The sequence below is a fragment of the Ornithodoros turicata genome, unplaced genomic scaffold (assembly GCF_037126465.1).
Source record: "Ornithodoros turicata isolate Travis unplaced genomic scaffold, ASM3712646v1 ctg00001301.1, whole genome shotgun sequence".
Lineage (NCBI taxonomy): Eukaryota > Metazoa > Arthropoda > Arachnida > Ixodida > Argasidae > Ornithodoros > Ornithodoros turicata.
Window position 1 is genome coordinate 7,934 of NW_026999543.1, and position 70,426 is coordinate 78,359.

At 46.5% G+C, this 70,426-nt stretch overlaps 7 long non-coding RNA genes and 1 other non-coding gene across 13 annotated transcripts; 1 reads left to right on the forward strand and 7 right to left on the reverse strand.

Moving 5' to 3' along the window:
* Positions 1–2,354: 2,354 nt before the first annotated feature.
* LOC135376790 (uncharacterized) lies at positions 2,355–3,002 on the reverse strand. The gene is made up of 3 exons (XR_010417849.1): positions 2,930–3,002; positions 2,729–2,856; positions 2,355–2,651 (listed from the first exon to the last, which is right to left on the reverse strand). It is a non-coding gene; the product is annotated as an uncharacterized LOC135376790 (long non-coding RNA).
* A 4,201-nt stretch (positions 3,003–7,203) lies between these two features.
* Positions 7,204–7,277, forward strand: Trnan-guu (transfer RNA asparagine (anticodon GUU)). Its single transcript has one exon. It is a non-coding gene; the product is annotated as a tRNA-Asn (tRNA).
* A 7,641-nt stretch (positions 7,278–14,918) lies between these two features.
* LOC135376793 (uncharacterized) lies at positions 14,919–22,191 on the reverse strand. 3 transcript variants are annotated; one of them, XR_010417854.1, is made up of 7 exons: positions 22,085–22,191; positions 20,822–20,946; positions 17,888–18,021; positions 17,745–17,808; positions 17,204–17,668; positions 16,193–16,279; positions 15,954–16,084 (listed from the first exon to the last, which is right to left on the reverse strand). It is a non-coding gene; the product is annotated as an uncharacterized LOC135376793 (long non-coding RNA). The 3 variants fall into 3 exon arrangements; XR_010417853.1 differs by having other exon boundaries at positions 15,954–16,279; XR_010417852.1 differs by lacking the exons at positions 15,954–16,084; positions 16,193–16,279; positions 17,204–17,668; positions 17,745–17,808; positions 17,888–18,021 and adding an exon at positions 14,919–15,171.
* Positions 22,192–29,502: 7,311 nt separating this feature from the next.
* LOC135376795 (uncharacterized) lies at positions 29,503–33,579 on the reverse strand. 4 transcript variants are annotated; one of them, XR_010417855.1, is made up of 3 exons: positions 33,473–33,579; positions 31,643–31,776; positions 29,503–29,736 (listed from the first exon to the last, which is right to left on the reverse strand). It is a non-coding gene; the product is annotated as an uncharacterized LOC135376795 (long non-coding RNA). The 4 variants fall into 4 exon arrangements; XR_010417856.1 differs by lacking the exon at positions 33,473–33,579 and adding an exon at positions 33,377–33,466; XR_010417857.1 differs by lacking the exon at positions 33,473–33,579 and adding an exon at positions 33,373–33,462.
* A 1,633-nt stretch (positions 33,580–35,212) lies between these two features.
* Positions 35,213–40,647, reverse strand: LOC135376791 (uncharacterized). The gene is made up of 4 exons (XR_010417850.1): positions 40,300–40,647; positions 40,154–40,229; positions 38,944–39,069; positions 35,213–35,429 (listed from the first exon to the last, which is right to left on the reverse strand). It is a non-coding gene; the product is annotated as an uncharacterized LOC135376791 (long non-coding RNA).
* A 3,704-nt stretch (positions 40,648–44,351) lies between these two features.
* LOC135376792 (uncharacterized) lies at positions 44,352–47,788 on the reverse strand. The gene is made up of 3 exons (XR_010417851.1): positions 47,743–47,788; positions 45,806–46,051; positions 44,352–44,612 (listed from the first exon to the last, which is right to left on the reverse strand). It is a non-coding gene; the product is annotated as an uncharacterized LOC135376792 (long non-coding RNA).
* A 6,110-nt stretch (positions 47,789–53,898) lies between these two features.
* On the reverse strand, positions 53,899–59,432 carry LOC135376789 (uncharacterized). Its single transcript, XR_010417848.1, has 3 exons — positions 59,292–59,432; positions 55,646–55,830; positions 53,899–54,127 (listed from the first exon to the last, which is right to left on the reverse strand). It is a non-coding gene; the product is annotated as an uncharacterized LOC135376789 (long non-coding RNA).
* A 2,218-nt stretch (positions 59,433–61,650) lies between these two features.
* LOC135376797 (uncharacterized) lies at positions 61,651–67,345 on the reverse strand. Its single transcript, XR_010417861.1, has 3 exons — positions 67,173–67,345; positions 65,802–65,989; positions 61,651–61,918 (listed from the first exon to the last, which is right to left on the reverse strand). It is a non-coding gene; the product is annotated as an uncharacterized LOC135376797 (long non-coding RNA).
* Positions 67,346–70,426: the final 3,081 nt, after the last annotated feature.

The window sequence follows — 70,426 nt, forward strand, 5'->3', positions numbered from 1 at the left end:
GATATTAAGCGAGCCTATGACACTACAAGCCACGACCATGTACTCCATGAGCTTTTCTCCCTGAGCGTTACTGGGCGAGCTCTCAGGTGGATAGCCAACTATCTACGTGGTAGAACTGTCTTTGTGATGACTTCGGATGGTGAAACGTCTCATCACAGCACAACAGCAGGAGTCCCACAGGGCGGGGTCCTCAGCCCACTCCTCTTCAATGTCGTGATGGTTGCTCTACCAGCTCTCTTGCCACGGGGCGTCAACATCACCTTGTACGCTGACGATATATGCATATGGACATCCGGCAAGCAGTGGCCAGCGCTACAGCGCCGCTTACAGTGTGCCCTTGATGTTGTTGCTGCTTTCCTGGAAAACAGAGGCATGGACCTCTCTCATGAAAAGAGTGTTTTTTTGCCTTTTACTCGCCGTCATTTGAAGAACTTTCAGCTTCATATAGGTGGGAATGTCGTGCGGCGTGTTACACACCATAAGTTTCTTGGTGTGGTTCTTTACCGCTGTCTGTCCTGGAGAGCAGAGGTTCGTTGTCTGAGTGGTAGAGCTGAGTCTCGACTGAGTGTCCTGCGATACCTCTGTGGTGCCCGCTGGGGGCTTTCTACAAGGGCATTGCTTGGTCTGCACCGGTCCCTCATACGACAAATGTTAATGTACCATCTTCCAGTGTTGCATAGTCTTTGTCCTTCGTCTGAACAAGTGTTGGAAACCGTCCTTGCAAAGAGCATGAAACAGTGCCTTGGTGTCCACAATTCAACGCCAACTGCCCCTGTCATGGCTGAAGCCAAGGAGCCTTCGCTCGTCTTTATGCGGACGGCACAATCTCTTGGGCACTGCATGAGGCTCTCCACTCGCCACTACCGTCACACATTAGTGCGCGACATTCTTCGGCGACCAGCATCCGGGTACTGCCAAGCTGTTTTAGCTCACCGCAGCCTCATTCCAAACCATAAAAAACTGGTTCTACCCGCAGTCCCTCCATGGGCCCTTCAGGCACCATCTGTGCATCTCAATGTCCCTGGCCTGACTTCCAGAAAATTGGCTACAACAATTGTTCTTCGCCAACTCACCCTGAGTCTGCTTCATGGCGATGGAGGCAGAATTAAAATCTTTACTGATGGCTCATCGACACAGACCGGCTCTACCTGTGCATTTGTAATCCCTGAGCTGTCGATTGAACGAAGCGCTAAGCTGTCTCACCCGACGTCGGCTGCTGTGGCCGAGCTGCATTCCATTCTTATGGCGCTTTCCTTCATCGTGCCCCGTCAACCACCGATGCACTGGACCATATACAGTGACTCCAAAACCGCCCTCCAAGCTCTGCAGTGCACCCTGGGCTCGAGCTCCCTCGCTCTACTGGTGTGTGACGTCCTCAGGGAGTATCCATGTGCTGTCACACAGACACATAACATCACCTTGCAGTGGATCCCAGGTCATTGTGGCGTCCCTGGGAATGAGGCTGCCGACCTACTCGCGAGACGGGCTCATGTGGCACGTGGCGTACCGACGCACCCTACGTATTTCACCCAAGCGGACGCGAATCAAGCAGTTGGTACTCTTATGAGACGTCTGTGCAGTGAACACTGGCGCAGAAGTGTCCCTTCTACGTCGTTCCTGCGCAAGGTGGACCCAGATCTCCGTTTTTATATGCCGTCAGCGCTTCCTCGACCCATCACGTCGCTCATCTACAGGCCTCAACGTGCCATACAGTGGACGACTTTTGTTTAAGCTCGGCATGGTCCCGTCCCCCAACTGCAGTCTGTGTGATGTAGTTGAGGACGTGGATCATATACTCCAAGACTGCCCGAGGTACAGTGCACACCGATGTACCCTTCTGTCATCCCTGTCTCGCCTGGATAATCGGCCATACTCCACCGAAAAGGTTCTTGGGTGCTGGCCAGCAAATCAGCTCATACCTGCCATGCGCTCCCTTGTGCAATTTCTCGTCTCGACGGACCTCTTTGACACATTGTGACGCTCTTTGTTTTTAGTGCCTTGAAACTTCGCTTTTGGTGCCAAGCTAGGTGATGATGTTCTCATTTATTCTTTCAAAGCGTTTCAAAGCGTCGAGGTTAGTGTAGTTTCCCTTTCTTTTATTAATAACGCGTCCTGGAGTAGCCAGTCCCGAGTGGCTCGAGACTACCATCTCAATTTTTTTCTTTTAAAATCAATCAATCAATCAAGAGGTACATTTTCTAAAAAATGTACCTCTTAATTTTAAGAGATACAAGCGCCCTCACATGCGGTACATGTAACGGATAGCGCGCAGCGATTTAGGCCTACCCGTCGGGGTGGTTCCCCTCCTCTACGATATATTAACAGCCCCAGGAAGCAACGCTGTACGACAAGTATCACAAACAAATACCTTTATTCGAAAATTACATCCATTTCAGGGGTGATGCTTGTCCATCGCGAGCGTGCATTGTCATGACCCACAAACGCCGAACAGACTGGGCGCAACGTGTATGGATGAACGCTGACCACTGCATCTCTCCTTCACAGTTGCACCTGCTCTGTGGTCACGCTTCTTTATCTCTTCCACACCTTTGGATTGCTGTTCTTCCCCAACTTCCATTTCTTCCGCAGAACGTAACACCAACCACAGGAGATGACTGACTCACCCATTCACGACATCGCCTGGACGTAACCTAGGAGAAAATACCCCCCCCCCCCCAATGTAGAAAAATCCAACAAACGAAATAGCTTGCCTGAAAAATGTGCCTACTTGCTTGTGTAACCCAGGTGTAAAGTGCAATCTAGGCTTCTCTACGCATCAACGTTCGTGCATCAAGCGCAAAGTTCGCTGTCTCCGTCCCTCAGTCGTTTTGTCCAGCCTGCCGGAGATCAGGACCACTGGGAATCAGAGCGAAGATGAACGAAAATGCGTCGTGCGGACGAATAATTACTTCATAGATATAATACGCACCTTAAATGACTCCAATCTTGAAAGCGTCGAACGAGTTTCTTCAAAGGCCGAGCAGACTCGTCCTCGCTCCCCGACGTCTCAAAACAAACTGATTTGCCAGCGGTTGCAAGAAACGCATTCTTCCCAAACGTGCGATCCCTCACGGTCACAGGTTCTAGTTATTGCACTTCTTTGATAGAATGATAGTGCTGATCCATTACGGCGCTGCTGCATAAGAAAATTTATTGACTGGTATTCGGAATCACGCGAAATATTTTTGCGGCGCATGGAGATCGTGAGAAGGCGTTCGTGCTCATGCGCCGGAAACACGCAGTACACATGATGTACAGCAGCTGCTACAGATCGCGCTTAAAGGGTACCTAGCCGGTACGGATGGGTCTCGGAGCCCTTGTACCGTTTGAATTTCGCAGTGGTCGCGAACTGTACCTGCTGATTGGGGACTGTATCTCATGTGTACCGCTTAGCCCACGTGCGAGTCCTCTTTCCTGCGGTACATATCGGGTGCCGGATTTAAAGTGTACTCGGATGCTGTTTGCAGACAAACGTACAATAGCTCATGCAAGCAACTACAGCAAGTTTACTGAGGTTTGCGACCCCCAGAAAATCTTTTTGCGTCGATCGGGTAAATCAAATCTGTGTGGGTAACATAACCTTGAGCTAGGGGAGGGTAGTAGGCCCCAAGCCTGGCATGTTCTCCAGAGAGTGGAAGCTAGGTTACGAAATGAACACGAATATGGGCTAATCCCGCTCAGACATGTGCAATGTACTATAAACTTATGTTTAAAATGCGTTACTAAATACAAAAGCGGAAGTATACTTAAAGGAACATAGAATGACTAATAAAACATGTCAATAAGTGTAGAAATTAGGACTACAAGTCATGGGGTGCATATTCGCACCTAAAATTAGCGTGTGTGTGCCTTTCGGGCACGAGAGAACTTTGGGTCTCGCGAATGAGAGAGGTGCTTCTCTCAGGTGGTGGAGAGTATCGACACTGAGGTCCAAGGGAGAGCAGGAGCGCCATGTTGTTTCCGTACCATCCCCAGTCGAGGATCAAAGACGGCAAACATAATGCTCGCCTGGGATCGTGTGTGATTGTTGTGCGATAATCCTTGTATTGTCCACCAGAGCGTCCCGAAGATGTCAAGGTGAGCTCAAGACCGTCAACTGCTGCTTGTAAACGAAAGGATCATTTGCCCCACGCACGATAGATGGCATCGTGCGCTAAAGTGCGCAATGCTCGTGCGCACGGGTAGCGTGGCGCGGAAACAAGATGGCGCATGCTCGCTCTTGGAACTCAGTGTCGATACTCTGAAGCGTAGCTTATTTAGTGACTCTAGTGGTAGTGAAAGTGCTAGTCGTTATCGGCCTCACAGAGGTGGGAAACGTCACAACTCGCGCAATGCACGCGCGTTCTTGGCCGATTTCTATGCGGTCTGTGCCGACATACGTCTGAAGTACGGGAAGTAAAGGGAAATATTGGGCGGTTGCTTAATCACATATTTGTGCTATAGAGCTACTCTGGCCTACCCTATTCCTGCTTCATTCGTCCGCGTGGCGCTTCCTCTCTGAAGAGCAGATGCGCGTGTGTGGGGCGCTTGCCGCCGCGCTCACTAGTCACAAGGACAGTGAACATGTTAAAAATGGCGCTGTTTCCTCGTTTGACAGCTGGTGAAAATTTGCGAAATCCATGATATGGAGACCAATGTGTCCTCGTTCGGATATTGGGAGGCACTTGAGGCTTCCGACTTCTTTTAAGTCCGAACCGTTTTGTTGCGAACTGGTTACTGTACTGCTATTATTTTTTCTGGTTCTGCTCCGGTTCGTGTTCAACAGTGTCATGAAAATTTCGGTTCGGGTTCTGGTTCAGTTCCGGCAAAAATAACGGTTCGGGTACGGTTTACGGTTCGACACCCTGCCACTGAGTCCAAAAAGTTCACTTCGAATTGCACCAGTAGCACTGAAAAGTAAATGTTATAACAAGGAACGTGCGGTAACAATACTAATAGTGTTATCATACAACGGTTGCAGATGATAACTAGAATGACTGGTCAAAAGATGGTGATGCAACAGACATGGCAGTGAACAATATACATACATAGCTACGACGACGCAGTGGCAAAACTGGCAAAATGCAGCGATTTACGACATTTACAATAATTGAGCAATGATCATCAGACAGATAAGGATACAAACAACAATTAAACACTGCATGAAGAAGGAAGGAAGTCACTGAAAAAGCTAGGCAGCTGTAGGGCTCAAACCCAGATCTTCAGGATTACCGGTTTAGGGCTCATTCATTCTCCCTTTTCACTGGCTCCCTTCCTTCTTCATTTGTTAATCTTATGCACTATAGGCTTTGTGCGTTTGCCCTTTCTTCTGTGTTCTAGCCTCAGAACATCAACTTCCATAATGTACAATGAGTTTTTAAAAGATTCACAGAGAGAAGCTACACACAAGAACGAAGGCAGGAACGATCGTCACACGGCTACGAAAGAAAAACAGAGGCCAGACAAAGTCGAACTAACATTGGGTGAAAAACACAAACCCATAGCCACCACCTGCGAAGCCACCCACACGCAGGAAAACCAGTCGACGTCCAAGTGGTGCAATTCTTCTGTCAGGAATTGCCGAACTTGGACATGGAGCGAGGCGACTGTTCCCAGCACAAAAAGGAACTGCGTGCGACTCATGTTGCTCTATAGATGACTTCAGAAAACCCCAGAGAGCTTAGTGCCGCCTTGAACTATGGGAACTAGCTGGTAACAAAAGCGAAGAAGGTGTCCAAGATGTTTTGCTTCCTTACCTCTTTGCCAATGAACCATTTCCGACAACGCGTATGCGCATGTCCAGCCCTTGAGTACGCCATTTTTGAGCGGAAAACATCGACATGGACCCACCTGCGAGCGGCTATCCTGTTCATTGTGGGGAGTTAATCGCTTTCAAGGTTACGCGGACGTTTGAGGTCTGGTAATGAGTACAATGCGCTTTCACCTCTTTCCGCATTCTTCTTCCAATCTTCTTTGGCTACTTTCCCACGCAACGTACGTGCCACTTCGTAAAGCGTCACCATTATTGGGGGGAAAGACAGGATGTTCGACATTCCGCCGCCAGGGCGATGCGAATATGGAAGGTCCATTGTCCAAGAGAGGTCAAGGTCAGCGAGAACGAAACGAACGTGATGGACAGTTCATTCCAGTAATCTCCCAGGATGCAACGCGTACGCAAGAAGAACTGGGATTTTCTAAAATCGTCTATTGCGGGCCCGCCAGAGGATACGAACGCCGAGGAAGGTCATGAGGAAGGTAGGTTGGGGACCGGGCTGTGACACGTAGAGCTCTTCACTCTAAAAAACACCATAGCTCTTCATTAGAAAGAGAGAGAACAGTGACTATATTCTTTGCTTTGTGATCGTTGTGCGTGGGATGGGCTAAAGTTGGGGGAAAGACCGATAAGCCTGCTCTGGAGTAGCGGCTCGTTGCAGCTAGGGGAGGGTGAAAGAGGGAGGTGAGAAACGATTGTGCCACAGGAGAGGGAGGGGTGTGCTAACGCATCTTGCTCTGCGATGGGTACCACAGAAAACATGCCAGCATCCCTCAGTATTCTCCTTTGGGATACTAGCCCTGTAAACCACCAGGACTATTAGCGAACTTACCCCATCTGCTACCTTCCGCTACCCTCCCCTTCTGCTACCTACCTGCTGTGTTACCTTCCGTAAATTTGAGAGCCCTGCTCACCTCTGAGATAAAATGGAAGGGTGACGTATCTACGATTAATTGAATTACATACACAAACAACACAGAAGTGAGGAATTGATTGGAGTATTAACTCACTATCAATATAATATCGGTGATTCTTACTGCTACACCAAGTAGGTTTCTCTATCCCGTGCGCGATAAATGCTCTATGTGACATCCCATCTTGGACGTTATTAGCACGATCCTCGAAATCACCGCGAGAGATGTGCTACGGACATCAATTTTCGAATGTGGACAATGGGATCTATTTAGGACGTCCACAGGAGATAGTGTTCCCTCTGGGAAACTGAAACCTCCGCACGCGCACAGCCGTTCCTTGGACACTTGCAGGATCCGCCACAGAAAACGCCCAAAAGCCAGGTCATATTACGCACAGACGAACACATGCCCTTTTCTTCATTTTTTTTCCGCGCGAGCGCTTCTAGTTCCACGTGTTATCAACCAGTCCCATGGCAACGCAACAGAGCAACCACACACACCTCACGTCATGATAGCGGTTGCGACCGTCTGTTGCCGGCCTCCGTGGCGCAATCGGATAGCGCGTTCGGCTGTTAATCGAAAGGTTGGTGGTTCGAGCCCACCCGGGGGCGATTTGTTTTTCTCCTTCCTACTTTTGGTTTTGTTTGCGTGTACAAGGGACGCACATTCCCAAGGGCAAGTCGAAGTGGACACAAAAACTTTATACATCGATAGCGTCCTCCTACTGCTGCTCTAGTGTTCACGAAGTTGCGATCAGAACTTCAGCAGTCTGGACCTGCACTGCGCAGTCACATTTTCTTAGCTTTCCGTGTTAGCGCCGCGAAGCAACTGTGGCTATGAGCGACGTACAGACGTTGACAGACGGAGAGAGGACAGCAGGAAGGAGTGGGGGACGGGGGTGTTAGTATGCGTCCTGGGCCGACATAAGGGGGAACTGTGCCGACATTCGTCTAGAAAGTCTTCGCAAAACCCAGGGAAAACCTCAGGCAGCGCAGCCGGTGACAGGATTCGAACCCGTGTCACCTCCCAGTCTCGGCGTGGAAAGCGATCATCCTAACCACTATGCCACGGGAACTGGTCGCAGTCACATTTAATAAAGGTTAGCTTTCGTGCCGACTCTGCTCGAAACCTAGTCTATACTACATTACAGAAGTTTTCTTCCAACACCTGGGTTAAGCACGCTCTGTTTGCTGCACTAAAACTACGAACTAAGAGTACGTGGATACGGAATGTCGCACACTAAGTACCCATACGCTAAGACGGCTTGCCTCTCCTGCAGAGTAGCTAGGGCTAAGTCAGAGGAGGAACGGTGAGCGGTTTTCGCCTCTCCGGAAAAGGACCTTTTTCACAACGCTTCTGCGCATGCTCTGCGACCCTGACAGCGCCAAAGAGGGTTTCCTACATATTCAATAGATGGCGTCAATATGGCACCGGCTCTGCTTTGGCGCGCGCCGATCCTGTTTCGCTGGACAGCCGCTAGGATACGACGCGAACGTGAAAAATGTCCAAATGCTCCAGATCACTGCTCACTTGTGATTGCCTTCAAGCGCTCATGTGACGCCGCTCGGCGCTGATTTGCTGAAGCTCATCAGTGCCGAGTTCAGCAAGGTGAAGCTAATCAACATATATCTATAAATATATATATAAAGAGAGGAAAAAAGCCATTGAAAAGTAAGAAAAATGACGCTAGATGTGTTTGAAATTCAAAATTACAGATTAAGATGGCTTCTATGCCAATCCCGAACGATGCGCAGCTACCCAGGGCTGACGAGCCGCAAACACGGCGAAACACGTGTCCTCTGGTGCTGTCGCATCGTTTCATGAGTATAAATATATATATATATATATATAATTTATCGAATAGAAGCTTGGGAGTGCGGTTGACCACGAGAATGAAATAAGCAGGAAAAATCAGAAGACGACAAAGAGCTTACAGGAAAACACAAGGGGGAGTTTATTAACACATATAGGGATAGGGGTCGACGTTTCAGCAGTCAGCGCTGCCTTCGACGGGACTGGCCCGTCGAAGGCAGCGCTGACTGCTGAAACGTCTTCTGATTTTTCCTGCTTATAATTTATCGATATACATATCGATATATTAATCGATCTTATCGGGTTTTTTTTTCGGTGTTGATATTTATCGATACCGAAAGTTCCGATATTTTTGCATCACTAGCGTATTGTTTTGAATAAAGCCGAAAAACATAACACAAAAAGCGAACTTTGCTGGACATGCGAGGATCGCGTTTATTTATTACATTACCTTTTTGCATGCGATATATACCGCACGAGTAGAAACTGAGAAGTGCATTATCAAGTCGAGAGGCTGCGGAGTCTAGCATACCACGGCACGGAAGCTCTACTGCGCGCCCACAAAATGTTCGGGGGGAATTAGGGATCATTGTTTGTCGGCACGGTGCCGGGCGAGATCGGTCTCCTTACTTCTCCTCCGTAAGTAATACCCGGTAAGCCATCCACATCTGATGTCATAAAAGCCCCGCTGAGTCGGCTCCACACCTGCGCGGATCCTGCCGAAGCCAAATAATTTTTGGTTCCTGGCCCGTGCCCGAGCAATATACAGACTACCCGGCTCAGCCCGGCACAGTGTAGCGGGCCGTAAAATATGATCATGGCTAACTAACAGTGGGGTAACACAGCCTCGAGCCCCACCTATAGGCCCGGTAATGGACGGGCCCGGCAGGTCCCATAATGGTCAAATCCGAACCCACTCCAGGCCCGCAAGAAGAAGGCCCTACCCGCTCTCGGGCTTTCGAGTCACCCCTAGAACTCAGCAGGTCACGCCACGGTGACTGATTTACGCGGTTCGTTCTCTTTTATGTCTCTCAGCCCATGCATGGAAATACGACGTAAGTTGCACAAAATCGGGGGAAAATGCCCGCCTGTGCTGCTGTCGCATATTCTGCATGCTACATAGTTGCACAAGCTCTCCACAGATTTTAAGTGCATGGCAAGAACTCAATGTAATCCACTTTAGGACCCTTCACACATCCTTAACGGGACTATAAAATGCTTTTTTCTCGTTTTCATCAGAAAGAAAACCTTTTTCTGAGTCTAGAACCAAAATTTTACCTTCATCACGCGATGAGTATTCTCGGGAGCTAATTTAAACGGAGCGGCGAAGGGAGGACAGCTGGCGCCGCGCCGTGGCGAGCTGCGGAGCGGAGACACAGCGGGCAACTTGACGGGACCACGGCCGGCTCGGCAACACGTCATCGTGACGTGTTGTCGAGCCGAAGGATCCCGCCAGGAGCATGCGCCGTAGGATCTCGCGTATGCGTTCTTCTTCTTCTTTGTAGGGGGTAAGAGTTGTCAGCCACAGTCAAGTGGCTCGGGAGTGGAAATCTCCATGACGGCAGCTTCCGCGCGATGGTCGCAGTCTATCGCAGTCGCATCCTGTGGTTTTCCTTATTTACGTCAATATTCGCCTGTTATCTAATGTCTCATGCTTCCCAGTGACGAGATGGACGGCTTTTGATGCCACGAAGCAATCGGACCGCCGGAGTGGAAAGACGATGTGGTGCCATCGACTGCTCGTGTTTTTAGCGGACATTTGCATGATCGAATTTACGGAGGCCACGCTGAATCTCTTCAGCGTACTGGATAACGAGCTCAGTGTCGTCTGAATCAAGGTGTAGCAACCTGTCCACACCGGAGAAAGAGCATCCACCTAAACGGCGCAAAGGTGTGAGTATTTTTCGTTATTGGGGTAAATAAGGTCTCTCAGTCCGTGTGGTTCAAATGCTATCATAGATTTCAGGATTGCGTGAGTGGGTTAATTCTCATCTGCGTGACTCTGAACCTTGCCTTCGCTTACGGTACAAAGAGAGTAAAAAAGAAAAGAAAATAGAAGTTACCGAACCTAATCCCTAAACTCAGGTGGTGCACTGTTGATAAAAGTATACTTCGTTTAGCATGATCTTAGAAACCATAGTTCAACAGAATATTTATGTAATATGTTGAACATACGTATCCGTTCTTTTCTCTTCACTCAGCTGCTTTCATGTTCACAGGTGACTTCCTCAGCGGAGCCTGAAACCCCTTAGGTGAGACAGCATGATCATTGTAACCCACTATTCAGAGCAGATAAATGCTGTGCACCCTCTTTCCAGATGCCTCTTTAATGCAGTCTCTTGCCTACCATTCGGGCTCTGTATATTGTTCACAAGTTGTCTTTTACCTTTTTTGTCATTTGATTTACAGTTTGCTTTGTCATGTGCACAAATATGATATTGAGGGGGACATTTTCTTGTTTACACTTCTTATCTGATAATCATTGCTCAGTTAGATTACATCATTTGCATTCACCGGAACTGGAGTTGTATACCGTGTTATTTTCTTGTCTCAAATCAGGGCAGCCCATGTGTATGGCAGCTGAAGTCCTGGGTAACATGGTAACAGCCAGGGTAACATGCCAGGACAACCCTAGCAAGTACTCTGCAGGTCACCTCTAAATTAGAGGAACCTACTTTTGATGCACTATGTCCTCATGAGATTTTGTTCCTACTACAACTCTGCGCTTTGTTTCACATTACCAAAAAATAACCCTACCAACCATTCTCATACCAGTGTACTGCTGCGTTCAACCAGTTCAACTTGCTCTGGGTATCCTGCAAGGCCGTGCAGCTATTTCAGCCCTTATTTGCTGGTAACACTGGTGCCAATACAGTTGTTAGATGAGGTGTGACAATGTAAATTAGAACATATATCCTGTGTTCTATTAAAAATAAAAATTATGCATGTATAGCATATAATATGTATATGTAGATGTTAGGCCTTAGTTATTGTACTATTTGAGCTAAATGTCGACATTTCAGTTGTTTGAGCCTGATGCCCTCGTTCTTGACGCCCATACAAGAGTGCCCACACCCTCGGAGGAGCCTGCATAGCGAGGACTCTGTCCCAGTGGCAAATGGAACAGTTCTTTCAAAAAGAAAGCAGATTTCTGCCAGAAGACCAACAAGCAGTTTACTTGAAATAGTAGCAATTTCTTGTCGTTTTTCTAATTGCAAAATATTGGGCATGCTACGTCAGTACTGGGTTTTTTTGCTTCTTTCCAGTTACCTCAACTGGTGACTTCAAGCTTACGTAACACAATAACATAAGAGGGCATGAAGCAGGCGAACTGGTGTCGTGAGATTGTGTCCCCCAGTCTTAGGGATGTATTATACAGTATTGGAAACCTGGTTGAACAATAAATTTCTTAAACGACAAACACTTATCAGATGTGCAGTGACGATCGATGTGCAGAATACTCTTACACAATACGCTACAGCTGCCTTTTGTAGGCATGGTGGTTGGCAATGCTAAATGTTCAGATTTACGACGTGCTCAACATTGAATACAGAATACGTGACAGGGATTCGAGATTCGCGAATCCGAATCCCATTGCCCAAAACCGCGAATCGCATCTTACGAACCCACCAACCACGTTTGTTTCTTTTTAAAAATCTGAGCCTCCAAGCAGTGATGGCCAGTAGTTAACTACATGTAGTTAAACTACTAGTTAAACTACCTGACTGTAGTTAAAAAGTAGTTATCAACTACTATTTTAAGTAGTTAACTACAGTAGTTAGGTTACTGAAGGCGCCAAATACTTCCGATTTTGCCGCAAGCTTTACGGCACGATTGTGCTTCTGAATTTTACCTTGAGCTACTTGTTTGATGAGAACGGAGGTGCGGAGCAATTATGTCGTGCATGCATACTAAATCTTCACTTGTAATGCTTGTCTAGTAAAGCCTCATTTGCTGTGAAATCTCGCCGCAAGCTTTGTATTTGGCGATCGTAGCAATGGCTTGAGCGAAAGCGAAGTGTCCAAGAACACTACAAGGAATGGTTGTTGATGGACAACGTTAAGTAGTTATAGATGTAGTTAAACTACATTGCAGTAGTTAAAGAAGTAGTTTTAACTACTCCCCTGAAAAGTAGTTGAACTACTCAATGTCAAAGTAGTTAGTAGTTTTAGTTACACTACTGTAGAAGTAGTTAGTGGCCATCACTGCCTCCAAGCCTGCTTGGCCGGCGGTTCCCGCGGCGCTACAAAACCACAACATAGAGCTCCGATATTAGAAGTTTAAAAGTAACACGGTTTTGCTTTGGTTGTTTCTTAGTTTTATGGAGGGAATTCAGACTCCTCAGTTTATGTATCTCCTGTAGTCGATGAACAACATGTTAAATAAGTTACACTTAGGAAGTTGTATATGCCCAGACAGCACAAGATGTTGCAAATGCGTGGCATCAATATTACCTCAACGTTCAAGTGTTGCAGCTATGTTTCATGCCCACATTCGTCGTTGTAGCAATATACTTACTTCAATGTTCATGCTATGTCTCAAAGATCACGTAGAGCTATCATTGCGATATTAAAGCGATGATGAATATGTTACACTCAAGTAATGTGGCGTTTACATTGTTCATGCATGTCAATGCAACGTTGCAATTGCGTTTCTTCCAAAACGCTTAACGTAACTTCGACGTTTGCGCAGAGTCTTTATTTCAATGTTTTCGCCGTATTTCAAAAGTGTGATTGTGTCTCCGAAGCAATTTGCGTGTGCAATACTGAAGAAATGTCGCACTTACATTGCTGATGTGGTGTTTGGCAATCAATTCTAATGCAATGTCGCAATAGCATTACTCACAAAACAGTGCATCAGCGACCTAATGTTAGCGTTGCAGCACTATCATTATGTCAGTGCATCTGCTGTACTGTAATAAAAAAGCACAAATATTTAAAATTTTTAGAGTTAAAAGCTCGATTTATCTCGCTTTATGCAAATCAAGTAATGGGTTTAACCAGGATTAAAGGGGATGGTAGAAAGATAAGTAGTGCAGTAGTAGTCAGGGATCTACGTAGCAGTAGTAAGGATGATATATTACTGATTAAGCTATTTGAGAGATAGATTTCGAAGGATGCGTAGAGCTAACAGTGTGATTCTCTTCCGAGAGCAATGTTGCACATGGTACATCAAGGAAACGTCGCAGCTTATAAATGTTATGTCTATAGGCAACGTCTGAAACATTGTAGCAACATCGAAACAAACATATTGCTGCAATACTGCACGTTTTGCATGCAGCATTTCCGAGGCACTTGCTCCGAGTGCTCCAGTAACACAATGTTTGCACCATCTTGTTCTATCTGTAATTCCCACCAATAAACAATATAACGAAATCTTTTGTCAGTTTGTTTTTGACGACGTGTTCAAACTTTGCGGCAACGTTTCATGCACAAATGGAATGTTACCACAATGCCTCTAGTTCAATGTTGGCGCGGCATTTTGAGACAATGCATTTTAGAAATATTACGATTTTGTTGCTCAGGCAATGTTTCACGTGCCGCAGTGAGGTAACATTACAATTAGTGCGACCATTATGGGGAGACAACACTGCGGACGTACCATGGGAGATGACTATGGACAAAAGGATCGAGACGAGGAGAACATAATCTCGAAGAAAATTAATCCGACCGAGAACTTGAAATTAATTACAATCCATCCTTACGCACGTGTGAATGCGCGCTGACCCTCGATATGGCGTTCTTCCATAGCATCAGTGCGACCACAGCCATTGAGCCCTCGCGTGGCATAGTGGTTAGAATGGTCGCCTTACGTGCTAAGACAGCGAGGTAACACGGGTTCGAATCCTGTCTGCGATTTTCCCAGAAGCTTTGCGGTAGACTTTCATGACGGATGTCGGCACCATTCCCGCTGAACTCTGCCCAGGAGCTGGACGATTGCTGAATATGTAAGCATACTGTGTTCACTTGCACGTATATCACCAAGACTGCAGTGCTCCTCGGACGTTCCTTTTGTAACGGTGCTACTCTGTAACGTAACTGGTCAATGGCAGTGTTGCATCAACATTACAATATTATTTTTTTGCAATATTGTTGCTGTAATATTGCTGCCGGTCTTTAGCAATGTCACACCAGCATTGCAGTGTCACATTTCTGCAATGTTGTTTCTATAACATTGTTGCAGCATAACGAAAGCCGTCACTAGCAACATAACATCAATATTGCATGGCGATATTGGTGCAATGTCAATGTCTTGTCCCGAAATTTGTTTTTTTTTATTAAACAAAAATATTAAATTCTGCTTCAAAACACTTTTCAGTAGAATACCTTTTTGACTGACTTTTTCAACTCTTTTTAAAGAAAGCATTCGGAAGATTCGAGATTCGTAGAATTTTCCTTGGATTTGGATTCGGATTCGAGAAATTCTGGATTCGTCCTATCTCTAGTTTTCATACTTTTTATTGCGTGCTATTTTTCGTAACGAACGCAGTCGTTAGCTGTTAGTGGCATATCAGGTGCTGACAACATTCTGGGTAAAAACCCCTCTTCGGTTCTTCACAGCCAGGAGGGATTGTACACTTGGTGATCTCGACTGCTGCGGCTGAGGCGTTGCACTTCACGAGACCGCACCAATCGTACACCTTGTCGTAGATGCTGCCATCCTTGAGTAGCGTACCGTGGTAGTCGCAGTCGCCTGAAATGGCAGAAACATGAACAGGACGGGACGCAGCTCACATCCCCCACCTTTTTTTTTTTCCTTCTTGTTCCTCTCATCATCATCAAAATACTCCCTGGAACGCAAGCACTTTATAGCAAACACCTCCGTATGTTTATTTTCCGTTCTGTTCCTGTGGGTTATTTCAGAGCTCTTTTGACCTTTTTGAACACGATAGGACTCGATCCTTATGGTGAAGGGGCTAATTATTTCAATCTCCTCATCACCACCAGTGATGGGGTAGAGTTTAGCCCCTGGCGATGAAACTTCCCATTATAATGATGTTACCATCGTAAAGTAGAGAAAAGAATAGCGGAGGCAAACTTTCGACAACGATGCGGGGAGTGGTTATTAGGGCGGGTGAACGACGTTGTACTTGTGCAGTTGCTGGAAATCAAGCTGTCTTATTGTTTTTACTCTGTGAACTTATTGTTTGGCGTCACTGCCGTGGGCAGAAGCTGTCTTGAGAGATATCCCAAGCAGCACAAAGGACCGGGGCGAAGCCGGTCCAGCATCGGGAAAGAATCCTACAAAGTCGGGGGCATGCCACCAGCCGATACCGGTCCTTCCTCCAGTTTGCAACACCGGGTTGATTAAGGACCGACATCGGCAGCAAGTATTCGGTCCCAGCAGGTCCCCGACGGATCCCCGATAATGCTGGCAGGGGCTCCCCCCATGCATATTTACCCCCCCCCATGCATATTTTAGCAATAATATGCTTATTTTTAATAATTACAATAATTTCGAGTGTAAACAGTGTGTGTGGAGCCCAACATTTTATTTTCGGAGAGGAAATTGACTGACACAACACTTGTAGCACCTCAATAGACTAAACGACGAGTGGTGCGCACTAAGCAGTCTGCCTGCATCACCCAATGCATGCCAATTGTGTCTGAAATGAAAAACAAAAAAAGAGGGGTATACAGAAATATGCAGCCTGTCCGCATAACTACTGTCATTGGCAATGTAGCCTGAAAAGCAAAGGGTGGAAATGGTCTACCATAATATCCAGCCTGCCTGCGTAACCACTGGCCCTTCAATGGTGTCTCAAAAGGGGGGGGAAAACGTACACAGTAAGAGGTGGTCTCTGAAAGGAAACAAAAAAGGTATACAGTAGTAGGCAGTCTGCCTAACCACTTGCACTTCGGTAGTGGCCCAGGACGAAAGGAACGGCATGTAGCATTAATATTAGACGTAACGGTAAAATTGCTGCATGGGGGGAAATGGTATACAGTAATATGCAGCCTGCCTGCGTAACCACTGGCACGTCAACGGTGTCTCAAAAGAAAGAAAAGTATACAGCAAGAGGCGGTCTGCCTGCACAAGTGGTGGTGTCTCGAAGAAAACGAAGTTATGCAGTAATAGGCAGTCTGCCTATCTGCTCATGCTTCAGTACTGCCCAGACACAAAAATGAATGGCATGTAACATTAGACGTAACGGAACAATTGCTGCACGTCAGCACAAAATAGTCTGCGCACGCGGTATGTGGAATGAGCTTTATCAAAAATGGTAAAATGCACAGTGTAGGGATTATGAAACTCAAGAGTTACCAAGAGAAAATTTAAATTATGAAAAAATTACAAAGCCAACGACTGGGAGAAATGCAAGTCCAGGAAAGAGAAAATAGTTCACATCCAGCACCTTTGGTGCAAATGACTAGCAATTACTACAACGAAAACTGTAAAAAATGACAGCTGACCGGCACTAGAGCTGACAGTCAATGGTGTGCACATATCCGGCGTTCCTTCACAAAAACGTCAATAAGCAAAAAAAAACAAAAAAACATGGCCAAGGAGAAGCATCCCTATTGAAAAAAAAAAAAGCGGCATCAGGTCTGATGTGATTTGGGACACTGTCTTGATGCTAACATTAGAGCTGCTCTGATGCTGATGTTAACACCAGCTGATGTTAGCATTAAGACAGTGTCCCAAATCACATCAGATCTGATGTTAACATCACAGCTGGTCTGATGATGATGTTAACATCAGAGCTGCCTTGGCTGATACTCACATCAGAGCTGTCTTGATGCTGATGTTGACATGAGAGCTGCATTGATGCTGGTTATGGCAATCTTGAAAATGCTGCAGTCTTGGTTTACTGAAATGTTCTGCAAAGAAAGCCCCTCATGCCTGCGGTATATGAGTACCGACAAGAACCCTCACGAAACAGGAGATAGCAGCAACAAATCACTTCACCACAACAATTCACCACTCCGGAGTACGTACCTTTTAACGCATATCCAGTTATCATCAACATACCTGAGCGTTGAACTCACGGGGGCACGAAAATTGGTAATGATCGAACGGTGAACAACAACGCAAAAGAGCACACCTAGGTCCTCATTTCCGGTCCAACTTGTCCTTCTTCCGAAAAAGCACTTCTAAGCGTTGTCATGTCGAGCAAGAGTCCCCACCGCATTTGAACACGGTGCTTGAGTTTCTCTTGCTGGAGGCCGCTGCGTCATACACGCTGAACCTGCAAGAAATATCGTTCCAGAAAATACGATGGCAGGACACTTATATGTAGAGCAGTGTAGAGACATATGACATACCGTCTGCACAAAGCATACAGTCGACTTCTCTTGGCGTTCTATCTCCCTGTCGTTGTGCAGATCCCTGCAAATAGAGTAAAACGGACAATGAGAATGCATGGCGCAGTCGAACATATTACTTCACAGTTATATTAATTACACACCTGAAACGGCAAGAATCCTGAAGGCGAAGAACGATTTGGCTTCACATGCAAGGCAGCGTCTTCACTCTTTGACATGTCAAACGAGACCGACTGGTCTGCTCGCGGTTAGAAGAAACGCTTCCACTTACAGACAGCTGCAATATCAGACGGGTTGCAAGAACGACAGCATCAGGTGAGAACAACAATACAAAGCCTCTAAAACGCTTTAGACTTGCTGGAACGCTCGCAAACGCGAACTACACGCGGCGACGAGAAACGACCGTTACAGCAGCAAAAGCGAACCCAACAAGAACAGCGCATGCGCGACAGGCAGCGCTGGCTGGTGGCATGGAAGAGAAGCGACGACGCGCGAGCGCGGGCGAGTGAGCCTGTGTTGAAATGGGCATGGAGCCAACATCTCCACGCAATGGCTTGGCGGATGAAATATGACGACGGGTAGAATAGTACTACATCTTGAGATTGTGGCCGTTCCAGGATCTTTCGAGAAATGCTGCTGTTTTCATAAGAATCACTGAACGTTGTGTTTGAAGCAAAATTGCAACATGAGATTGGCTAAAGCTAAGGTATTAGTTAGTTATGATTGTGAACAGATCGGAAGTGCAATCTGACAGTGAGAGATCAATAGGATCAAAAACAACAACAACAAAACACTCACTGTTTTGCCGACCCTTTCTCTAGTGTTCTTTCTTTTTTTCTTTTTTCTTTTTTTGTTATAATGAAGGAAAGCAAGGTTAAATGCTACATTTTTCTTGACTGTGTGCGATGGTGTACATCGCAGGTTCCTCATGTGCCATGAATCTACTTAAAAGCTGCTGATGGTGTCAGGGCATCACACTTATAACAGTGACCAGAATGCGGCAGGAGTACTTTTGAGGCACTCTGGCCACGTTGACCACAAAACGGCGTTCCATACTCCCTCCGAACCAAACTTTGCAAAGCTTGTAGCACACAAACATTAACAACACACACGCCGGCCATTTGCACCCAGCAATGACAACCAAAACAAAGATGATGGAGATGGCAGTCGCGGTAGCCCAAATGCAGGGAGCTCCAGCGTAGTCTTTGCGGGTTTCCGTGCAGCGGTTTTCGTCCGATCAGTTCGACTTGCTAAAGCTCTCTTCGTTTCGTTTCACGTGAGTTTTTCGTTTCGGGGGATTCGGTCGTTTCGTTCGGGCGTGGCCGACTCTTCCCGAGTAGCTTGTACTTGCCTGCTTTGCAGTGAGGCTCCATTAATACTTCTGTTCAGGGTGCTGCGTGTGCATGTTTTCTGTCATACAACACAACACAACACATGAAGTGAACTGCAGCCCAAGGTTTGAAAGAGTTACCTCATACCAGACAGTCAAATTCCTTCCTGAAGGGATGCTTCACTGTCTCGTACAGCTTGGGACAAAAGTTTCTGAAACACGGGTGTTTTGTATTTCACTTCTCCACGCCTCCCCTGCGGCCTAAGGGGAACACTTGCTGAACAGAATCCTTGAGCAGATTTTTCCCAAGGATTCTGTTAAACAAGCATTCCCCAAAGGTGGCTGGGAGAAGTCCAATACAGAATACCCGTGTTTCAGAAACTTTGTCTCAAGCTGTACCATCCGATCACGTGTTACCGAATCTGCATAAACATCCGGAGACGAGCGGGAAGAAATACTTAGCCAGTACACCACAGCAGATCGGGACGTTAACGGGGATCCATCGGGAAAGAATCCTGGCCGGGACGCAAACGGGAATCTATCGGGAAAGAATTCTGACCGGGACACGAACGGGGATCTATCGGGAAATAATTTTATGTAGTTTCCCTCACTCTCAATTCTTCCCCCTCACATAGTTGGGAAGCAGTCGGGCTCGTGACGGCGATATCGGCCACCTCAAACCCATCATCCCCGTTACGTTCCCAGCCGAATCCCAGTCCTTTGTGCTGCTTGGGATTGTTCACGCCGGTCATGCGGGTTGGTCGCTAACTTTACCACCCCGTAATCTGTCCCGCACCCCTCCCCACTAATGTATCCGTTTCTTCTTTCATTTTTTTATATATCCATCTCCCCACCCATATAACCATTACCCTTGTGAGGTTCCTGTTTGTGAGTCTCCAACGAGGCACTCGTATTCGCTGTTGACATTAATTTTTGCTTTTACTACGAGAATTTTGAGTAATCAATCTCTACACAACAACTGACACCTCCATGTTTTCCCTTGATACACCTAATATAATGTAATATTCTGTATAGGATTGTTTGGGTGCTCTAAAGCAACATATACCGAACTTATACCGGAGCTAAAAAGCTCTATCTGCCACGTGCTTCTTTATGGTGGTCGACTCATCGCGCGAGATATTTAAATGAAATTCCCATCCGGTTATTATTAATATTATTAAACCTCACGCATTAAATTGATGCACCACTTGACAATGTCACAGTCATGTCCCTGACACACGAAAGCAGATGTCCGTCTTGCGACCCTTCATCAAATTCCTGCAAACTACCTGCCTGATCGACTCTCTCTAAAACCCTGTCAGCGTCGTCAGCATCATCCTCATCACCATCCTCTCATTTTTCGCCAATAGCATCATGTATTTCTCTCTCTCTCACAGTCTTCACGTCACCCCGCCTTGCATACCCACGCATCACAATGTACTGAAGGTTCGAGTGTATAGGGGTGGCTGGCAGGCATATTATCAGTGCGGCATTTCATTTCGCAGAATCGGTCAGGGAGAGAACAACCTTGATCTACCTATCCACTCCTATGCACTCGCCAGTTATTCGATCAGCCGGAATTACCCTTCTCCAGGCGTCCAAGAAGAATTTATAACTGTGCACGTTAGCGAAAATAACGGGTCGGTACGATTAATGACCTGCGAACCCGTGCCTAAGCAAAACAAGGAACAATAAGAATTGCTTAATAAATTCACATATACAGCATCTCGTTGTGCGACCAACTCACCGTGTTCGACTGGCACACTTTCCCAATGAATCTCCTCGGCAAGGTAATAGTCAACGGAGAGAAGAATCAGCAGAACGGGGAAGAATAAGGGAAGCGGCGTCATTTTGAGTTTTCTCCTCTCTCTCCTGTGGAATGAAGTAAGCGTTTTGGTTGCACTAAAACTATAATGCAGAGCAGTAAAAATGAGGAAGGAGTGAACACTGAAACTCTGAACGCGAACGGAACTGGGTGAGTGCGAGCACAGAGGTGCAGGAGCAAAGGCGGAATTTCGAAGAAAAAGATATGACAAATAGAATAAAAAGTGGTTGGACGGAAGCGTTTTTAATGTGCGTAATTTTAACGTTTCCTGCACAAGCGGTGAGAGGAGGTAATAGATCTGCGATGATGTTGGTGACAGTGCTTCACAACATGCTCTATATATATTAACTACAAGAAAGATAAAGATACACTCAAATTAAAGAACTGGACATTCCAATTCTGTCCGTCTAATCCGTGCTGCCTATGCCAGAGAATCGCATAATAATAATAATAATAATAATAAACTCAAATTCCTATGCCCTCAGTATGCACAAATATGCCAGTTCTACTACGTTCTGTTGTCTAAAAAATTCCTCAAAAATACTGTAGAGCAGTTGAGAATTTAGCCATTCAATAGCCTGAGCCCTCAGCAGCACTCTTCAGTTACCATTTTCATCCCAATTGTGCACAACGTTTTTAAGAAAATTTAAATGTAGAATTACGGGAAACACTGTGTCGAAGTGGTCAACAACTGCTCGTCAAACAAAAAGAAGTCTGCTACGTGCTGGCTACGTAGCCATCAGGAGCAGCAAAGAAGTCGGGAACATAGATTACAGTTGCTTGACAAGCCGGGCATTATTTCAAACCAGTCGCCGTTCCACCGTAGTTGTGACGGCAACTTAAAAACATTAGGTGTTCTCTGTCACTTGTACAGATTGTCGTGCTGGATTTACAAGCAACGAGCGGCTAATCTACGCCGTCAACTTAAAATACCCGCTGCTGCTTTGCAAATAGTATCTCATTCCTAATGGCGAAACTGAATGCGGCGAAGGCGAAATCCCAGGTATGTGCTCATGGGGCTGAACGGGAACCTTTGATACTAAAATTGGTAAGGAAATTAAATCGCGTAGGTCAGCGAAGGTCAGCGTAAAAATTTTGTTGCCTTTATGTACGCATTCTTTCTGGGTGCTTCTCCAAATCTCCCCGTCCATTCCATATTTGCTGCGAAGTCTTCGAAAACCTTACCTCGATTTTGTACCTCAATTTCGGTCCGTTGATATTTTCGAACTGATCACGTTTGCGTCGAGAGAATGAGGCGTTTATGCGTGCGCTTTCCTCAACTGTGGTAAAAAGGCAAAGAGAGTTACATATTTCATTGCACATATCGAATGTGATCGCAAACAGACTGACACAAAATGGTTGTCACGATTGACATATGTTTGCGCATAAATTATTTCCCAACAACTGAACCTGTCCAAATGGCTCCCGCCAGGCGGCGTTTGCTCTGTCTGTGTTCAAGCATCGTGGTCTGAAACATGCCATTCACCTAAAGAGAGGCGCACATTTTCCTTTATTACGAGTCCGTTTCCAATTTGCGTCGCTAAGCTCTTCACCAAGTGTGAATCACCCGCAAATGTGTCAGCTTCCTCGACGGGCTTCCAATATACGATAAATTGTGCAGAGGAAGAGCAAGTTGACTGGCAGTATTTTTTTTTCTATAATCAAACTCAAACTCAAACTTGACTGACAGTGAATGTCGATCCATTTCGTTTTCAGCTTCATAAATTCGTCCTACTCGTATGCTGTTTGCAGACAAACGTACAATAGCTCATGCAAGCAACTACAGCAAGTTTACTGAGGTGGGCGACCCCCAGAAAATCTTTTTGCGTCGATCGGGTAAATCAAATATGTGTGGGTAACATAACCTTGAGCTAGGAACACGAATATGGGCTAATCCCGCTCAGGCATGTGCATGTACTATAAACTTATGTTTAAAATGCGTTACTAAATACTAAAGTTACTAAATACTAAATACTTAAAGGAACATACTAATAAAACATGTCAATAAGTGTAGAAATTAGGACTACAAGTCATGGGGTGCATATTCGCACCCAAAATTAGCGTGTGTGTGTCTTTCGGGCACGAGAGAACTTTGGGTCTCGCGAATGAGAGAGGTGCTTCTCTCAGGTGGTGGAGAGTATCGACACTGAGGTCCAAGGGAGAGCAGGAGCGCCATCTTGTTTCCGTACCATCCCCAGTTGAGGATCAAAGACGCCAAACATAATGCTCGCCGTGGGATCGTGTGTGATTGTTGTGCGATAATCCTTGTATTGTCCACCAGAGCGTCCCGAAGATGTCAAGGTGAGCTCAAGACCGTTAACTGCTGCTTGTAAGGCAGCGTTCACACGGGGCAACTTTTTGCAGCAACTATGAGCAACTTTGGAGTTGCTGTCAGCCGGCAACCTCCAGCAACTCGAGTTGCTCCGAGTTGCTGCGAATCGCTCCCGGACCGAAAACTTGAGAAGTTGCTCGTGCATCGGCCAATCAGAGAGGGAAGCATTGCCACGTGACCCCCGATGGCGTTGTGGATTTCGTTCGTGGGTTCATAGGTTCAAATCCTGGAGGTGCAGCTAAAAAATAACTTTTTCTTTTTTACGAACTTCACGGAAACATATCAGTTGCCACTTCTGGACGGCAATAATGATCTACTGGAGCAATAAAACTGACTGAAAGTTGATAAACAGCAGCTAAAGAAAAGATTCCACCAGTTCGATTCGAACCCACATTGTCCGGTCGCCATAAGGTTGCTTGTGGGTGGAGCTACAGAGTTGCTGCGTGTGAACGCGGACTCGAAATTGCTCAAAAGACGTTGGTTTGAGTTGCTTCGAGTTGCTGGGAAAAGTTGCCCCGTGTGAACGCCGGCTAAACGAAAGGAACATTTCCCCCACGCACGATAGATGGCACCATGCGCTAACGCGCGCAATGCGCGTGCGCACGGGTAGCGTGGCGCGGAAACAAGATGGCGCATGCTCGCTCTTGGAACTCAGTGTCGATACTCTGAAGCGTAGCTTATTTAGTGACTCAAGTGGTGGTGAAAGTGCTAGTCGTTATCAGCCTCACAGAGGTGGGAAACGTCACAACTCGCGCAATGCACGCGCGTTCTTGGCCGATTTCTATGCGGTCTGTGCCGACATATGTCTGCACCATTCACTTTCTGCAAAACAGAAAGTATCAGGGAAGTAAAGGGAAATTTTGGGCGGTTGCTTAATCACATATTCGTCCTATAGAGCTACTCTGGCCTAATCTATTCCTGCTTCATTCGTCCGCGTGGCGCTTCCTCTCTGAAGAGCAGACGCTGCAGACGCGCGTGTGTGGTGCGCTTGTTTGTGGTGTGCTTGCGTGTGGGCGGAGCGTTAGATCTGCATATCGTTCGAAGCGATTGTGGAAAAACTGTCCGCTTTTGCCGTGTTCCGCGTGATGGAAAGCCGTTCTGAGGCTGGAGCACGGACAAACACAGCAAACACAACAAAGCATCAAGTTCCCATAAAAAGCTGGAAGGTGTCAAAAAAGCAATTCGTAGCGACGCGACGTTCTTCAGCGGGTTACATATTGCACTGAACCCGAAATTAGCTTTCATGCCTTCCCGAAGGACAAGAAACAACAAAAAATTCGGTGTGTCAAACGCAGGATTGGGAAGCAGCTCGCGGAATACGAGATGATGTACAACAAACACTTCACTAGCAAACATTTCAGGGCAGTAAAGAAAGACAACACAGACACGGCTCGTGAAAATTCTAAGATCATCTGCTGTTACTCAATTGTTACTATTAGCACGATGGAAAGCAACCGTTCTGAGGCTCAGAAACACACAAACTGAAGGACACAACACAAGCCTCAAGGGGAGATCGGCAATCGAGAGATGCTTGGTCCACGCACACGTAAAGGAATGATGATGAGATGTGGCCGATGCCAGGCATCGCGTTGGGCACTGCCCCAGTGACAGTCAGTGGGTGGTTCAAATCCTGCCGCTTCAACGACTGCCGTGCACACGACGGCTGCTTGTGACAGAAGCAATCCCTACGTGCAACCCAATGGTTCATCCATAGTGCCAAAGACGGAAGGGGGTCGAGAAAAATGGGGGGGTCATTATTCTAGTTACGCCATAACAGCTTAACGTATCATTGCGGGCATGTGTCTAAATCTGAAATAGCAAAGGCGCTCCCTGTAGGGAGTACACAGGTAAAAAAGTTAGGTGTTGCCGACCATTAGGGGGCGTTATCGTGTCTAATGGGTAGAGCAGTGCACGGGCCGCATTCTTAGGCTCAGGCACGGCTCCAGCCCTGCCTTCCTTTAATTTACCCGCCCGGGCACGGCCCGACGGCTCCACAACTACGCGGGTCCTGCCCAAGCCGAATAATTTTTGGTTCCTCGCCCGTGCCCGAGCAATATACAGACTACCCGGCTCAGCCCGGCACAGCGTAGCGGGCCGTAGAATATGATCATGGCTAACTAACAGTGGGGTAGCACAGGCTCGAGCCCGACCTAGGCCCGGTAATGGACGGGCCCGGCAGGTCCCATAATGGTCAAATCCGAACCCAGTCCAGGCCCGCAAGAAGAAGGCCCTACCCGCTCTCGGGCTTTCGGGTCACTCCTAGAACTCAGCAGGTCACGCCACGGTGACTGATTTACGCGGTTCGTTCTCTTTTGTGTCTCTCAGCCCATGCATGGTAATACGACGTAAATTGCACAAAATCGGGGGGAAATACCCGCCTGTGCTGCTGTCGGATTCTGCATGCTACGTAAGTGCACAAGCTTTCCACAAATTTTAAGTGCATGGCAAGAACTCAATGTAATCCACTTTAGTACCCTTCACACATCCTTAATAATGGAATGTAAAAGGAGTTGAAGCTGCACTGAACATTTCCGTTACATCGTAGCGCATTTTCTGCCGCAACTGATGTCATCTCTTGAGCTCTGTCGCAAGTCTTACTCCTGTCACACCAAGTCAACCACCGTGTCACCACTTTCAATGCGGATTGAATCCGATCCGCATCGAGTTTCTCAAGAGCGTTCGGTGTGCGACGCTGCTACATGGTCCAACTCAATGCGTATTGAAAGGTTGGCCTGTCGGCAGGCGGTGGTAACAGCTCCGAGGCAGTACGCTCGGTTTGACAAATATGTTCCTAAACAGTCGAGAATAACCGCGTCTTCTTCCGCATTGTGGTGTCAACTAAGCCTTTATAGGGGGCGCGGTGTCGAGAATGGTCGAGATTAAACAAATTAGCAAACTCAGTCGCCCGTCATACCTGGACTAAAACCGTAACCGTGAAATTCCATGGGAATTGTATAGGAACATTTGCAAATTAATGTAATGTTTTTGTTGACTACAACAAATTCGCTGAGTTCGAGGATGCCAAACGACGGTCTTCGAGCAGTCTCGAGAATCCCAATCCAAACTTGATCGTGTTAAGCGGGATCGGAGTTCGATCCTATACTCGAACGTGTCCGTGTAGCAGCGCCGGATCCGCATTGAGCTCGATGAGCATTGGCTCAATGCGGATCGAAAGTGTCCGTGTGACAGGGGTATGACACGCTACGCCAAGTGAGAACACTACCAAGAGCGAGGCCTTCAAGATGGCTTCCCTTTTATAAAGCGCTCCTGCTCCTAGAGCAGGGGTTCTCAACCAATAAGGAATTCCCTCCTGAGAGGAATTTGTAAATGTTATAGGGGAATGACACCATGTAACATTTGCAGCCTGTCTGCACTTGCGCGCACTGTGCGTAGGGTATCACTCATTACATCTCCCTCTCCAGGAACGCCTCAACCAACGAGAGCCTCAACCAATTTATAGAGGAGGCGTTGCCTCAACGGTATGTCATGATGGCTTCTTTTTCTTCTTCAAACTGAAAGATATCTGGGGCTAAGTACAGTCGACCCGCGTTTATCCGGACGGCTCCGTTTCCTGTGAAAATGTCCGGATAGCGGGGGAACCGGATAAGTGAAACACGAAAATCCAGAGTGATCCTAAAAGGACACCTTTATTGACCATTACACAGAAAACTATCCATTGTCATATGTTTCATTCCAATACACGCATCCAGTTCTTGCAAACCTTTGCTAATGGCATTAACTTGAGAAATATTGTTCTGTTGCTCGAAAAATACTAGCGCTGTTCTCAGTGCCGCCCGCGCATTTTCTACCGTCACAGCTGGTACATTCCCGCTTTCATTATTAGGTTCTTCTTGAACACTATCAGAAGCGACGACACTGACGATGTCGTCACCTATGATTGCAGCGCAGGGACGCACGTTGAGGACCTTCTTAGTCTGAAATGACCAGACTGCTCAGGTGGATTACTTTTGTGTAACGTGCACGTTAATAAATGGAAAGGGAGAAAATTCTTCCTAGCACCACCTCCTTTGTGTTAGTAAAAAGGAGGCCACGACCACGGTCCTCGACCTCGCTTGACTAGGTGTGGGCAAAGTGTCCTTCCTGGACAATGACCGGATAAATGAAGCCGGTTGTTGGGTATTAGTCACTTCTGTTCCCTGGAATTCTCGTCCGAGTCCGGAAGGTGAAGTCCGGATAAACGAGGGCGAAATACATGGGGAGAAATCCGCCCCATGCTTTTTTGTCCGGATAGCGCAGGATCCGGATAAATGAAGTCCGGATAAACGCGGGTCGACTGTATCTGGAGTCATGATGGCTGCTGGGTGCGCATGGCACTGGAAGGGATATCTATAGAGGCAAGGTACCTTGCCGCTATAGACGACGAACCGTGACGAACTACGTAGTTCGTCACGAACACAAGACGCTTTAAAGAAGTAACGAAATGCCTCAAAATTTTGCGTGTATTACTTTGGAGTAGATATGGAAGGGAGGATAACGCTTTGATGCATGGAGCAAAAAAGTAGACTGTCCTACACATACTGAGTTTGTGGAGGCCTGCTGCAGTCACTATACTGCAACTAGCAATGGTAAGTTAGGTACTACTAAAGGCTGTTGCGGTTGCTATGCAGGTGCGACGAAGCCGAAAGAAGTGCCAGACCTCGTATTACCTCCTAAATGGTGTAACTGCTTCTCCCTTTTTTCTAAGAGTGTGCTAGTCGCGACTCCTTTAAATCTCGTGTTGTCAGAATATTACCGAACGCATGTCATTGAATCCACGAGTATCACACTGTATTATTCCAAAGCGTACGTGGAACGGAAGTATCATAGATTAATTTCTATATAGTTTTGAGAAGTGCGACTCGATCACACGGTGCGCAATTTGCAGTGTGTCAGTCATTATCGGTTCCTGAAGGCTCATTTCTGTGTCCTCATCAAAGCGGCTGGCAAATTTTCAACGTTGAGTAGAGAGCGGAAACGCTCGCGCTGTTACTGGGAGAGCGAAGCCAACTTTCGATTACGTCGCCTACACGTGGAGAATCCGGGCCTATAGAGTTTTGCAGGTTCTTTCGATGGCTCGTGCAAGTGCCTAAAGTTCTTTGACTGCATACTGACTGTGCTTTGGCTATTCTTGCGTGCTGAGTCTTTGAAAAATAAAATGAATATACCGTAATTTCACGCGTATAAGCCGCGAAGCAGATAAGCCGCATGGCCCGTTTTTACGAAATTTTGAACATTTCTCGGCAGATAAGCCACACTCGCAGATAACCAGCGGGAAATACGAGGCAATTGATTTGTGTGACAATGGAGAGCGTAGAGAAGGCCATAAACCTTGTGGTTCATATTCCGGGGTCGGTATATGCTGTTCAACAAATAAGGTCAGTTCTAGGAGGAGTGTTCTACTAAGATGGGATTGCGCCCCTGATGGGCGTTTTTCCTGGATCGAGGGGTCAGTGGCCTTCCAGAGGACATGAATCTCCGTCAACACTTTTGTTAAAGCTGCTTTGGGAGAGGCACCAGGAAGGTCAGTCTACTCGAATGTGGATATGCGCCTCTGCTTCGCATTGTTCGTGCACTGCCAGAGCGTGGCGCTGTTCCGGAGACACTGTCGGCGCTTTCGTGAAAACCGGCGTATGGAGAAAATACCAGGGGAAAATAGTCGTCAAATAAGCCGCAGAGCGCCCAAGAGAAAAAAAAAATCCCATAAGTCGTGGCTAATACGCGTGAAATTACGGTAATTGTTTTCCGTTCGTTGCGGCGCTTTAGACGACGGCCTCTAACTGGTGACGGTGTGGTGGTGGTGAAGGTGAAAGGGATCGCCGTTGTCGGCACCACAGATGTGGGCAACGTCACGACTGACGCCCTGGCGAATGTGTGTCCTGGGCCCACTTCTAAGGGAACTGTGCCGACACATGTCTGAAACCGTCTGAGGAAAACCCATGAAAAACCCCAGACAGCACAGCCGGCACCGAGATTCGAACCCGCATACCTCCCAGCAGAGCCGTAGCAAGGCAAGTTTTGCGCTCGGGGCAGGGTAAATCTAAAGCGCCCCCCCCCCCCCCCTCTCCCACTGCTGTGAGAAGCCCTACAAACAAAGAAATGAAACGCTTGTTTGCGCTGTCGAGATCGTAGATTCAAATTTTCTTCGTTTCCGCTTTATCTTGTCCAACCAGCCTGCTGGCTGCCCCTGCCCCTGTCGCCCCACCAGGCTGCCCCTGTCGCACCCTCGTCGCTACGGCTCTGCCTCCCAGTCGCGACATGACATTTACGACCGTTACACCTTCATTCAAGCTTTTTATTGGACGTCTCCTTCATCAGTGGCACACGAGATGATTGCAGCAGTCGGGGAACGTGCCTCCCTTTGGCGCCTCGCACCCTTCCGGAATGTAGCACGAGTAGAGGTACACGATTTTCCCCGGGGCGTAGCACTCAATTTCTCCGCACCATCCCACCAGCTTCTGGACTCTCACGCCGTTGGGGTACTTTTCGTCATCGTAGATACACTTGTCTGAAATAGCAACCATGAACATTATGTGTACTGGAACTTTTCTAACGGCTATACAAACTCTACTTGGGAAGAAGCTTATTCTAAGTATGCGCGCTTTAGGTAAAATCATGGCCTCACTTGCGTCGCGGCGCGAACAAGGAATCAATCAATCAATCTTCAGGTCGAAGGGCCTCCGCAGCACACTCCGAATGCGCACAATACGCGTTCTTCAAAGTAAGCCTCGTAGCACAGAGTAAGCAAAGAAGACTAGTTCTTTACCATGTATTGCTATCGTACTCTCGCTAATGATCATGCTTACGTTACTGAAATTTACCTTGGCCATTATTGCCGTGGCGCACACGGTTGCGCGCATTCACAGAGGACAGCTTCTACTGCTTGGCAGAAGAAAAAAAAAAGAGAAAAGAAGAAGAAAATGCACGCCGTATACTCAGTGACAACATAAATCCTACAACTAGGACCGCCCACGCATGACACCTGCACTTCGCGATGTAGTGCCGTGTCTATGTTTATGTGAGTTTTTTTCTGGGAAACAAATTGCACACATCAAAACCTTTCGCGCTATTCGGTATAATGACACACACACTTTCATCAGATGTCTTAATCTGAATTTTTTTTGGATGGCCCTCTGTACTCCTTTAAGTGTATGATTTATATGGTCACTGACTATAGCTTCAATGGAAATGTCATTTGTGACTGCATGAAGTGGTAGTGAACTGTGTGACTGCATGAAGTGGCATTTTGTATAAACTGCAGCAAGACAGGCTTGCTTATCAAGATGTTTGCACGAATGCGCTTATGCTCAACCTAGATGTATGCTTGCACAGGGCTTACCCTCACAGTCCCGCTTTCTGTACATTTTGCAATATTGACTAAATAAAGATTACGATTATGGTATGGAAGGAACTGCTGCCAAGCCCTTAATGCGATCCCCACTGGGGACCAGCAAATTTTTCCGGTGTAACGAGAGCACGAGTCGATTGTTGTAGCCTGACACGAATTTTCCGGTAACAGAAATATCTGTGATTAGGCGAGGGTGATACATTAATGTAAAACGCGCCAGGAGGTCGGTCGCAGGTGTAAGGGCGTGCAGACCCGCATGCATGCGTTGTGGCAGGCATTGGTCATTAGAATGCACACGGGTACATCACAGGGACACCCGTGATGTCACAGTCAAAGTCGAGAGACCCATCCTGTTACCATTAATAACCGTGCAAAGGTTTCAAAGGCTAAACGTTTGGTGAATGGATTGTTCCAGGAACCCAGACGGATATTAAGAGTTAGTGAACGAAAGATGATCCGATTACGGCATCTCATTACGGCCGAAGTCTAATTTCGGCCAAAAGGCTCAATGCGGCCAACAATCCTTTAATCCCCATGTGTCCCATTACGGCCAAAGTCTCAATACGGCCGAAGGTAGTCTCATTACGGACGAAGATGTCCCATCACGGCCAAAAGTGGATGCTTCTTTTTTTTCTTTTTGGCTGTGATGAAGCATCTTCGGCCGAAATGATACTACCTTCGGTCGTATTAAGATTTTGGCCGTAAGGAGTCATTTGGGGATGAAAGGATTTCGGTCGTAATGAGACGTTCAGCCGTAATGAGATTTCGGCCGTAATGAGACGTTAGCGATTATCCTGCGTAAATCTAAGCGTAAACGGGGTCTCCGTCGATCGTGTGAACGACAGCGCAGAATGATGTTCGTAATGTGCGCTAGTGTGTGTCACATGCCGAACAATTCGTAGGACAACATTTCGTGATTACGTATATACTGTGCGTCCTGGACCCACAAGAACACGAAAGAAAGCAGTACAAAAACAATGAAGATTCTCGAGGCTTGACCGTGAAAGGCACATACGTGAACCTTTTTCAGTTCTATTCAACAGTCACTTCGGTATAGCAAACTCACCGTCCTCGACCTGCACGCGCTCAATATGAACCACGGTGTCTTGCGCAGCGTTGTAGGCGGCATGGAATAGCAAGAGCAGAGCTGCCGAAAGCCAACAGTGAGGCATCATGCTTGGTTCTGGTTATTCCTCTCTCCTTTTTACATGCGATCACATCGAAGGAAAGAAGAAGAATATGGTTGAATGAAACATTCAGGAACGAACATTCCTGCAATGCCAGTCAAGGACCAGGATAATACTAGAAGAAGAAGATGAAGATGATGATGGTAGAAGAAAAAAATATGGAGATATTATCCCCGATTATAATATGGTGTGTGAAAGTGCCGAAATATTTAATTGGGCATGGAAAGCACTTCAAACATAGATTCTTCTATGAACGTGTGAATGTGATATGAACATACTTATCACCTTCATGAGCTGTCACGAAAAATGCTTCCCTGAAAAAATAATACCCTAGTCACATGGCAAGCTTAAGGCCGTTAGCGGAACGGCCGTTGATTCACCTGCACTCAATAGAACTTCACCGCATAGCACGCTCCTAGCCAACCATCATCTCGAATGACATCGCTCTCTCCCCTGATTTGCCGGTAACAGGAGGCGTACGCCATTTTTGTGACAATTATGAACTGCATAAGTGTCACGAAATAGGCTCCGCCCCCCCCTTGAAACTAATTTTTAAGAGTGTGTAGTCCAACCATCATTTCGAATATAACATCGTTCTTTGCCCTGATTTGTTGAGAACAGGAGGTGTACGACTTTACTGTGGCAATTATGAAGTGCATAATGCAGTGCATTTTACGGCCAGATTTATCAGCGCCATCTGGATGGAGGAAGGCATGTCAGGAAGACCCAGAAGAGCAGAAATGGTTGTTTGGCAGTGATTGGCCAGGAGAGCGGCAGAACAGGTTCTTCGTATAGTCGTGACGACGCCCACTTCTGCGCGGCCAACTACGACGGGCCGATCCTGCCATTACCCCCCCCCCCCCCCTCTCCGCACACAGACGGCTGCCGGTATGAATTTTCACAGTCTCGTGCGATAAGTATGTTACAGGTATTGCAAGTGACTATAACTTAGTTACCTTTTGTAGTACCTACATACTTGTCTACAAAAGTGACTTGTAGTTGTAACTGGTTACCACTTTTGGTTAAAGTAACTGCAAAATGTGACCGTAACTACACTCTTAAAAATGAACTTCACCGCATAACAAGCTCCTAGCCAACCATCATCGCGAATGATATCGTTATCTGCCCTGATTTGTTGAAAATGGGAGGCGTACGCCTTTTCTGTGACAATTATGAACAGCACAAGTGTCACAAAAAAGGCGTACGCCTCCCGTTTTCAACAAATCAGGGCAGATAACGATATCATTCGATATGATGGTTGGCTAGGAGCGTGCTATGCGGTGAAGTTCATTTTTAAGAGTGTAAGTTACCCACAGGTATTGGAATATTTCTCACGCGTTAGAGCTCTCGCAAAATTTTGGCGAGGCTTTAAACGCCATGTCGTCTTTAACAAGCGGTATTTCCACGAATTTTGTCATATCATATATCCAAATTGACACAAAAAGGCGTACGCCTCCTTCTCTCTTCGTGTTAGCGATGACCCTATCAGTCGTGGCAATGGTTGGCGCACAGCGTGCTATGCGGTGAAGTTGTGTTGTTAGAGTGTGTCATGTTCGCTACAAAATTTTTAGTCGTAATATTTGCAAGGTACTCGTAAACAGAATAATACCTACGGAAGATGCCCTCGTGACGTGGTGATTCCGTCAGGGTTTCACAATAGACTCCCTTCTATTCAGTATGCGCCAAAGAGATTGAAAGAGGTTGCTTACCTTCAGGCGTCGAAGCTGCCCTCCTCTTTTGAGGTGTGCATACTTATACCACTGCACAAAAGCAGTAGGTAAAAACAACCGTAAATGCGTTATTTCGTTCTTAAAAAGAAAACTCAATATGAGTGTCTGAGGCTGTCGTGACTGAATTATGTTGCTTTTCTACTGTCAACTGCAATAAGACTCCGGGAACGTGCTTCGACGAAGTGCTTTCTCTACCGGGTGCATATTCAGTCTCTGTCAATCTTGGTTTTCATTTCTTTGGATGAGTTAAATGTGTGCACTTGCAGCTATAGAAACGTATTCAGAAACCTATTTTCTCGTCACTTTTTCTTATTTTTCGATTTCATTCGTTTTGCGACTGAGTTGTGAGCTCGCATCAGTTCTTCCAAAGCACGATCGCTTTCTGAATGCCGTGATGTGATATGCCGTGATAAAGTTTGATGATGATTCGTGGCTTTACGTTGCCAAACAAGCATGATCATACAAGCGAAAGAACAAGAACACCTAGAAAGATTACACTAGGGCAAAGAAAAATGGTGTTTGAAGCTTCAACTCAACGTTCCATACGGGTTCGAATCCTGTCATCGGCTGTGTTGTCTGACGTTTTCCCTGAGTTTTCCGATGACTTTCCTGACGAATGTTGGCACAGTTCCCTCTGAAGGACACATACTAACCACCCTGTCTCCCACTCCTTCTTACTGGCCTGTCTCTATCTGTCCACGTCTGTACCTAGCTCATAACCACAGTTGCTTCGCGGTGCTAATACGAAACTTAAAAAAAAGAGAGGATGAAGGGATGTGATTAAATATTAAATACGATGAGATGACGAGATGAACGATACGATCGACTGCACGGAAGACGGCTGATGGAGCGGAAGAGCCTATGGTGCGACCTACGGTGCCTATGACGTTGAGCGTTCGAACGACTCCCGAATATCGGGCACATCACATACGTGAGTCCTGTCGTTTGCTACGGAACATCTTGTGGCATAGCCGTACGGTATTCCCTTACGTTAGAAGCGCACGAAAAGACGTCATGTTGAGCGCTCGCACCGGCAGCAGAAAGCTATGACGTTTTGCGCATGTTCCACTGGGGAGCTCTAGGGAATGGCTCTCGTGTGAATGCACAGTCAGTGTGGTCAGAATGACCTCAAACAGGCACGAAAGAGCAAGAATTGCTTCTCACGGAGTCCATGAAGCAGTTACCTTGACAGCAATGCAACAGGAAAGCTTTGCGCTGAACGCGTGTGCGAGAACGAAACTGTCAATTTGCGCTTTCCTCTTCTCTACTTACCAATAAGCGCGACAACGTGGAGCGGCATCCGATTTGCCGCGATGATTGAGCAAACCGTTTGAAGAGACCAATGGAAGGCAGCTACGCATAGCCGCTCGTCTTGAGAATGAGAGAAGAACGAAAACGAAAATTACCGTCTCGTTCAGTGGCGCAAATCACAACGGGTTAATCCCGTTCCCTTCCTCTCAAGGTAACAGGATCGTTCATTTCACGAGGAGAAATTTTTCCACTTTAGTACCCCTTTAATACCGACACTACTCCGGGTGAGCTCCCTCTTCGGTTCTGCCATTCCGTTTTGATTGCTGACATTTCATTTGTAGGACATGGGCACGGTACCACCTTTTTCGAAGTATTTCCTGCGACAGCAAAACGTTCACAATTTAAATTAGTTCGGCTTTTCATGATGAACATTGAGAAGAATCGACTGAATGCATCTCTAAAGCTTTTTATTGTGTTTCTACAGCGCGTGTTTATTCTTCAGTGCATTCCATTTGCTCGCAGCAGTCAGGATACCAACCTCGATATTGTGGTTCACATCCGGGCGGGACGTAGCATGTCGTAACTTCCAGTACTTTTGAGGAGGCTTTGCACTTGACGATTTCGCAGGAATCCGCCTGGTACTCTTCGTTATCATCGAGCGCGTAGTCGTCGTAAAGGCATTGTCCTGTTAGGATACATAAGAGTGAAAGGCTTCTTAAAGGGGTCGACAGACCACCTGTAACCCAGTGCATGCATTGCTCCGTCTCATGTTGTAGTTGATGTGGTACGTGAAGTCCCCACATTTCTCATTTAAACAATTGCTGTTGGGCCTTTATAACTGCGACTTGTTCAGGCTACCATTGACAGTAAAGCCGAACAGCCATGAGAGACGTCGGCACAGGCAAATGGGAAATGACATTCATCCGTGTACGTCTGCCCTCCCTCTTTACAACCGTCTACGTCGTCATGCAAACGGAAAACTACACACTCCTCTCTCCTCGATAAAGTGTGACTAACTAATAAAAGCGGGCTAGGAGGTGAACAGTTGGGAGGGACACAGGAGCTCGCACAGCGCGTGATCTTCGGAGTGCAATAGACTGCCTTCTTTTTACAAACGTGTGTCGTCAGACGCCATCCAGTTAGAAGAAGAAGAAGAAGATGTGACGTCACGAGAAGATCGGTTCGAGGTTATATTTTGCTGTCGTGGGCATAACCGGGAAAAACACGTTGCCTGATATATATACAGGGTGTTACCCTATAAAAGTCTACCCGTGCCGCCATGCCGTACTCGCCAATTACTCAAAGCAGGTGGCACATTGTGCGATCTTCATATAAAGCTCATAAGGACATTTAATCTTGGTGAATTTCGAAGTGATTAAGCGCCGCAACACGAAGTTATAACTCAAAACGTGAGATTCCCGTAGTCAAAACAATCAAGATGGCGGCGTTGAGAAGAGCACTTGCCATGCTGCTCCCCAGACGACGACGTGTCGCATATCCTGCCAGCCGGGTGGAACTGCAGTTTTCATTTCGCTTTCGTGTAACTGTCGTATTTTGCTCAGAAGTAAACAAGTGAGGTACGAAAAATGCCGACGTACTCAGCAGACGACACCCAAAAGGGATGTCGTCTGCTTACTGAGAGGCGCCATCTGGGCTGTTTTGCCTACGGGAACCTCACGTTTTGCGCTATAACTTTGCGTAACGGTGCTCAATCACTTCGATATTTGCCATGGATGAATGTCCTTATGAGGTTTATACGTAGACAACACATTGTACCGCCTGCATTGAGTAATTGGCGAGCACGGCATGCCGACGCGGGTAGACTTTTATAGGGTAACACCCTGTATATGTATTGGCATCATCGTGGAAGCCCAGCACGTTGCCTGATAGGCTGATAAAGCTGATATAGTTAGTGCCCACCAGCATATGCTTTGCGGGGTGAAACACCCCATGTCATCGTCATCATTTATTGTTGTTGGTGTTGTTGTTGCGGGAGTGTTACGTAGTCAATGACGTAGGGGCTCAGGTCGTCTATAGGTGGTGTGCACATGACGTCACAACATAGCTTTACCCGCGCTTTTTCCCTCTTTCTAGTGAACCGGCGCACCGCGCTTATACGCGTGCTTCTTTTCCCTCTTTCTGGGGAACCGGCGCAACCTATTACACTCCACCTATAGCTTCGTAACGCGGAATTTCAGGAACATAACATTTCGATGTCATGTTTGGTACACCTACACAGAAAAAAAATATTTACCAAGGATTTCCTCAAAACTTTTGAAGTGGTTTCTCGGTCTTTATAAGCTTGAAGAGTTCAAATATTGGCTGACGTCTCTCAACACTTAAAGGGGCAATAAACAGGTATGTAAGGTGCACTTTTTTGTAATGCAGTGTGATTCGTTTCCTACAGTGACGTTTAGCAAATATTTTTGTCACAAAAGAGTTAATAATGGCTCCAACCCAACCGAATATTCACTGCACTCTTTCGCGCTCATGCCCCGCCCTGCGATGCCCTGGCGACAATAGCCACACGTCATTTTGACGTCGCGCACCATCAACCATTCAAAATGCGGGGCGCCTATACAGTGATTTTGTTTTAATATCGGGTAATGAGGTCCATTCTAAACATATTTACACTTGTCAAACCCAAGGTAGCCAGATCAAAATGTACCAAAAGCCCACAATATTCCATTTCATGTGCGCACTATGTTTTCAGCGCTGTATTGCTCCGCGAGGTCACAGCGGTGTTCTCACAACCGGTTCTCCCCGCAACCTGCTATTTGTGTCAACGAGGCCCGTCATTGGCTAGGAGTCCGAAATCTCCCCCACCTCCAGTGACTGGAATGCAGCTTTGCTACACGTGCGAGACGTGTGACGTAGGTGCTCTCCGAGTAGGAAGGAGAGACTCACGCGGATTATACTCTTTGAATGGCATTGTTTCGTGGTAAAGGCGCTCGCTAGAAGTAAATGAATTTCATAATTGGATATCGTGAGCCACGTTCTTTCATACAGCATAATAACTGGAGAATATTCCTGGAGCTGTTTAGTGCCCCTTTAAAAAGAAGAAGAGTTCAGGCGTTCAAATTCCTTTTAAACAGTCAATGAGTACAGAACCCAAACCAGAGAGAATGTGCCACAAGTTGTTTTTACAACTCTATGGTGCGTCGCGCTTTTAAAAAAATTAGGGCACTATACAAAACAACAATAACAAAAAATAAATTGAGATGAATGGGGAAATTATCCCAAGGCACAAAGGACGGAATGAGATGTTACAGCATGATGAGACGATGAATGACGACGTGATGAGTAGTCATCAGTCAGCAGAGTCGGTAGGTAAACATTAGGGGAGGCGGAAACATCAAGAACACTCTCGACAAAAACAGAACGCAAAAAACAAAAAAAAACAAAAACACACACACAGCACACAAGTGTACACAGGCACATCATAGGATACAGAGGAGTCTGGTGTCACGGAGAAAGACCATGAAATACTCCTGAGCACGCAGATGTTGTATCATGTTAGACCACGTGCTTAGGGTGGTTGCTAGTATGAGTGATGCGGTAGCGACATTATACACGTGACATTAGGAAGTTACCTAAATGTGAATGAAAATAGAAATGGGAGGACAGAGTTGTACACGTTACTTGAAAACGTAACCGATCAACATTATTCCTGTGGCAACAATGATTTTTTACCCTTGCATGTTACTCAGCTGAAAATCTAATCAAGTAACGGCTAAAAAAGTAACGCATTTCTTTGACCGTTACTTTCGATCATAATAAGTCATTTGTGACAAAAATTCATCCACTTACACATGCCATGACGTGTCTTCGCAGATTGCAGTTCGTCGCCATTCAACAGAATAGGATCTATTCTTAGGTAAATACATTACGTATTTAAGCAACAATGAACATCTTCGAAAGTTAACGCCATAGTGATAAATGAGGAGAACTCTTCGACATGTCAATGTCATCATCACCGCAACAACGAATTCAGTGTTCTGCGCAACATCTCTCTACATCTCCTGATCAGTACCTGACCCTCAAGACCTCAAGAATAGATGCAGAAATAAAAGGGCCTATCCGCGCTTCATTCGAACTTGCAGTTTCCAAGCGACCATCTGGTTACTAACTTCCTGGAGGTGGTATTCATGCACACTATGGAAGGCTTTCTCCTATGTCCTTGTGCCAAAGCAACTCACCGTCAGCTGTATCCACGGTCCTGTATGTAACTCTAGCAGCTTCCCCAGAAAGGACCACTAAAAGAGCAGTCAGGAACCGATAAGGCAACGCCATTCTTGTCGTTTGATATCCTTCAGCTGAAGTTCCTACAACGAAGCACGCGATAGGCGTAGTTCAGATACAGACGTTCTGTGGGCCGTGGTGAGCATTTAGCATGTCCTCATACAATATGATTGCTGGAGTGCTGGAACACGAAAAACAAACACACAAAGCCTCAACAAGAAGAATGAATGAACGAAGAAGGAATGTGGGTTCGAGTCCTGCAGCCTGGTTAACGTTTTCAGTGACTTCCTTCTCTCTTCAAGTACTTCGAGCTCATTTGAACAGTATCAGCGGAAAGCCCTTCAATATGGTTGCAATCATACGCCCTTGCCAAGATCCCTGTGCAACATCATCGGGGTTTCGAATTTTCATGGCGTCGCTGAGGACCGCAGGCTTGCTCCAGTGGTTTTGAATTGGCCTCGGTTCTCCTTCCATACGTGCTTCATTTTGTTTCATTTCGTTTACTTCTGGAATTCTGTAGTGCGCATTTACCCGAGGACCACTGAATAGTTCTGTGATCTGTTTAGACAATTTTACTTCTTTTGTCGTATCACTCATCTAATGTCTCAGGTGCGATGGGGTTGGGCGCTTCTCCCCATCAATGAAGCACCACAAACATCATCGTCATGATTCATATTGTTGTTGTTTTCATGGGCGTTGAACTGCAGCACCAAGGGACGCTCACTTCTAATTAGAAACTCCTGCATGATGTGTGCCCACGACTAACAGCAACTGCAACATAACGGACGATCTTTTTTACTCCGTGTTCGCGCCGCGAAGCAACTATGGCTGTGAGCGGCGCATAGATATGGGCAGATGGAGATAAGACAGCAGGAAGGAGTGGTTAGTATGCATTCTGGGCCGACTTCATGCGGAACTGTGTCGACATTCTTCCGTTAAGTTTGCCAGAAATCCCAGGGAAGCACTCAAACAGCAGAGCCGGTGGTAAGATTCGAACCCACCACCTCCCAGTCGTCAGCGGGCGACCTGCCCTCTCGGCCATGCCGCTGACCGTAACGGATGAGAGCCCGATATGCTTTCGAATGTAATAATGGATGCTTTGGAGCACTGATGTTCATGGAACTTCAGAGTATAAACTGGGAAACGGAAATTGCAAAATCAACGTACCCCTCCTTCAACTGGAGATGTCCACCCAGTAGGCACAAAGTGGAAGACGACGAGTGATTTCTTTTTTGCTCCAGCCCTGGTAACGTAAGTGGATCACTTGTCGTATAAGCAAAGCACAAATATCTACATAAATACCCATCACTTACCGTGTGAGCTGCACGTGCTAATTTCTGCGCAATATGGCTAGACACACGTGGCTTGTCGTCAGGTTGTCGCTTTGACAGTTGAGGTTCGCTTCACCAAAGAACGGGATGTGGTATACTATGGTTTCAGTATGCACTACTATAAAAAAGTTCATTAAATCACTCAATTTGACGTGCGGTCTGTCCTTTCAAAAAACACGCAATCATGCAGTTGAATATGTTTGAAATAGCGTGCTTTTTATGAACCGCTCAATGCGACGATTGCAGCAACTCACGGATGGGTAGACGTAGCTGTCTTATTGCCCGCAGTTGTGTCCCAACTGCAGTAAATGATATTTCGTGGAAAGGGGTTTTAGAAAAAGCGGTAGCTCCTTAACGTCCATGTCTTTAAGTGTATGCGGCCGCAAAAAAATAGCATTGATCGTGGCGGAATTGCTTGAATTGTTGAAATTATTGCATATGCATTGATTTCGCTGCTCACAGAGAAGCTCAGGTACCGTGCGATATCATAGTTGTACTGCACTTCACGGAGATCCTCGAAGCTACAACTTGGACTGGCATTGGATCCTGGGACAAGAGGCTCCGCGTTTGCACTACCGTTCAAGGTCCCGGCTGGAACCTACTGCGGCAGCTCAGGGAATCTGTCTGCCTATTGGATTTACAACAGTAGAGCACATCCTACCTGAGGGACGAACAGCAGCCATAAGGTCAATCACCATTAACAAGGAGTATAGCTCCATGAGGATCATCTCGTATCCTCCGTCATGCCTGTCCATCACAGTGGCACCTCTTCCCAAGTTATGCTGGATGAGCACGGAAAGTTATACCGGTTAATTGCGTCGACGCGGGTTTTACAGTAAAGGCGGAAGCAGCAGAAAATCGGTACCGTGAATACCGCAACCGATACGTCTCTGACATTACGGCCAGCGGTTCCGCCTGTGAGGCGTCGTGGGAGAGATCACGTTCGTTCGAGGACCAATGAGAACAAGTGAATGAGCGGAGGTCATCGCTTCTATGACATGAGAGCCCTGCGCGGAAGTTCGATCAAGGATCTGTAGCCCATGAGGTACGGTACGTGGACACATATTTTTCCCCAGTAGTCTGTGAAGTACATTCCGTGGATGATGCAATCAATCACGTGTATCAAGTGTTGTATCCCCTCTAGGTATTCAGTGAGAATAATAAGTCACTTTAGATATTGTAATCGTGACTCTTAGGTACGTAATTTTATTAGCGATAATTCCTTGCCTTGCTCGGCACTGATGTCTCCCGTACGGTAGACGAAACGTTTCAATAATCTTTGCTTTTTTATGTTATGTCTGTGTAGTCTTCTTATAAATACTTCATCCGCTGCACACATTATGATACACTATAATTATCGCGGTTCCAGCCAGTTATGAATGTTTCGAAAATAACAATTGCTTCTGTGGACACCGTAATCCTCTTTATACAGTGTGGTCAGCGCATAGACTCAAGGAGCGTCTCACCAGTGTCACTAAATAAGATTCACTTCAGAGTACCGACAACGAGTTCCATAGGAGGGCAGGCGGAGCCATTTTGTTTCCGATGCACACCAGCGCCATCCCCAGGTGAGGGGCAGAGACAGCTAACATCACAGACCCTCGTCGTGGAGGCGATGGGTTAGGGAAGGTGCGTGATCCTCGGGCGGCATTATTTATCTATTGTCCACGAGAGCGTCCCGAGGAGAACAAGAACAACCATAGATGATGACGATGAGGTTAGGTGAGATGACCGAGGAGGAGCTAAGCTCAAGGCTGTATCTACTTTGATATGGTGCTCGCAACAGGAACAACATTTCGGAGTGCGCTCGTTAGAGGGCATCGTGAGGGCCGTTAATTGACCGCTGGCTTGGTGCGTAAACAAAATTGCCACTACTGCTCGCCCGTTGAACTCAATCACGGGAGTGGCATAAACTCGATATTTTTGTAACTATACCCTCAGGCGGGTGCTTCTCGCAAAACCGCTATCTTGTACTGGTCACACTTCATAGAAAACGTCATTTTGAGGCATTGTGACTTTCTTTCATGCATTGAATGTCTTAATAGTATTAAGTACCTGGGTGTTCACATATTTCACAAGTATGTTCGAAGCTATCTCAAGCATCTGGCGCTTTGTACAGGGTGAGAAAAATCTTCCCACTGGTTATCTTAAGAATCTGTATTTTCCATTAGTCCCATGCCATCTCTTATACTGCGTCGAATCATGGGGGCGCACTTATAAAACTTACGTAAGACTCATTGAGATTCTTCAAAACCGTATAATTCGCACAATATTGAATGCACATCCTAGGCAATCACGTCTATACCTTTGTATGAGTCACTGCGCATTCTGCCATTCAACACATTGTGTTTTGAGAGGACTGTACTGATGATAAGGAAACGTATTATTACTGAAGGGCTTGTTCCAGGTCTTCATTTTCCCTCTGTAACTGGCACTAGCCGCTCTGTGTAAGGGCATCATCAATCGATTGAGCATGGAATGCGAACTTTATAACACCAAGGCCTAATTAAATGGAACTCCCTACCGCTGTCTGTAATTTCATCTAAGAACTTGAAATTAGCTTTACACAGGCACTTACTTTACAGTGCTGATCATGAACCAACATAGATACCTGTCTATCGCAGCGCTGTCGTGCATTAACCAACTGTATTAATATGCCTTCTGTTTAGGATTGTTGTAACTTGTGAATTTTTAGTGTAGCAGATAAGATAAAAAAGAAAGGAAAGGTAGGTCAGATGGATGTCGGCTTGTTATTAAAAAAAAGTGAAAGGGGAAGACAAAAAAAAAGGCAAAGAAATTAAGAAAGCGAAAGAAAACAAAAAGAAGGAAAGAAAAGGAAAAGAAAAATGAAGAACACAAAACTAAAGCTGAAGAATCACACACTCTGGCGGGATCCTATGATGTATGCAGAACTGGTATAGAAATAAGAGGAAGGAAGAACAGAAAAAAAGAAAGAAACAAAAACAGAGAGAACGTAGACAGTGAACATGTGCACAACTGAAGGCATTACGCCTTTGAAAACTGAGTGCAAAAGGAACAAAATGCATCGAATCCTCGGTGTTTGACCCGAAATGCGCGCAATATAATGAATATGGTCAATGAAATGGAGCAGCGGGAGTTGAACCCGCTCCCAACGGATATGCGTTCCTAAGATCCTACCGTTACACCTCATTGGCAGCTGCTGGTACTTTTTCGACTGCTTCGTTTCATTGATCTGATTGCTTTGGGCGAAATTCAGGCTATGTTAGAAGTGCAAGGGTGCAGGCGAGCTGGTGTAGGCGAGAGAGGCTAGTGGAGGCGAGACACGGAACAGAAAAAAAGACAACACGACACGTGTCGTGTTGTCTTTTTTCTGTTCCGTGTCTCCGGTTTTTATCGTCGTTTCAGGCTATGTGTTGTGTCATCCTCTGTGTTTGTTCGCCTCACCTTCTACTGTGATCATGAGTATGGTGGGCGGATACATATTTTACAACTTGCAACATGCATTTTTGGGGTTGGTGCCACTACACTGTTTTGACCCGGGCGCGCCGAACCCCCCCCCCCCCCCCCCCCCCGCAGTCGGCGCCAATGATACGATGGTTGTTCCGCGACATGGTAACCCGACCATTTCTCCTTAGATTAAGTTCGTCGCACCCGCTCAGTGCGTCTTACGCGGGGGTCGTCATCACATCTTTGAAAGTGGTCAACAGTACGAGGCCTAGCAAAACTGCGCGTTTTAGTGCGAGATTATGGAATCAAAATAATTACCGTAGTGGAAAGACGTCCAAAAGTGCGCACATAAACATCAAACGCGGCTTGGTCGCCGATCACGGGCGCGGCCATCTTTAAGGACATGTGTGCGCTGACGTTTGCTGTGAAGTGCGACCAGTACCTGTCCAGGATACATTGTGTTCGACCAGCACGCTTTTGTCTATGGAGCAATATATTGGAGGGCAGCCCTGTGTCTTGCTACTCTGAAGCGCAGCTTGTTTGGTGACTCTACCTCTGACATCACTCATTAGGCATCATGTCAGTTACGTGCAAGGTAATACCGGTCAACGAAGTTTTTTTTCTTTATTACACACTTTTTACAGTCGATGGATGCTTGGGTGCACAGCGTTACGTGCACGTCATCTTAGAGCAGCAGTTGGGATAGTGACCGACATTGGAGGTGGCGCACCCTTCTGGCGCCGGGTCGCACCTGTGGATCTCCACTCTGGCTTCCATTGCCTTGCATGTCACGAGTGCGCATTCGCTGGTCACCATTTGATGTTTCCCGCCGTCCGGTATCGACGCGTCCTTGTATTTGCAGTGACCTTAAAATGATGTTTACTTGCTCGTAATTATTGCAAGTAACACGAGAACACAAAGCACACAAGGAAGTTGGTCAGAGCTAGCTATAAGGATTAAAATGTTATGCCTGAGGAAGGGAACCGTTAAATGAGGTCTGACACTTGGACGGGAACCTTCGCAGAATAAACGTAAAAGCCCGTTGTATGCATCGACGTGAACCTGTATTCCGGGCTTTATAACAACCGGGTGAGAGAGGCCCGGGAAACTGGATCCGCGAATACTGCAGGTGACACGGCTTATAAACATCGGGGCAGGTATCTCCGCCAGTGATGCTGCTGCAAGCAAGGTCACGTGCCTTCGAGAAACAATGGGAATGGGACGCGTAAGTGTCTTCAAGAGGTCCTACGTAGTAACAATAATTGTTTTCTTCAATGTTCTGGCTTGTAGTGCACTGAGTGCATGACATAGTAACGGCGCGAAGGCACAGAAGTAATGTCCTTGCCCGAATAAACGCATTCCTCGTCTCATCGTCAGTGACGTCGTCATCGTCTGCCGACAGTTATGCTGTGGGCACCCAAGCAGCAAAATGTACTGAAAGTCGAGTGCAATAGGGGTGGACGGGTAGGTGGAAGGCCTTGAACAGACTGATGAAACTAAAAAACATTGATAAGACACATACCGTCCACCCCTATTGCACTTGACTTTCAGTACATTGTGCTGCTTGGGCATAGACGCACGAGCCATGATGATCGAAGATTGCCGACAGAGAAGATATCCGACAACATGATGGAAAGCGATTTTCCTGAGGCTGAAGCATACGGCGAACCCAACACGACTCTCAGGGTGCCTAAGAACATGAATAATTTAAGGTATGGCAGTCGTCGAAGAAAAGCCAGACATCGGCATTAATCGAACCACACATCTCTCGATTGCTCTCGATTGCTGTGAGGTCGTCGGAAAGCAGATGCCTGCGTGACGTAGTGGTTACCGCACTTGACCGGCAATCGAGAGATGCAAGGTTCGATCCCCGCCGCTGTCTTGCGATTCGACTACTGACCCACCAACGTGGCGACGAGCCGACAGTCACTTACGACAATGCAACCCGTTGTAAACCCCACCGATGTAAATCTCGCACTTGTGTCGTACATCGAAGTTATCATCCCTTTCCAGAGACATGACGGTTTTTAAGTATCCTTGTGCGGCCTGGCCTACTCACCGTAAGCGACATCTACAGTGTCGTGGTCGATTTTAGCGGTGGCAGGGCTACTTAAGACGTCGAAACTGATGAGTAGAAGAAGTTCAACCGTCACGTGAAACATGTCTCCGTAGATCGTTTCCCGGTACCCTCTAATGGTTATCCACCAGAGAACAGCAGGCGCTAGCGCGGCGTAATGACTAGATCACTTGAACAATAGTCAAGAGGCGCAGGTTCTGTTCTTGCTGCCGTCTGGCTCTTGGATGACTGTAACGTTTCAATAGGTCAACATTTACTTGTGTATTAATGATATTACAGTATTCTAACGGTCCCATACGAATAATCTACAAACAGGAAACTTAGGCGCCCTAGATATCCGTATTATATGACGCTTACAAGCACGTGCGCCGATGAAATGACGTGAAATTCGATGTCAAACTCCTTGCAAATGAAATGTGACCCATACTTGCATGGGCGTCGGAAGTCCCTCATGGCAGGGAACGAGAGCCCTATCCCAAAACCCAACCCAACCCAGCCTAACCTAACGTTGAGGAGTCTTTGATCTACTTATGAGGAACGCATCGTCCATGCAGTCCGATGACTGTATAGGGTAGGGGGTCGGAAGGTCACCTTGCGTTCCTAAGCGAAACAGAAATTGACGCTTGAGCAGCACAAACTGAAATATTGGTTGATTCTCTCATTAAGTGCGATAAGCCATACAGAAGGAAGCGATCAGTTGCGTGTTCCTTTATGTATCTATTTAATCACTTATTTATTTATTGTTTTTGTTCTCGTGAAAAGCGCAATGGTGTCCTCTACAAGGGTGTCATTGTTGTTACACTAAGAACGCCCTGCCGAGTGTTTTGGCCATGGCTCAGACAAACACAGCAGATACGCTGTCACCAAGCACACCTGCGAACCGCGTAAAGACTCTTTGCCGCTGGATTTCCTTGTCTATCCTCGAATGTTTCCCGGTGTTAATCAAAAACAAGGCGACGTCCTTTGCTGGAGCGAAATCTGCCTTTTTCTGTATCGTCTAAGCAAGGCTACTGAATGGGGTGTCTACTCTTCACCAACAGGCCCGCTCATACAGTATCACATAGAAGGGGGGGAGGGGGGGATGGTATCTATTCGGGTAAATTTGGTCTTCTACTGTTTAAACGGGTGTTCGCTTTCACTCCGCGCGGTAGCAGAGCTGAAAGCGAGTCTGTCTCAGACGCCACGTACAGATGAAAAAGTTGGGATGTCGAGACCATCACAGCGAAAACTCAGAGGGAGGGCGACCGCCCCCGTTCCCCCACCTTCCGGCGCCCCTGCATTCTTGTAATGAAGAGGTGAAAATGAAAATCCGATACGCTCATCAACTACCTGTGTACATTAGTTTATTCGAAAACCACGTATTCCGGCGTTCTTTCACAAAAATTCGCCCGTCTCGACCTTGTAGATAGAAGCACGAGGTACCGCGCAAGACGTATATAGTGAGACCACGCTCACTGACCCGAAGACATTATATCAGGGCCCACATGCTTTGGGTTGATTTTCATCCTTGCTTCATCATCTTCACATAATGTTCCCGTGCAATGGGGTAGGGTACCGCACCACTGCGGTGAAACACCTCATCTCATCGTTATCATTTATTGTTGTTGTTGTTGATTTCGTGACTTTACGTCGCGAGACATGCTATGACCATGTGCGACGACAACGTGTTCGGTCTGCGAATTAATTTTGTCCTACTGGTGGTTTCTTAACGCACGCCGCAATCGCAGCTCACGACACGGCGTATGTAGCGTACCTCGCGGAACGCGCCGTGTCCAAGCAACTTGTACCCACAGGCGTTGCATACACCGTACGAAAGCAGTGTCGATTACGTATTGAGGAGTTTGATTTCTCCATCAGGAATTTTATATTTACAAGTACAAGTGGAATCGACAGAGTTCTAATAAATGAGTGCTATTTACCTTCTGTACCTCCAGTCCTACGTCGGTTGCTCTGATGCTATGTGAAGTACTAAGCTATTACATTCAATCCTATTGGACATGTGTCACTTAATTAAGCACACATAATGTCTCCGATAATAAATTATTCCTCTGACACACGCCTTTTCACCCGTATTTAACTCAACCGCCATATGCCCTGTCACGCACAAGCTACTGTTAAACCAAAAAGAGTTTGAGCCTGTTCATGCAAACATTAAACATTATGTATACAAATGTTGACGAATGTCACATGTGTGCTTCGCACTTCTTTTTCATCCTGTATTTGGTTTCGGGGCACGAGAACGTAAACGGGGGGGTTAGGTATCGTTTAGCGAAAGAAAAAAAAAAGAGAGGGCAACACAGGCAAGAAAAAATAATAATAAAAGAGGTAAACGACAACACAGAAACTGGACACACAAGCAAGACACACGACCGTAAAGCCTGCTTGGGTTGACGAGCGTCAGTATATGTGACGCTGTATCAGACACCTATTGACACCTATTTCAGGTCAATGTGGCGAATTAAAAACGTCCCGAGGGGGTATACTGACGATGAGCTACTGGAATACTTGCGGTCGTATGGTGTTGCTGCTGTAAGACGTGAAATTTTCTGCAAGCGAGAAGAAGATGGTTCGTTGACACCGTATTACAAGTCAAGCGTCATCTTAACGTTAGGTCCGAACCACGCCTCGCCGAAGGAGGTCAGTGTGGGGTTCACGGCCCATGCTGCAACAGAGTACGTTGTCCCTCCGGTTCGGTGCTTTAAATGTCAGCGATTCAGCGACTGTACAAGCGATTGCAGAGGACCACAGAAATGTAAGATCTGCTCAGGTGCGCATCATTTCAAAACCTGCACGGCTCACCGTGAGCCCAGGAATGCTGGTGGTGGTGGTGGTGATGATGGTGAAAGGGCTCGCCGAGAAGTCCTAACTGCGGTGATAACCATACGGTGTCCTACGGTGCGTATAGAATGTAAAAGAGTGCAGAGTGTAAAAGACAAAGACACCGGCGCAATGTGCGCCGGTGTCGTCCCCATCCTTTCCACAGCATCTCTTTCAACAGCAAACTTTGTACCTGGGCTGTCGTCTGTAGAAACAAGTCCTTGATCGTCTGAGGTTAGTGTAATAAAGCAAGGACTACGGTTCGCGGCTTCCCATGCAAGTAGGCAACAATTAGATGCCGCAGAGTATGGGAACAAGTCGGAGCGGCGCGTCTCAAACTAAAAGTGGATACGCTGCATCTTGCTGTGGGGTAAGTGTTGTCGATATACTTTGTCCATTACTGCTGACTAAAGTGCACTTGAAGCGGGTGTTTGAGACTATATTTGAATTTCAGTAGCTCCGCGTTTAAGTTTAGTCTAGGCTTCCCGCTCCCTCGCTGGACCAACATCAGGATAGATGCCGAAAAAACGATTCGCCGTCGGTGAGAGCAGTGGCGTAGCCACGGGGGGGCTAGGGGGGGCCCGAGCCCCCTCTACCTGCCACTGACCGACCCACGCAAATCATGGAAATCCGAGGAGAAAATAATATATGGTGGAGGTACCAGTGTGACGATCGCGAAAGTTCCTACAGTTCATGGCGTCTATCTAAGCGGCACACTTGAATGGTTTCCAAAGTATGAGCTTTTCAAAATCCTTCCAATCTCGTGACACCACCTCATTGGACAGCAGTGTATAATCGTATTGTGAACGTCCAAATAAATTATTTCCTTTTTGTTTTCAACCGCATGCTGCGGTGTGCACAAGTATTGTGTGTTGTCGCACCCAGAATCAGCGGGGGGGAGTGGGGCGGGTTTTCGTATAGAGCCCCCCCCCCCCCCCTACCTTGCAGGTCTGGCTACGCCACTGGGTGAGAGAGCAGTGCGGTCACGGTGGTTGACGGCGCTCCGCCGTCGGAGCATCCAGCGTTCGCCCCTGGGGTGTCCAACTACGATTTGCCGTAGGGCGGAGGGCGACGGCGCTTCGCCGGCGGGACATCCATGGTCTTCCCGCGTCCTCGCTGGATGCGCAAGAAGCGATTTGCCGTAGGGCGGAGAGACGGTGGCGGAGGACGCCGACGCTTCGGCGGCGGGACATCCAGCGCTCGCTCGGGTTGCCCAAGTACGACTTATCGTCGGGCGGAGAGGAGGCGGAGGTCAGTGAACATTACGCCTTTCATTGAGCCGTATGTACAGGTAAGAGACACGTAACGAAAGAGGCTGGTTTAGATTTTATTATGCATTTATTTTCGTGGCAGTATTTCGCAATTCAGACTTATTTTCTTCGTTGTACAGACTGGCCCTCCCTGTCTGAAACACGCATATTCGTCGCTCTTCTGGTTAACGCACCTGCCGATTTACATTCGCTTTTGACAACTTTCTCTCTTTTCGCTTATCGATGATGAAGCCTTTCTTGCGCACAATAATACGATATCCTGCATTGCTTAAATTTCCTCGCAAACAATTAGCGTGTTAGTAACTGAAATGCTGTTGATAAAAATTTGTCATCGATTACACCGTCCTGTTTGATAGTGTTTGGGGTTACTTTGTATGATTGATGTTGGACTACGGTATGTGATGAAATGTGACTTATCACACCTATTAGAGTGACGCTTCTAACACTGCAGATGATTGCTGGAACTTGTATCTTTAAACAAAACTATGTTACAGCACCAATGTATGTCGAAGATCAGTTATGAGGGGTTCAATTGTGCTTGTGGATGCATTAGTTCATTTAAGTGTACTCTAGCATATCTTGTCGCTTGTTAGCAAGTGTTCTTCTAATAGTTTTGTTTGGTAATCAAGTCCCGTCAGATGCAATGTGCAGAGCCTAAGGATACGCGATGCAGAGTAGCTCAAGAAAACACAAAATACGGTAGATGGAAGCAGTTACCTCATAAGACGATTCGTGTTCCAGCATCTTGAACCTCCTTAAGCTGTTTTAACCTGCTTAAGCACAGCTTAACCTAAGATTAAGCTGGGCATATTGATTTGCGCTTCAAGTAAATAAATGTTTTATCATTTTCTTATATATTACTACACCACCCATATGGTTTGGTGTTCCCACCGACACATCAAGCTTTTGATGAACCGTCAAACTGTCACACATTCTGGTGGAGCCGTCATACTACCAGACATCCTGATGGCTCATCAATCCATCAGGATTGATGGTCGTATTGGTCCCAAATTACAGGCTGTGATGGACCATCAGAAAGTTTTTGATGGAATACTTCAATAGGGCTAGGTTAGAATTACGTAGCAGGAATCGCTAGATATTATCTGTTTGCTTTCCTCGGACGGTTTGAGATGAATATTGTCGACACAGCTTCCCTGAGAAGTCAGCCCAGGACCCAAAATCTCTTTCCCGGCATATGCCGCAGCATGACAGATAGATCATTCGGTAATTACATACCGAATGAGAGCAAGAAAGGATCCTGAAGTATATCAGCCCTTTTGTTTCTGGATAGGTTGCCTCAGGTTTCAATTTCAAAATAAACCATCGGCAATTGCTGGCTGCTCTCCTATGGTATATCTCGAAATTTGAATGCACATCGCACCGGAAGACTACTGCCGATAACACCGGCGCCCCAGGAGGCTCTGAAATCTCTGGAAGATTCGGGGAACGATGTCGCAATGTTACATGAATTTTCAGATGTGCACAATACACTTGTTGAGTTTAACATGTGTCCCTGTCCTTCAGCTCCTGCGGGAAGACTTGCTTTTCTTTTGCAAACTGCAGCGTCTGACCATACGGGACCTGCATAGACGGCAGAACACTTAAATTTATTCATTTAATCGTTATATCGATCGTTATATCGAACAACAATGACGTTGATGAGGGAAGAGCAAAGTCAGCATGGTGACTTGACGAGCTCGCCGTTCAAACGTATATGACAGGCAACAAGTAGCAACAGTGTGCAATGCAGGGCTTGCTCAGTATTTGCACCAAGTATTTGAATACATATTTAAACTAATTATTTTGGATTTATATTTGTCAAAAATGTATTTATGCCACCACTGCTGGTTAGCAACAAGAATATGGATGCAGTCCCGTTGTACCTAAGTCGTCACGTGTCGCCTCCTGTCCCCGAGCTGCATGACGCCGTATAAGGCAGGAAAAATCAACGTTCCGTAATAATGGTCACTCTGGCGGGCCGTGGATAAAGACGAAGTCATCCAGCTAAAAACACCAGAAGCTTCAGTTCCGTCGGCGACGTCCTGGGTTGACAAACTCCCTACCACATCCGTCCCTCCAGGACATTCCACCATCGCCGATCACGACTCATGTCGAGGGACACCATCTCCTTCCTCTACATTTCATGACCCCGATAGTGAAAACCTCAGTCTGGTGAACAATTCGGCCCTTCTACCATCGCTATCTAAATTTCGCACTCATTACAACACAGGGGTGACACAAACCCGCCATTGTTTTAGCTGCCCTCAAGTGCCTTTGGCAAAACTGCCATCTTGTCCTGGTCGCACGTCATAGAAAACGTCATTTTGAGGTCATGTGACTTTGTTTACATGTCGTTTTGCCACTTACCGACATATTTCTGTCCTCATAACGCCAAGAGATGAACGTATTTTGCCAGCGTAAACTATGCGGTGCTTCCTCCGGAACATGGTAGCCCACTTCTTCGTTTCAGTACATCGCATTGGCTTAGTGAGCCTTAACGCGCGGTCGTCATCACATCTTTGGATCACACGCGTCACATACGTGAGGCCGACAACGGCAAGCCCTATCACCACCACCACCACCACCACCACATCTTTGGAAGTCGTCAACAGTCATCCTCGCTCGCATCCTGCGGTTAAGACGCGGTTGTTTCCACTCTTATTCCCGCTTTGCGTCTGAGGGGGCGAGGACTGACGTGGCGGTCCGTCGATAACGGTAAATTCACCCAGTGGTCACGAGCCACCAGAAGAAGGCTTAGTTCTATCGGCAACGTCCTGGACTGAAGGCACGGGTTGAGAAGCTCCCCATCACATCCGCCCTCTGCCAGTATCGCCCATCACGATTCATGCAGATGGACATCATCTTCACTACACCACAAGATCCCAGTAGTTTCATACGATGCAGACATTCTCCACAAATTCGACGCCTCGATGTACCCGCAGAGTGTGAAAGGGGAAGGGCAATGGTTATACACGAGTAGGGGTGTGATCCCTCTTGCTGTGGTGTTCGGGTGGCACCATACAGCCCCCAACAGTAGAAAACATGTGAGCATCCCAGTGCAGAGTTCATGAGGTGGTAACCTGTACCATGACAAACAGGTTCCAACATCATTCCAGAAGAACACAGCATGAGATTTGTAGCGTTTGAAGCACATGAAACAAAGGTATAACAAAGCAAAGTGCATTCATCCATCCATCCTTCTGTTTGCTGCGTATGCGTCGGTCCTTATTTCTCGCCACTACATTACACACTCGCCATTACACACCAACATGGAAACAGTTACCATGCACTCTAGCTTGGAGCAGCAGAGTGGTCTGTGCTCTCCCGCTTGGTCGTAGCATTGCTGACGTTGTACGGCGACCAACTGTGCAACCCCGCTGCGTATCAGAATGTTTTATTTGAAGAGTAAGGAACCGTAAAACGACCGTACGCTGAACGATGATTAACAACAGAACGTCATCTATATGATGGAAAATGACACCTCTTGCTCGCACCCACAGTGAAGATAATCACGCGGAACTGAGAAAACTCCTTCTACTGCTTTCTTCTTTATTTATCCAGACTCATGCCGTTCATGAAAACCGTCATCGCACAAAAAAATACCACCTGTAACGCACCCACGAAATAAATTTTTCCCACACACAAATAAATAAATACCTACCTACCTTCTTGTACGTATCACTTCCTCCTGTACTTATATCCTATCTTTTTGCCCTGGCTTCGTATGTGTTCGAACTTGGTAGTGCACAAAAGCGTTGGCGCCTCAAGTTCTTACAAACTGCATCAAAGTGCAGAATCCATAGAAGCATCCATGCTTAAAACTCTGCGGCTTGTGTTGCTGCTACGCCTACAGTTTTCCTTGCTTCTCTCATATGACTACGAAATCTGCAGTGTTCGAAGTGACTCGCTAATTGTAGATGGCATATTAGTGAACTGCTACGATAACGGTATCGAGTGGATAAATTCTGTCAAATATGAAGGCTGATCTCTGCAGACCGACAAATTTTTATTTGTACTCAGCGAGTGCAGGTGAGCTGAGAGCAGCATTCGGGGTATGGACCGTACGGCAGAGCGGTACAACCAGGAGGTGGAGGGTCGCATGTTTGCACCTCCACAGTAGCTTTCTTAGCGAAACACGTGACGAGAGCACATTGGCTGGTCATCATCTGCTCCATAGAACCATCCGGAATTGAGGTACCATCATATATACAGCTACCTGGAAAAGATAAATGTATAACATGACTGTGCAGGAGTTTCTTACCTTTAGCAATGTACCAGCTGAGCATGTAGGAGGGAAGCCCAGTAGCAGGAGATCCAGCAGTAAAACAGTGACCGGTATATCATCGGCACATATCTGAGGCTTCAGCGGGATTGCAGTATGTATGTGCGTTAAACTTAAAGGATCATGGAAGGGTCCAAAACATATGTCAGGAAGAATGGGAATTGGGAAATCAGGGATTCCTATTCGCACAAAATGTAAAAGCATTTCTTTCGCCTTTACCTTTTTTTTTTTGAAACTAACCAGCCAGCACGAGTGCAGCGCGCAATCCTAATACACCAGAGATCTTAATCTCGTTGGTCAGAAGAGCTGGCTTTCTGTCGGCCCATTAAGTTTTTCTCTCTTTTCTCTGGCTCTATTGCTCCACCTACAAACACGTTGACTAACATCTCCATATTTTTCTTTCGTATCCAATCCAATCCAATCGGCCCAGGAGACACGATTCCTCCGAGCAACGTGTGGCCACACTGGTAGGCAGATCTCTCGTAAAATACCGCGCCACTACCACAGCCGCCAGTCTGCAACGTCAGGTCTTCCGTCCACTAGAAAGGTGTGAGCGTTGTTTCATTCATCTTTTGCCCATTCTCTTCTTGCTTCTTGCGGTTGCATTGGCGCCGTCAGTCCCGCGTCTGACACAGAGCAGCCGACCGGTCACCTTGGTCCCTCACTGTAGATGATGATTCGCACCAGCTAATGAAAGTGTTCGGTGATAAGATGTTACAGCACACCAGAGGGATCTGGGAGAAGTAGTCGTCCCTGTGCAGACCCTTGTAAGATGATTTTCAAAGGAAATGCGCGCATCTCAAAGGAAATATCTTGCACGACAGTTGCTGCAGTGATAGGTAGCATGTTCGTGTCACGCGGCTAACAACAAAATTGTGCTAACAAAATTGTGCGATGTGTCTTCCATGCTCTAAGGAACAGTCTAGAGCTGTCGACTAAATTCGATGTCAGAATTGTGTTAGACAGGAAGTCACGCGACGCCGAATGCAAACTGTCATCCAGCAGAGCGTCCTAGTTGATGAGATATAAATGGAAAAACAAAGACATGTTCGCTACCGGTTCCGACTTTACCATCACGTAATCATGAGCTATGTCATCGCCATGGTACATCCGCATATGGTACAATGATGCCGCGACCTGTTTCGAGGTATGGTGAAATGTAATCAACAAGTTTCCACTTGAATCGATGGCGTGATTCTTTTGCAGACCAGAAACCGAATGTTACTCACAGAACACGTCCTGCCAACGAATGCTCTGGCTATAAAATTGTACTGTATATAAATCACGCCGCATTTAATTGAAACATTTTTGGCACTTCCATCAAGTGTCATAAAAAAAGATATATAACAGAGGTTGTCTGCCTCTGGTTTGGGTCTGAACTGTCCTATAATGTCGTGCACGCAACATTTTCAAAGAAAATAAATATCCGAAAGTTGACTGTTTTGCTCTTACCATCAATAACTGACACGGTACATGGTTCCGTCTTGGCATTGACTGGATCCGAATAGACGACCAATGTGGTCAGCAGATAGAATGAAAGCGTCGCATGAATCATCCTCTCATGCATCTGCTCTCAGGCTTGTTTCCTGAGCACCTGAGGGCTGTCTTTTGGACTAGTAGGTGGGTTTTCCTTCAGTCTAAAGGGCGGTACGGAGACAGGAGAAATGGGAGACAAGTTGGACTTAAAACCAGCCGCATATACACTCCTTGCAAAAACAAAACAAAAAGAAAGGGTACTGGCCTCTCTAACACAGGCCAGGGCTGAGCAGTAACAGTAATACGTTGTCTTATAATACTACTCGTGTAATACTTTTGAGTATTTGTATTATGTATCGTAATGCTCATTTTTTATGTTTATGTACTGTACTATAACACCCAGGTTGAAGTATTACGTGCACTACAATACTCCAAAAGGTACACTATACATATTCAGAAGTCCTGTCAACCGAGCGTCACCAATCCACTTTATCAGTATTTTTTCTGGCTTTCAGAAACGTTTGGTCGCAAACAATGACGAACTATACACTTTCCCCAAAATTCTAAAAAATTACCCAAATTACCCAAAAAGAATGTCCTCTCAGCGCCAGAGGTTACTGGAGAGCCCTCATATATTTCTGCTAGGTCAGCGTCCCCGTGTCACCTACAACGGTGCGTCTGCATCCAGTTCTAGTCTGTGGCGTGTCGATAGTCGCACGAGCCGCGCCAGACTGAGAGCAAATTGTTCATTGTGATCGAAATTCACGAGCCGCCCCCCCCCCCCCCCCCACGTCGAGAACCTCCGCATCAAATTTTAAACTTCATCTTAAGGCGAGAAACAAGAGTCATCACCTGAATAGTAAAAGCGTGACATCGCAAATGATCACTGTTGCCCGTCGTTGATGTATTATTCTGCACCAGCCCTCATTGGCTGCATGAGAATCATTCCAACAGCGCCTTGTTAGGGCGCACTTGCAGGCCTTCTATGTCCTCTATTTTAGCTAAGCGTATTCCATATCCCCATTTTTTTCTTTCTTTCAATCAATCAATCAATCAAGCGTATTCCATCCTGAATACACCCTTCTGCTCATATGGGGTATATGAAGGAAGCATAAAGCAAACAGACACGCACTAGAACACTGTCCCTTCGAAGAAATGCTCCTGCTCGAATGTATATACCTCCAATAAACGTTGATCGAAGAAGATAATGGACGCCTCAAGTGGACCGCAATTTGTGTGTACATATTTTTGCCTTTTGTTTCGCGATAATCCGCCTCTTAGAGCTGAGTTTCTATGGTAAAGCATTACTGGTATTGCTGCTGTTATACACAGAAGTATTAATATTGTATGTATTATAATGCCTTGAAAGCGAAGTGTTACGTATTAGTATTATAATGCTGACTTCTTGCAAGCATTACACAAAATACGCGTATTACTGCCCAGCCCCGATACAAACAAGAAGCAGACATGCAATTGCAAAGACATGCGTAGCTGATCGACGTAGTTGACGATTGTACAACATGCTAAACTCAAGCTGTACTACGTTAGAACTGCAGCGAGGGATACACACAGGGTGTGCACACTAACTATAGACGGACTTTTCATATTTGGATTTTTTTTTTCAGTCACAAGCGATGACAATATGTTCTATGCAAAAAGCCTCCCCTCACGAGGGCAGCAGTGGCCTTCTAAGTCGATGTGTTAGTTAAGTTTCTTCAATTAACTTTTAAATTTTGGAGAGAGAAGCTCGGCACAAATGCAAAATCGGTTTTCGTCGGTGCGCCTATGCCACTGCGGTTTTCAAAAGAACGTTCGGGTCCAGTATAGCGCGAGGAAATGGTCGCAAAACAACGGCAATGTTGTGGTAATATATGTCGCGCAGCTTAAAGCGCGTTTTTTGCCCTTTCCCTTAATGTGCCACTACGGACTAAATCTCGTGTCTTCAGAATCCTACCAAAGTTATGTTACTGAAATCTCCTTGTCTTACTCCTGCAAAATATTTTGGCTCTACTTTACGCGAAAGCTAGAGAAAATTAATTTTTATTTTTGAGAACTGCGACGTCATGTTAGGATCCGACGGAGCGCCCGACTCTCATATGGCAACTTTGTTGCCCTTCCCGTCTTCTGGGGGCTCACTTTTTGCATTCCGTTAAAGAAGCTCCAATGATGTATCATCCGACTGCTCCGACCTTCGAGAAAACACACAGGAGGGAGACGACATCTCTCCTATTTGCCGTTTGCCCATTTGGGAAGCACACGTGGCTCTTCCACCACGTGACCCTGCCCGCACGCCAGCGTCGTTCTAGGAGACCAGTGTCCTCTCTAGAACATGACATCATTGGGATTTTTGGGCTTATGATTACGTCACCCGCTCGCCGCGTCATCGAAACCTGTGGAAGCTCAGCAGATCCTGAAATATTGGCAAAAAATGCATAGCGTTCGTAAACGGTGTTGAAATTTCGCGTATAGAATTCTTGGGGCACCTTCTTTTCATGTAGTAAATGGACTAGAAATCATGTTTGGTGTACCATTTCCCAGATCTTCGGGTTGTTCATGGGCACCTTATCAAAAATAAATTATTATTTTTATTATTAAATCAAATAAACGCTCTGAATAATAACCCTGAAGGAGAAACAACGCTGTAGCGCCGCAACCTTCGCGCTGAAAGGAAAGGTCACAAGACCGCAACAAGGATTACCACATTTATGGTAATTGTCGTTATTTCGGAGCCATTTCCTCGTTCTATAATGGTCTCAAGCGTTCATATGAAAACAACAGCGGCTTCAGTGCTCCGACGTACACCGATTTTGCGTTTTCACCGATCGTCTGTCTCCAATAATTAAAAAGCTAACCAACGAGACCTAAATAACAGTGATGAAAGATGGAAGTCACTGAAAAGGTTAGCCAGCTGTAGGACGCGAACCCACATCTTCTGGATTACCGGCCCGGGGCGTTTTGTATGTATTTGTCCTTCCTATGTGTTCCAGCCTCAGAAGATAAATTTCTCTAGTTCCTAGATAATAGATCGAGTTAGAGGTTGATGGTTCCCTCGAAGGTGTGCGTTTGGCGTAGAACATATTGTCATCGCTTATAACTGCACAAAATGATTTCTCCAAATATAAAACAATCTGCCTAGAGTTAGTGAACGCCCTGTACTTTGTTTCTTTCAGTGACATAAAACGAGATAATGATACAACAGTAAGCCGTAATGTCAGAGGTATTGAAATGGCTTACGGCGTTGCTTCTCACTGGACGCATCCCACTGTTGCAGTGGGATATCAGGTTTAAGATATCAGGACCCTCCTCAGGATGAACACGAATAGAATTTGCGCCAGCTTAGCTAGGTCACTCAGAAGGCTGCTATGGGATACAATATACTACGCCCTACAGACTCTGTCTGCTGCCAGCGATGACAAGGGACTATGAGACTGATCCCCATTTTTTTCTTTCAATCACTCAATCAATCAATCAACAAGGGACTATGAAATAATATATTGATAATAACAATAATAATAAAGAAAATGTTTTATCATACACGGCAACAGAGTGTCAAGTGAGGGAACCCAAAACTCAAGTCGGTGTTGCCTTGTTCCCTTTCCCTAGCCGCTTCCTTCACACTTACCTCAGTGAATCCCTGGAAAAATGCGCAGTGCAGCTTGAGACCTGCGGCCGTCTACTCCAGGACGACTTCTATGTAAGTTTCACTCACTTGTTTCTTCCGCGACGTTTCCAAGGGTAACACAAACGAACCACGCATACGAGTAAGAAATAGTTGGGTTAATATGATTTAGTCACACAGGTGCAACGTTCATAACACGCATTCATTCCTTCGTTAAAGCATAAATCATGTCAGGAGCCATAGGATGTCTTGTTAATGCTATGTTATGTTCTGCTTCCCTCCACGTACTTATAACGTGTTTTCCTTTGCGTAGGCTTTCAGGCATTTACAGCACCACAATATCGTGCACAATATCGTGAGCGATTCTTGCACCGCTTTTCGTTATCGTCCCCTCTTAATCCCGTTTAAAGAAACTTTGAAATATAATCACAATATTATCATCATGTGGAACATGGCTGTGTGAACACCAGTGATCGCAAGTCGTCACACCTGAGGTCTTCAATCCTTTTGCACTAATTAATGTTGAGCACTTCTACAAACTGAAAGAGGGCGACGAAGTTCGACGCCGGCGAAGAGTCGACACCTGATTGCCGGACGGATACCACGTGATGTTGAAGTACTCCGTAACACATTTGAGACGGATTATTAATTACTGTAAGATATGTGTTAGAGAACAACAGCCACTCCTGGTTCTGTTTCAGCTATTAACGGTTGTAACGCGCGGGAGGTTGGGGGAGCAGTATCTGCGCGATCCAGGACAGCTGTTGGCCTTTCTCACCGTCCACGTCTCTGTGTCATCAGCTCGCTGTATCGCTGCTGTTTGCAAAACTTCGCATCCATGCGATTTGTACTAATGCCCGGTTTACGTTCTTGTGTTAGGGAATACACAAACAGTGCACCTGTGACGATAAAACGTGCGAGGACGGCCCGATCTCGCATAAATGGGTCGTCTACTTGCTTGCGCTTTCTATAGAGCGCGCGAGTCGCCTCAGGGTTGACGCGTCTAGAGCTTTGCTTTTCGCAGCAATCTTTGAAATTCGATTGCTGATAAAATGCTCAATATAGAATAGAGCTATTACGTAATATAAAGAATCCAAGTTACAAGCGTTTAGAAAAGCATACAGTTTCTACAGGTTTGCAATTCACTTTACATTTCCTTTAATATCTGAACGATATCACACAACATACGCCCCAGCAGAACCTCTCTGGACGATGCTATGAAAACACAAACCGTGCTACAGGTAGCAGGCAACGCAAACTAGCTCTACTATAGCAACTTTCCACGAATCCATACAACTACAGAAGCAGACAACGCCCTCTCCGCAAGTCCTTCGTTTTTGGCTGTGGCGTACTGCTCGATAGATGACTTATGCTCTCGCACAAGCACGGTTACCCTAGCTGATCTGCAGCGCACGAAGTTCTTGATGTGCACATCCTCTAGACACCAGTCGACTCGTTGAGCTGCTACTACTGCGCCAGCAGATTATCGTAGCACTGAACTGACGGTAACTGACGGTAACCCGACGTCTGCACACTATTAAATGCACGTATAAAAAATTCGCACATGTTCCAGTTATTGTTAGAATTGAATTACTCTAATTGTAGGTTAACCCACTATTATATAATAATAATAATAATAATAATAATAATAACGGTGTCGTGATCATCACACTGTCGCATTTACACTTAACGCTGTCCTATAACACCGCCACCATTCTGGGCCATCCAACGACCGCAAGTGCTGTAAGTATGCGAACTAAGTTCGGTACAATCTTTCTGTGGGAGAACTGTGAAGCGTCAAGGCTTGATGCAATACTAGGTTGGATTTGGTGCAGTAAATGCAGAAGATTACGTCATGCCGGACAGAAACTATACTGACCATTCCCATGTAGCGCAATATTTTGCACTCACGCAATGTTGCACGCACACCCTCACTCATGTATAAAATGTGCGGGACGAACTCCCCCAACTGCACAACTTGTTGCGTGGAAGCCGAAATTGAGCATTACCTATTACCCTCGAACCTGTATCTCTCTCAACTACTTCTGCTCCAACGCCACTTGCGATAACTTGGTTACCCCAACGTCTCTTTGGCCAGTCTGCTTGGCTCAGTCCTGCGCAACCAGGAGGCGGTTACGACTACCCTGTTGAACTTTCTTCATACCTCCGGCCTCTCGAACAGCCTCTAAGGACCCCTTTTCTGTCTGTGTGTTTTGTTTTTCTTTTTTTAAAGGAATAGCAAGTCGGGGCCCACGCCTGACTAACCTTCCCTCCTTTTCTTTTTTTAATAAACATATTCCCCCAATATTTATTTCTCTCCCTATCGCTATATGGTCACACAGAAACCACGCTCATTTGGAAACACTTTTGGCGAATGCTTTATTCATAACCTGCAAAACAACACACGCCCGCGAAAACTCATCCACTCTGTCCACCTGGGCATATAGGTTTGGAGCAACAATCGGGGTATTCACCACTAGCTCTATTGAAGCATCCGGGCGGAGCGGGATCACAAGACTTCACTAACACTTTTCGTTCGGCCGCTTTACAGGTTGCCGTTGCACACTTCATGAATATCATTTGTCTCGTCTGGCCGTCCGGAATCGATGTGTGCAGGTACATGCAGACACCTGAAATGTACAGACTTCCCAATCAGTAAGTGGGCAGATACCTCCTCGCGTGATTTTCTCCAAACTTTCCCCTCTCCCATGTGCAGAGAGAAACTGTCGTAGCAACACAAGTAAGAGAGAACAAGAACAAGCAAAAGAGGGAGAGAGTGCTTCTATCTAATACAGTTCAATCACTGCCATTTTTTCGGGACCATCCGTTAAGCTGCCTATTAAAATGCACCATGCGAAGTGATTCATTCAACAAATGTATAAATAAAGCAGAATTTGATTTTAAAATTTCTGCTATCGTGCGCAACGGTGGCAGTGTCCGGAACTAACCAACCAGCCGTTCACGTCATTTTGACGTCACTACGGTACAGTCCGCTGGTTGGTTTGGAAAGACGTCGCCTGCTATTTTTTGCTTGGGACGACGCCGTAGACCATAGCGGTGCAAGAAGTGTTGCTCTTCCCGCACTAGCTCAATCTGGCCTCGCGCGACCTTTCGGAATAGGTGGGTTGTGAAAAACCTCAGTTGCCAGTTGAAGGCTATTCTGTCGGTGTCTGTATTTTGTCTCGTTCCTTGTCGTGAGGATTGTTACTGTTGTTCTATTGTGTGGCAGCAATGAGTATAAACATAGCGCTATACTAAGCGTTGCCACAGTTCACGCTTCAAAATGACCGCGTTGTTTGTTATTCCGTTAATGTGTCATTGCGAGACGTAGGAAAAGGGCCCCACGTTGGGCGCCACTTGTGGGACCCTTGTCCCACGTCTCGGATTCATGCTCGCTCGCCTGGCTAGCCCGGCGAAAAGGAATGGAACGGATTACCGCGACAAGAAATGTATGTTTATTTTACCTTGATACCAACCGCCTTTCGCTCCAGTTCTCCGAACGCTCACACACCCCATGCGGCCCAATGAAGGAATACCCCACATGAGTCAATGCATCAGTGAGGAAAAGGTTTATATCATACCTTCGTTTGGAATGCCCCAGGCGACTGCCAGACAACGCAGCTCTCCCTGACGAGCTCGATGCTCCGCTTTTTATCCAATTTTTCCCTCGCCCCCTGCAATGCTATCAGCATATCACAGCAAGCAACGCCTCCTCGGGGCGCGCAACACAAGTTGTGGTTCCCACAAGCTGGAAATGCATTCTTGCCGATACTTTGCCCGACATAATCCAGTGAAATCTACTGCAATGCTGTCGCCGGCATGTCGCGGTAGCAGACGTTGACCAGAGATCAACTGTTGACCATCCATGGACAGTTGCAAACCAACACAGCCAAGCAATGTCACAAAACCACCACAGTTTATGGTCACCTTACCAACCATCGAGCTACGCAGCGAGAATTACCCAACGTATGCTGCAAACATGGACGACACAAAAACATGCCAGTGTTTGATTGCCAGTTGCTTCTCGGCTCTAACACGGAATGAAAAAAAAAAAAGATTTCATCCGGGAGCCCGGATGAAATCTTTTTCGCTGTACTCCTGGTATACACGCCATCGAGATATATGAAGGACCGCCGTATAGGTACAAGTGTGCGCTTTAGATTGATGTCAATTTTACATGTCTGTACCTTGCCCCGTTTCGGCAAGACGGTGTAGAATACAGCTATGTTCTCAAAAATGGGGTTTTTTGGACTGTCGTTTCTCAAAAACCCCACCTCCGATTTCCTTCATATTTGGTAGTTATATAGCCCAGGCTATGACCCACATGTGTTCCGAAAACGGAAGGTTCCCTCTCAGCACAACTCGGGATAGCCCGCAACAAACGTGGTGTGCGGAGCCCACGATGTACACCCGCGACCGGGAGAACCACGCCAGAGAGTTAACAGGATTATTGGCGTCTGCTACTGCCGACATCTCCGGCCTTGAATGACAGAGCTCAGGATGGAGACCTACCGCAAATCCCATCCTAGCAATATATTTTGAGTCTTTCTGACTCGTTTTTCCCGCGGTCGAATCTTAATGCCGTTCACGTGAAGTTCAGCGACGTTCTGAGCGTGTTGCGGTACAACATATATTTTTTCAACGGAAATCGGTGATGGTGTCCGGACCACCCTGCCTGAGTTGAGATGGAATCACCCGGCTGTCCTTTTGCAACGCATGTTAAGTTAGCGTCCACCGATATGTAAGGCATATCACGGCACGGCGTACAGCTCATCATTGTGCATCTCTGTAGAGTCCCAATTTCCCACTCGGAAAGTGACAGCACGTGCCCATATTCCGCAGGCTCTTCGACATTCTGCATTATTCACCACTTGACAGAGAGAAAGCAAGAAAACCGGTCAGACCAAAAAGAAAACCATTCAGCGCTGACCTCGAAGGAAGCGCGGTCACCTTTGAACCCTAATGACATCAACAATGGCGTTTTCTCCTCATCCTTCTTCCCCTCCTCCTATGACAGTGCGGAGCGAGTTGAGAGGGAACACGTGCCGCGATGTTCGAGTGTTTTTCCCCCTTCGAAATATATCGCGTACAGAGAAAATTTTTATGTTAATCATCAAGTTTATGTTACGTGCTTTTGCAAGGCATTTAGAGCAGAAGTTTTGTCAAAGAAGAGTTTTGTCAAAAGATTGTCAAGCAGAAGACAGACACGTTGACGTACGTCACGTACGTACGTTACGTTGATGGCATAGCTTAACAGCTTGTTGCTTGTAAGCCCAGCGCAACAAGTTATACACGTGACAGAGCGCGCGTAATAATTTTAACGTGCGAGTAAAATTGCGGTAAAACGGTTCGGGACGACGTCTAGTGGGAAATAATTCCCAATGCGTCAAGCAACAGTAGTATATGTTTCCATCTGGTTTTGCACTTCCTCATGGGCACGTACCCGACCGCTTTTGTTTATGACCCAGCGTTGGCCGCATACAATGTAGTTTTGCCGCCGTACTTGACGAGCAATACGCAGTTTGTGGCAGCTTATACACAGTGGTACTGTAACTTTCGGTTTTTTTATGTTCTAAAAAACTATAAGCGCTATTGGGACGGTGAGACTACTGAGTGCTCAGGCCGATAAGTTTTCTGAAGATACACCTCTACTATCTACAGTACCTGAAAACAACGTAAAAGTAAGATTGTAAGCAAGCTACTGCTAATCACTTTCTAGAGATACTGGGTACCTTGACAGATGACCAGTGTCTTTCATAAATTGCAGAAGGGTGCAGCATGCACGTTCGTCTTAGTTAACGTGCCTTTCCTTTTACCCTTCCTCTTAATTCTCTCCGAGCACCGTGCTGGCAGTCCGCCCCCTCGTCTACCATATGTTGCAATTACTATCCCTAGAACCTTGTTTACGACGGACTGTGCACTACATGGATGAAGCAGCGCGCTCTTCACAGACTCTCGCAGCGTCTAACCGGGAAAAAAATGTGACCAGCGGGAGTGCTACAGTGCTATCACCACGATGTCAAAGTTTTGGGTTCGTCAACAGACGGGTTCATTCCGGCACCACCGTATTATACTTTATTAGATGTATCACGGGCCACTTTGTGCGCTTTCAAAGAGCTCTCGGGAAGTAAGTGGCAAGCGTTGTCTTCTTCCTCATAGTGGCTGATACCTAGCAATTACAGCATAGTTGCTAATGTCTCGCGATCTAGTAAAACCGCCGCATTCTTATTCAGAAGCTACGAAGACGCTTTTCAAGATGAGCAACGAAGTTCACATGTGCAAGAATTAAGAGTCCCTTGGAAAGTGTGACTGCTTCAACTCATTTCTGTTCAAAATATTTACATACCCTTACTATTTCAGCTGTACTGACACCTCGGTAATGATATATTCAGTTGCCATGACACAAACGTAATAGTGGCCTCGCTCTACTGATTTTTTGTCAGTGCCCCCCGCGCTTGGGATTCTCAATAAATCTCTGTAGCTCGCTTCACCCATTTTGTGAGAACAACTTACCATGTACAACATCAACTATGGCTTCTTCCTCCTTAGCCTTGGCAGGGTCACAGAGAAGACAAAAGACCACCAATATAGAACTGGCAAGCGCTGTCCCAAGCATAACTTCAGTTAGTTTGACAGCCTCAATTTTCTTCTCCAGTAGATGTATTGCAACCAGCTACTTCCACCTGTAGTTGTCACAAGTCCTGGCGAAGAAAACATTAGTTCCAAACATTAGTGGCTGTCAATCCACAATTATGGATTGGCAACCGTAACTTTGTGTGCACATAAATTATCAACAGGGCACTGACTATCTTACGAGATGTCTACATTGAATTCGGTTGAAGCATGCAGTGCAATGAAGATATGTCCACAAGTATATCACGGGCTAACCACAACAACTACATAATGATTATAACGCTGGCTGTTTTAGCGTGGCGGTGCGTTACCCTCGTTGCTTGTGAAATAGTACATGAATAAGCTGAGGGAAGAAAGAATAATAGAAAGCACGCACACACACTAAAGCATCTGAAGCAACCTGGTGAACGACAAGTCCATGAACAGGGGAAGAACCTGACAATAGAGCACAGGGTATTCACAGTGGCCAATGCATGGAGCCAAATTGAATGGTCTCTTGCTGATACGAGCGAGCTCATGACCCAGTGTCCAACTTGCCGTGCCACAGAGTTCACATTCCACGAGAACGTGCTCGGCGTTTTGTCACAATACAGTAGGTGGAGCAGTGGCTTGTGTCACAGCGTCTGATCGCACAGTTGAGTGTGTGTGTTTGGGGGGGGGATGAAAGCCACGTTGAGGCGGACTCTACGGAGCAGGAAGGTAAATTGACGTGGTAAACGCGAAGGGAAGGAGAATGACACATGTGGGTCTACCGAATACACGGGAGTGTGGTCCGTGGTATCCCGACGCCAGTGCTGCGAGCCAGTGGCTGAAACCGTGCAGATAATTGGGCCCTCCTATGTCACGAGGAATATTAATGGCATTTTCTGAGAATATCCGTGGGACAGCTGAAATTAAGATGTGTAAAGACCTACTATGAGTTTGTGCTCCTGTTTGTACTGCTGGGGTGCCACTACAACACGCGAGGAGGGACTCGGATATGTGTACGTGTATGTTGATAGTTTTTATATGAGCCACAGTCAGTCCACTGTGTGGTGCATCTCATAGCAACAGCACTGAGTACAGGCACAGTAATGCGAGCACTTTGAAAAAACGTATAATAGTTGAGAACGAAAAAGACTATCACTTCCGGTGAATCCTAGATTGAGAATGTGGCACAACTGTGCTTTCCTTGAAAGTAAACGAAAATACACAAGCATGTACGGAACAACGAATGGAACAACGGAACATGTGTCAATGCTGGCACCTTACCTTATCAAGGGCTGCTGTGTTGAATAGCCACCCTTACGTCGCTTGAGAGCATGACACCGTACCTACCGTACGTAGACGATATGTGTGATTTGTCACTTTGAATACAGTCTGGCAGACTTCAATGGGAAACATTCTTTTCAGGTATGAAGTAACTCCAATTACAACCGACTATATAAACGAATTCCATGCCAATCTGCGACATATTATCCTCTCGACATGCTAATACCCAGTACAAAACGAATTGATGTCATAGTATGCGAACTTTCAGATGTTATTTCTAATTCACTCAATCAGTCAAACATAGGCATTTAAGAGGGCGGCTCGGCAGCCACCTGCAAGTTCTTACGCTAACGGCTAGACGCTAGGGAGAGGGAAATGGAGGAAAACTATTTGTAAGGACTCAAGAGACTGGCGTCGTCTCCCTGTCAAACTTATGTGCAAACCGTAGTGTGGCGCACTACTGTTGCGCCATGGCATCGCACGCCGCGCACGCCGCGGCGAAGCGAAGCAACTATCGACAACACGTGCCTCTCGAAACAGCGATAAAATAACAAGTTCAAATAAACTGTCAGTGCAGTATACAGGGTGTTCCACCTAAGGTGATAAAATATTATAACTGGCGACGCGCTCGCCGGAGGATTGTCGGACTTTCGGCATTTACCTTCTGGAAACTTTTGCCACCATTGAGGAAGGCTTTGGACAATTTTTAATTGTGGAAAATTTCTTATTTTCAATTGAACTTGAAAAATTGCCAAGCGAACCTCACTTTTGTTTTACAGAAATATGATGACCTACACAGATAACCGCGCACCCAACAAAAACTATGCACAGTATCGCAACAGAAATAGTCGAAAAAATTTGTAAAAATTACGCCGTAGGCCCGCCTGTTGAATTTTCGTAGAGAAGCGCGCGGGAAAGCTGCCGGCTAGATGAGAAAATGGCCCCGCCTTCATTTGTTTTGACTTCTTCGTCATAAGACGATTGTTTTGTTTTCTTTGTGATAAGTCGGTTGTCACCACCATCAAGGTCAACGCAGCGCAAAGAAAGGTAAAACAAGGGGTGAGAACACTTCCTCCTCTTCCCGCAAATACCGTGCGCTTCGTCGAGGCTACAGCCGAATTTTTACTAACTTTTTAGACTATTTCTGTTGCGATACTGTGCATAGCTATGGTTGGCCTGTGGTTATCCGTGGAGGACTTCATATTTCTGTAAAAAAAGTGAGGTTCGCTTGGCAAGTTTTGAAAAAAATAAATTTCCCGCAATTAAAAATTGTCCAAAACGCACCGCAATGGTGGCAAAAGTTTCCAGAACGTAATTGCCGAACGTCCGACAATCCTCCGGCGGGTACGTAGCCAGTTAGAATTTTTTATCATCTTAGGTGGAACACCCTGTATACTTTTGTTCACATGAGTAAATTAATTGTGACTGGACCAGATCAAGGCGTGTCGTTATGTTCCCATATTGCTTCGGGAGTTCGCATGCTTTAGTGTCCCTTCGCATCACCATCGTCAGGCCCGGTAGCTTCACTATGCGCTTCAATAAACCATCATTCTCATCCTGTCCTTCCGTGTCCTCGGCGGCACAGCCGGTAGCGTGTTCGCCTTCTGATCGTGGGTTTGAACCCGGCTGAGGACTCCAGCAACTCGGTGGCAGGGTACAAGTTGCTTACACATGACGTCTTCCGCAAGGGCCGTTAAATACGGGGTGCCGTGTGATGAGCTTTCATCGCACGTTAAAAAGCCTCCAGGTGGGCAAAAGCAATCCACAGACCGACCGCTGTGGCGTCGCTCATGATCTCAGTTGTCTCGCGACGTAAACCCCCAGTTATCTATTTATTCATTGTCCTTCAGTGTAGCAGGTCATTCTTTCTGTGTGTTGACATTGCGCCACACATGCTACTCCTTGTTGTCGTGACGAGCTTTTCGTATTGAACTTCTTTCACTGACGCAAGTTACATCACGCCGTACAAGACGCTTGAGCCCTTATTTCTGCAGAGGTGCCGGTCACACTTTTAGTGCGTGGCGACGCAGTTTTATTACTCTCGGTACGCACCACACATGAGCCCACTGCTGGAGTCGTCGGTCGCGCAAAGGAGCGATTGCTTGGACGGCAAAGGAAAGCAGACCTCCGGTGACCACTAAATGACCTCTCTGCAGTTACGGGCGCTGGCCCAGTTGTGGGAACTGTGGGAGAGGTTGCTCCGTCACATCGCCGTGAGACCTGCTGATAACACTGGCACGATAAGAGAGCACGCTGGAAGCAAACATGTGCTCAGCCATGCCTAGTACGCCCGCTTTTGACTCTCTGTTGCTGGCGAGACTTGGAAGCGTCGAGGTGACGGCTGCAAACGAGCTGCGGATTTCCCAACTCATGTAAGGAAATAAACTTACTCCATGTTTGGTAGCTGTGGCTGTGTTCTTCAGGGTTGATGCGGGTCGGAATCCGAACCACCCGGGGTGTGTGGGCCGCGGTTCCCACAGAACGTAGTTTACCTAAGGAGCGCTAGAAGGTGTGCACCCTTAAAAATGCACTTCACCGCATAGCACGCTCCTAGCCAACCCTCATCTCGAATGATAGCGTTATCTGCCCTGATTTGTTGCAAGCTCTAGATTTATCCCAGGGGCCCTATCCTCGTCAAAAGTAATCGACCTCGATTACTTTACGTCACAAGCTGTAGGGCGGGCCTGCCACGAAATACTCAGCCCTTAAATCCCGCCCGTTTCAATTGAAATTTATACCTAGTTTTCCTTCGCAGCCTCTCGGCCCTAATCTCGAACCGTGACCCTACGACATTTTGACGTAACAACGACGTAAAAGATTAGTTTCAAAGCTGAAAAGTAATCTAGCAAAAGACGGTCGATTACTTTGAGCGGCGATGGGTTTCGTGATGGCTCCGCATGTGCATTTCCGTTTATTGTGTTGTATAAAGTCTGTATGCGCTCGTCACAACAAAAAAATCATATCTCCCTTCGTTTTTGTTTAATAATGATAGAAAATCACCGCGTAACACCATTTCTCTGCGCCGATCGCGGCATCGTATGCGTGAAAGTGGCGGGCTTTTCGAAGCGTCGTCTGAGCCGTACGTCGTACAATCAATGTTATTGCAACGTAGCGGTGTCCACACGAAAAACTCATCGATCAAAGTTCACTGTTTGTTGAGTAAAACTATCAATGCTCATTTGCGGTATCATTACCACCCCCACAGCTCACGAGCAAAAGAAGCATATTGAAATGCGAATTATCATTTCGCGTAT